Source organism: Enhydra lutris, unplaced genomic scaffold (assembly GCF_002288905.1).
Source record: "Enhydra lutris kenyoni isolate GAN:26980312 unplaced genomic scaffold, ASM228890v2 scaffoldscaffold9, whole genome shotgun sequence".
NCBI lineage: Eukaryota > Metazoa > Chordata > Mammalia > Carnivora > Mustelidae > Enhydra > Enhydra lutris.
The window spans coordinates 8,796,940-8,867,055 of record NW_019154093.1 but is presented as its reverse complement, the minus strand read 5'-3'; the positions used below and the strand labels follow the sequence as shown (position 1 = coordinate 8,867,055).

The 70,116-nt window shown below is 50.1% G+C and overlaps 2 protein-coding genes across 2 annotated transcripts in view; one reads left to right on the top strand and one right to left on the bottom strand.

The window, feature by feature from the left end:
- The first annotated feature begins 16,089 nt into the window (after window positions 1-16,089).
- On the top strand, window positions 16,090-53,550 carry LOC111143493 (EPH receptor A10). Its single transcript, XM_022497294.1, has 17 exons — window positions 16,090-16,195; window positions 18,124-18,188; window positions 18,918-19,596; window positions 25,623-25,778; window positions 26,336-26,686; window positions 39,797-39,930; window positions 42,465-42,636; window positions 46,091-46,199; window positions 49,212-49,273; window positions 49,431-49,556; window positions 50,185-50,370; window positions 51,065-51,126; window positions 51,338-51,541; window positions 51,829-51,978; window positions 52,166-52,359; window positions 53,153-53,308; window positions 53,436-53,550. The coding sequence occupies exons 1-17, from the start codon at window positions 16,090-16,092 to the stop codon at window positions 53,548-53,550; spliced, it is 3,027 nt and encodes a 1,008-aa protein (XP_022353002.1).
- Window positions 53,551-60,853: 7,303 nt separating this feature from the next.
- Window positions 60,854-70,116, bottom strand: part of LOC111143176 (cell division cycle associated 8) — a 14,896-nt gene continuing 5,633 nt past the window's right edge. The window contains exons 5-10 of the mRNA XM_022496692.1: window positions 67,967-68,049; window positions 66,474-66,538; window positions 65,323-65,418; window positions 64,095-64,221; window positions 63,254-63,340; window positions 60,854-62,216 (exon numbers count right to left, since the gene is read on the bottom strand). Coding sequence (XP_022352400.1) covers window positions 62,172-62,216; window positions 63,254-63,340; window positions 64,095-64,221; window positions 65,323-65,418; window positions 66,474-66,538; window positions 67,967-68,049 — 503 coding nt within the window. The 3' untranslated portion in view covers window positions 60,854-62,171. The remainder of the gene's footprint in view (window positions 62,217-63,253; window positions 63,341-64,094; window positions 64,222-65,322; window positions 65,419-66,473; window positions 66,539-67,966; window positions 68,050-70,116) is intronic.

The following is a 70,116-nucleotide window of genomic DNA, read 5'->3' as shown; positions in this document are numbered from 1 at the left end:
ACGCAAGGACTGGGTGCCCCTGAGGTGATAAGAGTCTTATAGGCTTGAGGAAGTGAGCAGCCACTTTGGGAAGCTCCTATGGCAGGGAGCTTTGGGCAAGCCTCCAACCAACAGCGAGCAAAAATCCAGCCTCCTCAGTCCTACAGTCATAGGGACTCACACTTTGCCCACAATGTGAATGAGCTTGGAAGCGAACTCTTCCCTAGTTGAGCCTCTGATGAGAATGCACCTTGCCAAAACCTTGATTGCCTGCTGTGAGACCCCGAGCAAAGGACCCACCTAGGCTGTGCCCCGTGGAAAATGTGAGATATTATTATACATATTCTCTTAAGCTGCCAAGTTTGTGGTAATTTGTTAGTACAGCATAGAAAAGTAACACACCGTCCTTCCAACCAACTTTGACCAGACAAATGGGCTTGAAATTTTTAATCAGGATGTCCAGTTTCTAATCTAAGCTTTGCAGTAGTTTTCTTGGACCCAGGCAAATGTCTTTCCCTCTCTGGGCCTCAGGTTCCTCATCTGTACAAAGGACAAGTGGACTAGTGGAGCTCTGATGTCCTTTTCAGATACAATGCTTTGGTTGTTGTCCCTGACCACTGTCCTCTTGTGGAGTGGTGTATGTTGACTTCATTTTTCCTCTCAGAGGGCTCCAAAACAAAATTACTGCCCCCATCTGGGGATGTAAATCCTAACTCATTGTTTGGTCTCCCAATTTACCCACAGTCCTTTTGTGAAACCATGCAGCCTCCCCCTGCTGGGCCCATTAATATAAATGTTGGGGGGCGGGTAAGGAGTGAGGAAGGGACTGTATTTGAATCATTGTCTATGGTCTATAGTCGGAACCGCATTGTATGAAGGGATACAACTCTTTCTTTTAACCCTGGATCACCATAGGACCTCTTCCAGGAGTTGTATTTTTTTTTTCTTCCAGGAGTTTTGAATGAGCTAGGGAAGATGTTATGTAGGAGAGAAGGGAAAGAAGAGAGCAAAGGAGAGAAACAGAGACAGAAAGAGACACACAGAAAGAGAGAAATGGATAGATGCTATTTTGTTTTATTTTCATTTTAAGATCTTATTTTTAAAAAATAGTCTCTATACCCAACATGGGGCTTGAACTCACAACCACTAGATCAAGAGTCACAGGCTCTACAGACTGAGCCAGCCAGGCGGCCTAGATAGGTGCTATTTTAAAGATAAAACAACTGAGAAATTACTGGGAAGGTAGAAAAAGAATTTTTTTAAAAAATCTAACTTAAAAAAAAGATTTTATTTATTTGAGAATGAGAGAGAGAGAGCATAAGAAGGGGAAGGTCAGAGGGAGAAGCAGACTCCCAGGACTCCAGGATCATGACCTGAGCCACAGGCAGTTGCATAACCAACTGAGCCACCCAGGCGCCCTAGAAAAAGAATTCGTTACACAATTTTCAAGTAATGTCATACATTAATAAAAGACAAACAGTTGACTCTTGAACAACACAACTTGAGCTGCATAGGTCTACTTATTCATGGATTTTTTTTCCCTAATAAATAAACAGGAAAATTTTTTGGAGATTTGTGTCCATTTGAAAAAAAACTCAGACAAACCACATAGCTTAGACATATCAAAAAAATTAAAAGTTGGATATGTCATGTATTCAGAAAACATATGTAGATATTAGTGTATTTTATCATTTACTACCATAAAATATACACACACTTATTATAAAAGTTAAAACTGGGGCACCTGGGTGGCTCAGTGGGTTAAAGCCTCTGCCTTCGGCTCAGGTCATGATCTCAGGGTCTTGGGATCGAGCCCCGCATCGGGCTCTGCTCGGCAGGGAGCCTGCTTCCCTTCCTCTCTCTCTGCCTGCCTCTCTGCCTACTTGTGATCTCTGTCAAATGAATAAATAAAAATCTTTTTAAAAAGTTAAAACTTGGGGTGCCTGGGTGGCTCAATAGTTGGGTGACTGACTCTTGGTTTTAGCTCAGGTCATGACCTCAGGGTTGAGTCTGCTTGGGAGTCTTTCTTTCTTTCTTTTTTAAAGATTTATTTATTTATTTTACAGAGAGAGAGAGAATGCAAGTGGGAGGAGGGGCAGAGGCAGAGGGAGAGACTCTCAGGCAGATTCTCCCCTGAGCATGGAGCCCATCATGGGACTTGATCTCAGGACACTGAGATCATGACCTGAGCTGAAATCCAGAGTTGGCCACTTAACCTACTGAGCCACCCAGGCTCCCCATATGCTTGAGATTTTTTTTCCCTTTCCTCTCCCTCTGCTCCTCCCCCTGTTTGTGGGCTCTCTCTCTCTCTCAAATGAATAAACAAAATCTTTTTAAAAAATTAAAACTAATCAAAACTCACACAAACACTTACAGACCATTTGTGACACCAGAGAAATGTAAACAAAGGTAAAGACACAGTATAAATCATAACTGCATAAAATTAACTGTATGCATACTGTACTACCCCAATAATTTTGTAGCTGCCTCCTGTCGCAGTGAGCCCAAGTGTTGCAAATATCTGCTTAAAACAGCATGTGATCGTAGAATAAACTCGTGGTTGCCCAAGGAGAAAGAGGGGTGGGGATGGGTAAAATGTGTAAAGGGGAGTGGGAAATAGAGGCTTCCAGGTATGGAACGAATAAGTCAAAGGGATGAAAGATACAGTATAGGGAATTAGAGTTAATAGTATTGTATTAACATTGTATGGTGATGGGTGGTAGCCACCATTGTGGTGAGCACAGCATAACTACAGAGTTGTGGAACTGTTATGTTGTACACCTGAAACGTATGTAACATTGTGTGTCAACTCTACTTCAGGTTTTAAAAAGCAACATGTGATTGATGCTAATCATCTCTGAGTAAGATTGGTCTCTCCAGTATATTGGGTATTGCAGTAGAAAATGATCTCTGGGGGCACCTCGGTGGCTCAGTGGGTTAAAGACTCTGCCTTTGGCTCAGGTCATGATCCCAGGGTCCTGGGATCGAGCCCCGCATCGGACTCTCTGCTCAGCGGGGAGCCTGCTTCCTCCTCTCTCTCTGCCTGCCTCTCTGCATGCTTGTGATCTCTGTCTGTCAAATAAAAAAAAATTATTAAAAAAATGAAAAAAAGAAAATGATCTCTGATGGTTCTTGTGTATTTCTTCTGTTTAGGGCAATACTGTAAACTTTGAATATCACTAGGGGGCCCAGCCACTAGTGATGCTGGGAGAGTTCCCCAGAAGAAAAGTCATGACATTACAAGAAAAAAGTTGAATTGCTTGATATGTACCGTAGATTGAGGTCTGCCGCTATGGTTGCCCTCCATTTCAAGATAAATGAATCCACTGTAAATACTATTGTTAAAAAAAAAAAAAAGGAAAGGAAATTTGTGGAGCAGTCACTGTAGCTGTGCCAGCAAGCCCAAAAACCTTGCATTTCTTGCAAAGTAGCTTTTTATCTCATATTGAAAAATGCAGCTTTTATGTGAGTGCAGGATTGCTATAAGAAAGTTGTACCTGTAGAGTCTAATATGATTTGAAAAAAGTGAAGTCATTAAATGACAACTTGAAGCAAAAGAAAGGTAAAGGATCTTAAGTTGGAGAATTTAATGCCAGCAAAGGATGGTTTGATAATTTTAGGAAGAGGTTTGGCTTTAAAAATGTCAAGATAAAAGGAGAAGCAGCGTCTGCCAACCAAGAAGCAGCAGACAAGTTCCCAGATGCCATTAGGAAAACCATTGAGAAGAAACGGTATCTGTCTGAACAGGTTTTTAATGTAGATGAAAGCGCCCTATTCTGGGGGAAGGGGAAATCCACGAAGGACATTTATTAGTAAGAAAGAGAAGCAAGCGCCAGGACTTGAGGCAGAAAGGGATAGGTCAACTCTACCGTTTTGTGCAAATGCAGTTAGGTTTGTGATCAGGACTGCCTTCCTATATAAAGCTGCTAACCCCTGAGCCTTGAAGGAAAAAGATAAACTGTGATTGCTAGTCTTTTGATTGTACAATAAGAAGGCATGGGCAATGAGAACACTTTTTCTGGATTGGTTTCATTGATGAATTGTCAGGAAGTGTCTTGCCAGTAGGACTGCCTTTTGAAGTTCTTTTGATATTGGACAATGCCCCTGGCCACCCCAAATCCCTTGAGTTCAATGCCAAAGGCATCCAAGGGGTGTACTTGCCCCCAAACACAACATCTTGTATTCAGCCTCTACATCAGGGAGTCATAAGGACCTTTAAGGCTCATTACACATGGTACCCTACAGAAAGAATTGTTAGTGCTATGGAAGAGAACCCCAAGGAAGAGAATGCCATGAAAGTCTGGAAGGGGTTACACCACTACAGATGCCATCCCTGTTATTGAAAATCTGTGAAAGCCATCAAACCTGAAACAATAAATTCCTGGTGGAGAAAACTGTGCCCAGATGTTTTATATAACTTCACAAGATTTACGAGAGCCAGTCAAGGAAATCATGAAAAAGATTGTGAACATGGCACGGGAGCCTGGGTGGCTCAGTAGGTTACGCATCTGCCTTTGACTCAGGTCAGGATCCTGGGGTCCACGGATCGAGCCCTGCATTAGGCTCCCTTCTCAGCAAGGAGTCTGCTTCTCCCTCTCTCCTCTACCCCTGCTTGTGCTCTCTCTCAGTCTCTCTTTCAAGTAAATAAATAAAATCTTAAAAAAAAAAAAAGATTGTGAATATGGCAAAAAAGGTGATGGGCGAAGGATTTAAACATATGGATCTTGGAGAAATTCAAGACACCACACCAGAAGAACTAACAGAAGATGACTTGATCCAGATCAATACTTCCGAACCAGGTCCAGACAATGGGGAAGACATAGAAGAAGCAGTACCAAAGACAACAGACATTAGACAACCTGGCAGAAGGGCTCGATTATCCAAGACAGCTTTTGACTTCTTTCATGACATGGATCTTTCTATAATCCCAGCACTGGAACCAAAGCGAATGGTGGAAGAAGGATTAGCACCCTTCAGAAACATTTTTAGAGACATGAAAAGGCAAAAAAAAGGGCTAGACAGAAATGATTACGTATTTCTGCAAAGTTGCACAGAGTGCTCCCATCTCCCCTGCATCCCATTCCACTTCCTCCACCCCTTCCACTTCTGCCACCTCTGAGACAGCAAGACCAAGCCCTCCTCCTCTCCTCCTCTCCAGCCTACTCAACATGAAGGCCATGAAGATGAAGAGCTTTATGATGACTCACTTCCACTTCATAAATAACAAATAACCATCATGCTATATAGTTAATAAGCTGATCTGTTGTGTGCATGTGTGTGTCTTTGTGTGAATATCTATTAACTGTAAGACAGGAGAGTCTTTTCTCTCCCTCTTATCATAGACGTTTTTGGAACGGAGTCATATGCTTGATTTTTGTGTCGTTGTCACCATCATCACCTAAGTATCTGTCACATAGAATCCTGCATGCAAGACTTGTGTGGAAGTGGATAGCCTATCCTTATGGAGTCGTATGACCAGTGATGTTTAATATACAATCAATAACGTGTTCGTTTTCCTCATTGTTTTATAACTTTGCTTTCAAAGAATTACATTATTGTACAGTATGCCTTTCTGTCTCTTGCAACTGGAAAAACTGAGTGTCCGCCTATCATAGGTATGTGTGTTTTAAAAAATGTAACAGTGTGTCTAATACTGTATTACGAATAATGACTGTGATACTGTATGACATAAAAATTTTGTAGTGATTCATTCATTAGTGTATAGGCTAGGCTACCATGAAGCAATCATATTGATTACACTAGGCTACCATAAAACAATCGTATTGCTGCTTCTTCATTATCAATGCATGAATCATTCTACCCGTAAATAAATCTGAATGTCGTTTTCACATTATCTTTTCATGTCTAATGTTAGTAAAACATATCATATCTACAGTGTTTATGTCATATAATAGGATATGGATGCAGGTACTGACAGATGATTCATCTTGTAAACAGACAACATAAACTTACAGTATCAGTACAATACAGTTCTGTAAATGTATTTTCTCTTATGATTTTCTTAATAACATTTCTTTCCTCTAGCTTACTGTATTGAAAAAAATACAGTATATAATACATATAACATACAAAATATGTTAATCAACCGTTTGTGTTAGGGCCCCTGGATGGTGCACTCAGTTAAGTATCTGACTCTTGGTTTTGACTCAGGTCCTGATCTCAGGGTGGTGGGTTCAAGCCCTACAATGGGCTCCATGCTCAGTGTGGAGTCAGCTTGGGACTCTTTCTCTCTTTCCCTCTGCCCCTCCCTCCTCTCTAAAATAAATAAATAAATCTTTAAAAAATACAATTTGTTATTGGTAAGGCTTCTGGTCAATAGTAGGCTATTAAGTTTCTGGTCAAAAGTTATACACAGATTTTCAGTGGTACAGGGGTTGGCATCCCTTATGCCAGTATGTTCAAGGGGTGACTGTATTTTCCTCTAAGGAGCTGGGGAATTCCTATAACAAATAGTGTGCCCACCAAATATACCTTGTGTTCCCCTACAATTCTCATTCTCCTTGAAATAAGAACAGAACCATGTGAATGGACCCAGCCAATGATCTTTGAGCAGAAATGACTTGTGTTACTTCTGAGCTGAGAGAGTTAAGAATTCTGTGTGTCTTGGGGCACCTGGGTGGTTTAGTCAGTTAAGCGTCTGCCTTCAGCTCAGGTCATGATCTCAGGTCCTGGGATTGAGCCCCGCATCGGGCAGCCTGCTCAGCAAGAAGCCTGCTTCTCACTCTCCTACTCCTCCTACTTGTGCTCTGTGTCAAATATATAAATAAAACATTTTTTAAGATTTTTAAAAATTTATTTGACAGAGAGAGATCACAAGTATGCAGAGGCAGGCAGAGAGAGGTGGCGGGGGGAGCAGAACCCCCGCTGAGCAGAGAGCCCAATGCGGGCCTCGATCCCAGGACCTGAGATCATGACCTGAGCTGAAGACAGAGGTTTTTACCCACTGAGCCACCCAGGCGCCCTAAATAAAACATTTAAAAAAAAAAAAAAGAATTTTGTGGGGCGCCTGGGTGGCTCAGTGGGCTAAAGCCTTTGCTTCTGGCTCAGGTCATGATCCCAGGGTCTTGAGATCGAGCCCCGCATTGGGCTCTCTGGTCAGCAAGGAGCCTTCTTCCCTTCCTCTCTCTCTGCCTGCCTCATGGCCTACTTGTGCTCTCTGTCAAATAAATAAATAAATAATCTTTAAAAAAAAAAAAAAAGAATTTTGTGTGTCTTATACACCTTCCTCTTCCCCATCACATGTCCTAATTCTACAGGGTCAACATGTTAAAGCTTCTGTCAGTTTCTTCCCCCTGAAGACTGGGAATGAAGCAGAATCCCCACTAAGATACACTGAATATGTAATGAAAGCTAAAAATAAATTTGTTGAATTAGGTCATCAGAATTTGGGGGGATTTATCTGTTGCAGCAGCAAGCAGTTAATTACACCAAGTGATACTCTTTTTTTTTTTTTTTTACTATTTATCTTTATCTTTATTTTTATTCATTTTATTTTTTAAATTTTAGGTAGTTTACATACAGTGCAATATTGTTTTCTGGAGCAGAATTCAGTGATTCATTACTTACATATAACACCCAGTGTTCCTCACAAGTGCCCTCCTTAATCCCCAACACCCATCCAGCCCATCCCTCACCCACCTTCCTCCATCAACCGTCAGTTTGTTCTCTATCATTAAGAGTTGCTTATGGTTTGTTTCTCTCTCTCCTTTTCCTCTTCCCTGCCTTCCAGTAAGTTCATCTGTTTTCTTTCTTAAAGTCCACATATGAGTGATCACATACATTGTCTTTCTCTGACTGACTTACTTTGCTTAACATAATATACTCGACCTCCAACCACATTGTTGCAAAGGGCAAGATTTCATTCTTTTTGATGGCTGAGTAATATTCCGTTGTAGATATACAGCATCTTCTTTATCCATTCATCAGTTGATGGACGTTTGGGCTATTTTTGATAATGCCTAGTGATACTCTTGTGCTATGTTCTTATCACTGGGTACAGCTTTTCTTCCATGTTCATTCTTTTGCCCTAATTCTCTTTTCTCGGATTCCCAAGAATCAGTTTTATACTGCAGATGTGGAGTGTGGTGTGATGTGCTTTTAAATACTTTAAGGCTATGTTACTAGGTGTAAACAAATTTAGAATTGTTATATCTTCCTAGTTTATTGACATTTTATTCATTACATAGCATCTAATAATGCTTTTTGCCTTAAAGTCTAATTTGTATAATATTAGTTTTGCTTCACTGATTGTCTTTTAGTTATCACTTGTATAACATGTCTTTTAAAATATCCAAACCCTTATATGTAAGAGCTTTTTTAAAAATATTTCTTTGTTTTTGAGTTTTGTTTGTTTGTTTTAGAGTTTGTTTAGAGAGGGGGTTGTGCAGGGTCAGAGGGAGAGGGAGAGAGAGACTATCAAGCAGGCTCCATGCCCCACATTGAGCCCAACATGGGACTCGATCTCATGATCTTTAGATCATGACCAAAGCCAAAATCAAGAGTCCAATGCCCAACCAACTCAGCCACCCAGGAACCCCTATATATACAATTTTTTTTTGTAGCAGTATAGAGTTGCTTTCTAAAAATCAATTTGACAATTTTTGTTTTTTAATAGGGGTATTTACTTCACTTATGTGAAGTAATAGCTATTTAATATTAATAGCTACTTTACTAAAAGTAATAGCTACTTTAATAGCTATTTATATGTTTGAGTTTCAAGATATTACAGTATTTGTTTTCTTTTTCTCCCACATGTTCTATGTTCCTTTTTCCTCTCATCTTTTAAACCTTTTTGAGGGGCACCTAGGTGGCTCAGTTGGTTAAGTGTCTGCCTTTGGCTCAGGTCATGATCCCAGGGTCTTGGGATTGAGCCCCAAATCCCATCCAGCTCTTTGCTTGGCAGGGACCCTGTTTCTCCCTCTTCCTCTGCTTGCTGTTCCCCCTGCTTGAGCTTTCCCTCTCTCTCTCTCTCTCTCTCAAATAAATAAATAAAGTCTTTTGGTTTTTTATGTTTTTTAAGATTTCATTTATTTATTCGACAGAGAGAAAGAGATCACAAGTAGGCAGAGAGGCAGGCAGAGAGAAATGGGGGGAGCAGGCTCCCCGCTGAGCAGGGAGCCCGATGCGGGGCTCAATCCCAGGACTCTGGGATCACGACCTGAGCTGAAGGCAGAGGCTTAACCCACTGAGCCACCCAGGTGCCCCATAAATAAAGTCTTTTAAAAAACTTTTTTGAATTGGTTTTATTATTCCATTATTTTCCTACAGTAGCTTGTTAGTGATATATATATTTATTATTTTTCCATGATTACCATGGTGATTATAGCATGCATTCTTGACTTGTTAAAGTTTAATTTAAATTAATTCTTAAACCATTTCCTGAACAATGCAAGGATCTTAAAATGCTTTAACTCTATTCACCTGTTCCCCCAGTGTGTACTATTTCTGTGGTGTGGTTCAATTTTACATATGCTTAAAACTCTGCAAGATATTATTGCTTTATACAGTCATTGCTCATTTACTTTTACCCATATATTTATCTTTTTCTGTTGTTCTTTGTTTCTTCCTGCAGAATCATGCTTCCTTTTGGTCTATTTTCATTCTGCTTGAAAAAGTCCCCTTAGTATTTCTTTTAGTGTGGCTCTATGGATGAAATTTTTTTCTCAGGTTTTGATTGTTAGAAAACATATATCTTTCTTTCATTTTTGAAGGATATTTTCACTGGGTATAGAATTTTAGATTAACCATATTTTCTTTCAGCACTTTAAAGATATTATTCTATCATTTTCTTGATTTTATCATTTATGCTGGGGAGTCAGTTGTTAGTCTTAATATTCTTCCTTTGAAGGTAATGTGTATTTTTTTCTCACTCAAGCTGCTTTTAGGTTTTATTTGCTTTGTCTTTGGTTTTTATAGCAGTTTTATTATGAGGTGTTTAGGTGTTATTTTCTTTGCATTAATCCTGCTCGGGATTGATGACACTTCTTGCATATATGTCTTGATGTCTTTCATCAGTTTTAGAAATTTTTCAATTACTGTCTCTTCAGATATTGCTTCTTTCCCATTCTCTCTTCTGTCTTTCTAATTCCATATATTTAGGCTTATTCAGCATGTCCTGTATGTCTCCTAGTCTCTTATCTATAATTTTCTATTCTTTTCTCTCTCTATGCACTTCAGTATGGATATTTTATACTGACTGATCTTCTAGTTTGTTAACTCTAGAATTAGTTCTGTCTAATCTTACGTTAGATCCATCTATTGGGTTACATACAGTTACTGTATTTTTTTAGTTCTAGGATCTCAACTGCATTCCTTTTTAGAATATCCAAATTTGGTGATTAGCTGATACTCTACCACAATCCCAAGCTAATCATTGCTCTTGTATGCAGATCAACCTCATTCAGTTACTCTAATAAAATAGAGTAAATAAAACTAATAAAATATCATTTTTGTTTAAGCCAGTTTTGGTTAGGTTTCCAGCTACATACAACTGAAAAATCTTTTTTTTTTTTTAAAGATATTATTTATTTATTTATTTATTTGACAGGGAGAGAGAGCGATCACAAGCAGGCAGAGAGGCAGGCAGAGAGAGAGGAGGAAGCAGGATCCCCGCTGAGCAGAGAGCCCGATGTGGGGCTCGATCCCAGGACCCTGGGATCATGACCTGAGCTGAAGGCAGAGGCTTTAACCCCCTGAGCCACCCAGGCGCCCCACAACTGAAAAGTCTTACCAAAGTATTGAGATCTCTCTCTTCACCATGTCAAGACGGCTGCTGCAACTTCAGGTGTCAGAGGCAGGCATGACATACGGAAAAGGGAGATGTTGCCTGTTACGCAATTAAAAAAAAAAAAAAGATTTTTTTTTTTTTTTGAGAGAGAGAGGGGAGAGTCAGAGGGAGAAGCAGACTCCCCACTGAGCAGGGGGCCCGATGTGGGGCCAAGACTCCTGGGTCATGACTCCAGCTGAAGGCAGTCACTTAACCAAATGAACCTCCCAGGTGCCCCTAAGCAATTCTTTTTATTAGGAGAGAAAACCTTTTCTAGAATCCCTAATTCAGAAGGCCAGGGTTATATCACATACCCATGCCTATGCTAACTCTGACAAATGGAATGGGATGACAACGATTAGCCAAAAACAATCTTTATTCATCCCTGAACTTGAAAAGAGGCTCATCTTCTCTGAGAAAAGGACTATGAACATCCAAACAAAATTGGGGCCTTCTCAGCAATGAAAAATATGAAAGGGAAAAGATATTGGGTAATCAACAGTGTTTACCTCACTAACGACTATATTCATTTTCTGTAAAATTGTGTGTGTGTGTGTGTGTGTGTGTTCATAGAAAAGATCAGGAAGGGTACATATCAATCTGTTAACAGGTTTAAAATTTGAAATGGGATTACGTGGGGATGGTATATCTTTACTTTTGGATATCTTTATGGATATCTTTAGTTTTTACTTATAAAATATTTTTTAAAACAACTTCATTTTTATAGAGCCCAACTTTTAAAAAGATTTTATTTATTTATTTATTTGACAGAGAGAGAGAGAGAGAGATCATAAGTAGGCAGAGAGGCAGAGAGAGAGGAGGAAGCAGGCTCCCCACTGAGCAGAGAGCCCGATGCATGCCTCAATCCCAAGACCCCAGGATCATGACCTGAGCAGAAGGCAGAGGCTTAACCCACTGAGCTACCCAGGCACCCTTACTTATAAAATTTTTATGAGTTTATCCTGGTCATTTAAATTTAAAAGGGCTGTTTCAATCTTAAAATGTGCTCATCAGAAATGAAATTAAGATTTTAAAATAAGTCAGAGAAACATATGTTGACAGATCCCATTCCAAGCCCTAGCCCTTAGTACAGTCACTGAGGTGCCCCTGGCAGGTTTATCCCTACTGGGAATTTGGAGGCACAAGGCTATCAGAGCCTGATGCCATCAAATATTTAAACCATCCAACTGTCTCCCCTTAAACTCTCAAAGCAACCTTCACATCATAAACTGGCTTCCTGTGCAAGTTTTTTCCTACAAGGGAAGAATTTGCTGGACATGGCAATGTGAGAATTCTGACTCCCTTGCAGTTCCATTTCTCATTGTGTATTAATTCATTGGTTCTTTGGCTCAGATAGCAGGATCAGAGCTGAGTTAGTTATGATCTACTTTCCAACCCTCCAACACATAGGTTCTTTCTTAATGCTGTTAAAGTCAAGTTTACGATCCTGGACCATGATTAATTCACCAAGGTAAGTGTCACCTCTGAGGCCACTTGGCAGCTGGCCAGCCAGCCTTCCCTCATGACGCTCCTGTCTCCTCAAGCACATTTCTTTCAGGATCTTGTGCTTCCTAACCACATTCATCTCAACAGACTGTCTCCTTCTTTATCCTTCATTATTTTCCTCTATGACTGTCTCCCTAATTCTCTCTTTCCTCCTATCTCACCATCTAACCTTCCTTTATCCTTTCCTTTTTTCTTTCTGTTTTTTACCTTAATTAACCATGAGATTAAATAATAAAATATACCAGAACTATGTGCCAAAGGCCACATGCTGGGCCATACAAATAAATTATATTCTGACTTCGCAATAATTCTGAAATGTGTTCATTCTTATTTCACAGAGGAGAAAGTAGAGTATCATAAAGTCTAAATGGTTGTATTTGATAATGAAAGGTTTCTGCTGCTAATTTTCAAAGTCAATAAATTAAATGTTTTATATTTCCTTTATCTTAGAAAAATAAAATTCAAACATTTGTATATAACCTCCATCTTATTTTTGCCGTGAGTGTATTGTCCTAGAAAATAATTCACCTTGGGTGAATTATTAAGCTTTTCTTAAGCTTGGAAAAGGTGATAGAATGGAAGAGGAAAGAGACAAATTAGAAATGTCCCTTTGAGCAGTAGTGAGTAGTGCTCACCAGTGCTCTTTGCTCCCTCTTTGTCTTCTTTGTTGAGGACAGGACTTGACCCTGATTTCTCTGAAGAAATCTTAGTCTTCTCCATGGAGGAGATGACCTTTTCTGTTCAGCCAGGATGGATGTACTTTCTGGATTTGTGCAAAAAGAAGAGATAAAATGTTCAGCCCCTTAATTTGTAACCTCCAGTAGCTTGGAGATGCTGTAAAGTTGGATCTGCTTCTTGGAAGATCACTTCAACTATTTGGATGTTGAATGAACCTGCTCAACTCCAGCAGGTGTTCTCCACATCATTCTGCAGACAGTGAAGTAGAAGAAGAGAGAAGGATTCTTTCTCTACTACCTCACATGGGGTTTGGGAGGAGAGGAAGAGAAAATAGGAGTCTCCAGATGGGTTCCAGGTCCCTCCACTCCTACTCCATGGAGTAAAGCTGCTTGTCTTCTGGAGGCTCACATGGTTGGATCTGGGTTATAGTCTGGAGCAACACGCAGCAAGCCCTGGACTGAGGATTGGAGCAGGGCAGCAGACAGGTCCCAAGTCCGGTTGAAAATGGAGAGTCCAGACTTTAGTTCGGTACCATGGACAGAAAATTTAAAAGGCTGAAGTTGGCCACTGTCTCACAGTTCAGCGCCACGCCAGAACACTACCCCCACCTGACTTCCGACCTCACTATTCCAGGAAAGGATCTAACTTAGCTCTTGGTGGACTGGACCCCAGGACTTAAAGTTAGTAGTAAACCATGGCTTAGTTTCCTTCTAAGGCCCTTTTGAATATCTTCACATAGGTGTTTATTCCACCGTCACCTGGTAGAGAGTCTGCCTTGGAGTATCTCTTAAAGTTTTGCTGGTTTGCATACCTCCTCGTACACTGAGGCTTCTCCGTTCTGGTTTTATTATAAATGAATTGCTCAAAGGAAGAAATAAAAGTATTGTTTCAATTCTTCTTTTCCTCTTCTTTCCCACATTGCTGGGCTCTCGATGTGGCAAATTCCCCAAGGCGTAAGGAGCTTGCATGTATGTGTGGTGGAGATGGTGGTGGTGGTGGGGAACCAGACTCCTGACAGCCAGAGGTTTGTTGGGACATTCTATATGGCTTTCCCCAGATAATTTCCCCCATGTGCTTGGCTCCTGGAAGATCCTTTCGAGGCTCACGAGGAGTCTGCATTTTGTATTAGCACATACAGGTCAGAAGCTCCGGGTAAGAAGCCATGACTAGTGCCTTAAGACTGCATAGGGGATGGGGCCTTGTTTTGAAGAAAAGGGTGATGGGTAGTGGAGTGAGGACTCATTTTGAAATGAAAGGAGTCCTGGGTCTCTAAGCAGCTTCTAAAAATACCAACTCCCAACGCTGGGGGTAGAGGGGGAGGGGAAAACCAACCGTGAGAAGAATGAAGATGGAAAGAGGTGGGGGTGTGAGAGCCCTTCTTCAGGTAGATCTGATTTCAAAGACCCCGCCTGCATCCAAGAACCTGCTGGACGCCACACCTCCCTCTGCTTCCTCAGCCGGCTTGGGTCTGGTGCGGTTTCCGAGCCCCAGCCTCTCCTGATAACCTTTCTTTCTACCTACAAAGGAGTCCAACGCCTCCCAGCCACTCCTACTGGGGCTGTCCAGTAAGTATGTCTGTGAGTGAACAAGCTTTCGTATATACATACTAGATGCGCGTGTGTAGGCACACACACACACACACACAAACACACACACACAGAAATGACACACGAAAGCGGCTTGTAAGTGAGCAGAATTCCACGATGCCACGAATTTTCATAATTCTCCGTGCTCAAGGAGGTATGGACTGTGGCAGAGACAGAGATTCACCCAGATATTTTCAGCACAGAGCATGGCACTCAGGGAGTCTTTGTTGGGAGGGTAGGGAACACACATATACAAAACGCACAGTCAAGCCACGCAGGTCATGGAGACACAGGACTCAATGATTTTCAAGGGTTCTCCAGGTACTTTAGCTTCCAAAAGCAGAGGGGCTGGGTCCCCCAAGAAAAGAGCACTGAAAAGCTACAGGGTGGGTGGAGCTTTGTCTGCTCAAGTTCACCCCAGATGGTGGCGCTCAATAGCCGCCTCCCTCGTCCTGGAGGGCTTCAGCCCTTCCCACCACCAACGCCTTAAACCCTCAGCTTGCACATAAATGACCTTCACTAGATAGAGGTCGTGTTCCACGTTTCCTTGCAGCTTCTCCAGCGCTGGTTGAACTCTGTGAGGCTTGGTCCGCCTGCCTCGCAGGCGCCTCGGAATCTTGGCCACTGAGCTCTTCACCAGTACCCTGGGATGGGCGGAGAGGGATTGTCAAAGGGGGGCGGGCACTCCAGGCTCTGAGCAGACCCGGGAAATGGGTAGTTGGGCAGAGTGCTGCCTGTGTGCTGGCAGCAAGAGCAAGAACCCGAGGAACCAAACGTTCATGCAAAATCTACCACCAACCCCATCCAAGCGTCCACATGTTTTCCCAACCTTGGTCTGCTGGTAGGGTGGGACTCCGTCTCCCACTTTGCTCTCCTTTCTCGAGTAGCTCCCAGGGTCGGGCTTGGCCCCTTCCTGCAGCCGGTGTGTGTGTGTGTGTGTGTGTGTGTGTGTGGAGGGAGGGGAGAGAAGGGGGCGGGACCGAGCCAGGAGACGCCAGGAGCCGCAGACATAGGAAGAAGCCAAGAGCTGGGAGATTGAGGAACTCCCCTGGGCTTGGGGTCAGGACATCAGGCTTGAAAATCCCTTGCAAGTCCTGGGAACAAGGGAGCTTCAAGGCTAGCTCAGAGGCTGCAAGTGTCGCTGCCTCCCCGAGGTTCACCCGTCCTTAAGCCACGCCCATATTGTCTACTTCTCGGGAATGAGAGGCTAAGGTTTCGCGCTCTGGGCCATCGCCGCGGGCTCATCTTCCTCCCCAGGAGCCAGGCTAGCGCTCAGCGCTGCCCCACCCCCACGTTTGGAGACTGGCGGGACCCCTTCCTTCCCCCTTCCATTTAGCTGTTCCGCCCCAGGCCTATGAAACTCCACCCCTCTACCTTCTGCTGGGGAGGATTGGTGGACCTCCCGCGGCGGTGCCTGGTGATTGGTCCCCGTGGATGATGGTAACCAGCGAGATCCCGCCCCCAGAAGGCGCTAGGGTCTGGGGGCACTGCTCAGCGGTGATGGGGCTGGCGCGGTTTGAGCCGCCGCCGCACTGACAGCTCGGTCTGCGGACCATGGAGACCGGCGCCGGCCCATATCCGCTGCGCCTGTTCGTCTGCCTGATGCCGCTCTGTCTGGCGTTGCTTTTGGGACCAGGGAGGCCCGGGACCGCTGAGGAAGGTGAGGAGAGTGGTGGCTGTTCTTGGAGCTTGGGATGCCAGAAGATAAGGGGCTGGAGAACTGGGGTTCTGAGGAAAGGAGTCGTATAGAGAGACTGGAGTCTGTATTGGGATTTGAAGCAAGCGGGCAGCAGGAAGCAAAGAACTAAAGAGACAGAGAAAACGGTAGCTAAGCAATGGGAAAGAGAGGGGTATTGAGGAGATCGGGCTAGAGACCTGGGAGGCCAGGGAATAAAGAGCCCAGGAACCGTGGGAGCCAGAAGCGGCGGTTCCGGGGCCGGTGAGACGGACAGGCTGAGCGATTGGAGGTGGGAGGTGTGGGGGCGGGGAGATGAGAGCAGAGGAGACAGGGAGATGTGGAGGTGAGATCGAAGTACGGGACGACGGTATGGAGCCCGAATAGCGAGGCAGGAGGTGGGGCGCTCTGATCCGGAAGGGGTGGCTGGGGCCGAGAGCAACCCGACTTGCTGGCGAGGGAACTGTCCGCAGTGCTGAATTTGGAGCAGTGACTACCCGACGCGGTCCGCGTTGCTGGGCTTGGGGTTGCCTGCGGTACCAGAGCCCGCGTCTTGCCTCTGATTCTGGATTTGGGGGAGCTGCACACTGAACTGAATCCAGAGGCGTCATATCCAGGTGCAGAATCCTGAGGAGCTGGAATTTGAAGCGCTGATCAGGGGGTTGGGGAACCGGATCTCTGAGGCTTTCCACTATGCAATTCCGATGTGCTGTCAGTTATACCCAAATCGGGAGAGCTGTCGGTGGTCCTGCTTACAGACTCCGATGCCTCTGAAGCCAACCCTCTTAGAGACCCTCTCCTTGGAGCCCCGCCCCCTTGTTTAAGCTCCAGCTTTGTAATCTTCCAAGACTTCAGGATAGCCTGGTTTCCTGCCTCTGAGCTGTTGTTGTGCCGTCCAGACCAGTGCTTCTTTGGGACTGACACTGATAGCAGAGGAGAGAAGAGATTTTTATTTCTCCTGCTACTGGAAGAGTCTCTCCACTCATTTCCCCCAGAGCCCCTGGGAGTCAAACTAAGAAGGTTCAAGCCTGTTCCATCTTTGGTGACTTCAGATCTCAGAAGAGCCCCTGAATATGAGTGAATTCAGGATGTATGCAGAAATCCTTTAATATACTCACCTTCTCCCTCTTCTTGGCACTCTAGTTGTAATTTAGGGAGCCTAGGAAGGCAGGAAGATGGCTCACTGACAACACCACCTCCATCTTAGAGACAATCTTAGAGTACTTCCATGAACTTTGTGGCAGGCTGAATAATGACTCTCCAAATATGTCCACACCCTAATCCCCAGAACCTGTGAATGTTATTCCAAAAGGCAAAAGACTTTGCAGATATGGGTAGGGATCCTGAGATGAAGAGGTTATCCTGGATTATTTGGATAGCCCTGAGGTAATCACAATGGTCCTTAGAAGAGGATGCAGGAGGAGTCAGACCCAAAGGAGAAGGCAATTTGATCACTAAAGGAGATTAGAGAGATGCAGTTTGAAGATGGAGGAAGGGACCACAAGCCAAAGAATCTAGGGGGCTGAAAAATTTTAGTGGAAATGGATTTTCCCCTCCGAACCTACAGATGGAGCCAGTCCTGCTGACACCCCGACTTTAGGCCAGTGAAGCTGATTTCCAACCTCTGACCTCCAGAACTGTAAAAGAATAAGTTACTGTTATTTGAAGCCACTGAGTCTGTGACAATTTGTTACAGCAGCTACAGGAAACTAATACAGGTTCCTTCCCCAATAGTCATGGCTACATCTTCCTGGATTTGAGCTAACTCACATCCCACCCCTTCATGGGAAGATAAGGAATAGGAAAAATTTGTCTCTGTCCCCTCAGCAAATTTACAGTGAACTCACAAAAGGGTCCCTCCCACCTTCCTGACCTTCTGGTTTTCTGACCTCTCTGTTCTTCCTTCTCCATAGTTATCCTCCTGGATTCCAAAGCTTCCCAGGCTGAGCTGGGCTGGACTGCACTGCCAAGTAATGGGGTAAGTGTAAACTTTCTCTCCCTGTGCCAGGAATCTTCTGGTGGTCTGGGACTCAAATCCTTTGGTTCTTTGTGGTTACAGCAGCACAAAATGCTCCTCAGAGCATGTGGTCTTCAGCAGCACTGGCTTCATGCCAGAGTGGCCTATTAGGAAACATTGTTCTTAGTCAGTCCAAGAAGAAAAGAAAAGGAAAAAATATATAGCAAGGGGTAAACTACCAGTCTGTAGCAACATAAATGTGTCATCTAGATGATCCAATGCTGGACAATACCTTGCATGTAGTAGACCCTCTAAGCAGTGTTGTTGATTGATGGATTGACAGAACAAGCAAGATTTAAAATCCTAAAGGAAGGTTAGAAACTAGGCGTGGGGGTTGGGAGATGTGGCTCTGTGACTGCAGCCTGGTCACTGAATGGGCACCTGGTGGAGAGCCAGGAGACTTCAGGCACCATTCCCAACTTTGGGGCTAACTCACGTTCATATCCAGTCAAATCACTCTCTCTCACTCTCTGGAGCCTCAGTTTCCCCACATATAAAATTATAGATTGTGCTTCGTTGTCTCCAACGTCTCTCCCAGCTCTGCATCTTATAATTTCAGGGGCCTGAGGTGGAGGGAGGGAGAATGAGGGATGATGGGGAAGGGGGTTTTCAGCTTTCGTCACTGCCAGGACTCGACCTCCTGGGGGCGCCTTGTCTCTGAGCTTCCCGCATCTTTGTTCTCCTCCCCAGTGGGAGGAGATCAGCGGCGTGGACGAGCATGACCGTCCCATCCGCACATATCAGGTGTGCAACGTGCTGGAGCCCAACCAGGACAACTGGTTGCAAACTGGCTGGATCAGCCGTGGCCGCGGGCAGCGCATCTTCGTGGAGCTGCAGTTCACGCTGCGCGACTGCAGCAGCATCCCGGGCGCCGCCGGCACCTGCAAGGAGACTTTCAACGTCTACTACCTGGAAACAGAGGCTGACCTGGGTCGCGGGCGTCTCCGAGCAGGTGGCAGCCGGCCCCGCAAGATCGATACAATCGCGGCGGATGAGAGCTTCACGCAGGGCGACCTGGGCGAGCGCAAGATGAAGCTGAACACAGAAGTGCGAGAGATCGGTCCGCTCAGCCGGCGGGGTTTCCACCTGGCCTTTCAGGACGTGGGCGCATGCGTGGCGCTGGTCTCCGTGCGCGTCTACTACAATCAGTGCCGCGCCACGGTGCGGGGCCTGGCAGCGTTCCCGGCCACCGCGGCCGAGAGCGCCTTCTCCACGCTGGTGGAGGTGACGGGAACGTGCGTGGCGCACTCAGAAGGGGAGCCCGGCCGCCCCCCGCGCATGCACTGTGGCGCTGATGGTGAGTGGCTGGTGCCCGTGGGCCGCTGCAGCTGCAGTGCGGGATTCCAGGAACGTGGTGACATCTGTGAAGGTATTCAGCGGACGAGGGGATGTGGCGTGGGAATGTAGCGAGCGCGCAGGTGGCGACAGGGAGAGAGTGTGCGCTGGCTGAAAGAGGCAGGAGGGGGAGTGGAAAAGCTGTGGGCTATGAAGCCCAGAGTCCTGGTCTTCTGTGGAGCTTTCCAGTGAGTCCAGCCAGGACCGTTGAATGAAGGTACTAGGAAGTAAATTTGACTCTATATGGGGGGGCATTAGGGGCGTGCGTTTCAGGCACTATGATCAGCACCTCACAAAGGACGTCTCATTTATTCCCGACAATAAAGTAAGTCGCCAGTATCCCTGTTTTGCAGATGGGGAAACGGAAGCTCAGAAAATTATTAACACCTCATTTGCAAAGTTAGTAAATGGGGAATCAGAATTTGAATCCAGATTTGCCCAACTGTCAAGTTCCTTCTATTATACCATACTGCCTCCCTTAGGCATAGGGAAGAAGGATACAGCAACCCACCTCTACTAGCTGACGCATTGATTACATTATAGAGTGAGGTCCCGTTCCCTGACCATATGCACATTGGAGGCTGGCAGTGGGATTCTTGAGCTGGAGAGAGAGAAAGAGGTCAGCAGTTTGCACTAGATGACCACTAAGATCCCACCCAACTCTCTGAACTATGAGTCACTGTGCCCCCTGAGGGAGACCCTGGTCATGTGCAGGTTTGGTTGGGTTCTCAGGTCTGTAGGGCACCAGGACCAGACCTCTCCTTTTCTCGCTGATCTCTGGCTCTGAGGACTGAGGGTAAGGATGGAGTATGGATGCTTGCCCTTAATGTAAAAAGAGCAAGGGATGCTTCTTCTAAGCTACATCCCTTTGTGGATGGCAGGACAACAGAAATGAGTCAGGTATAATTTCAACTCTTCAGCAGCTCTACAGATGAAAATGTAAAAATTGAAAAATCACAACAAGGTATTACGTGATCTAACAGAGGGATTAATACAGTGGTGGGAAGACAGAGAAAGAAATGACTAAAGGTCCTCTGTCCTTTGTTCAATCGTCCATTCATTTTGACCTGAGAACTTACCAAATGCATTTAGGAGGGCTTATTTTATTTAGATGTTGTCACCATCTCTTTCCTCAGGGAGAACTTGTGGATTAGTAAGGGACTTGGAGGCATGAACCTTCCTGAGCTCTCTAATTAGGGTTAGGATCCACTTCTGCTCTCCAGCATCCATTGCAACCTCTATTTCTTGCTTTTTTTTTTTTTTAATTGAAGTGTAGTTGATGGCAACCTCTATTTCTGCACTCACCCCATGGTACACAGTGATCTACTTATGTGTGTTTCCACCACTGGACTAGGAACTGACCTCAGGCAATGACTGAATCAGTCTCGCCAGCCTCAGAGTCCATAACAGGATATGGTAGGTGCACAGTGAAAAAGTATTGGGTGAAGGAGTGGTTACCATAGAGTGTGACACATATGAACAGAGTTGAGGAAGTCTAGAGAAGGGAGAAGCCAATTCTAAGTGTGGAGAAGGCCTTTCTTCCAGGCAGCTAGAAGCATTCTCAATTAAGAGATTGTCTGCAGAAACATGGAGGCAAGAGAGAATGTAGCATGATTGGGGCTAGGAGCAAAGGGCCTTTGGGGGTGTGAGGGGTGATAGGGCTGGAGAGGGGCAGGAATAGATCATGAAGGGCCTTGAACGTTAGAATAAAGAGCTTAGACTTTATGCCGTAGACCAATGTGGAGGATTTAAAGCAGGAATCTGACATGTTCAGATTTATATTTCAAAAGATCACTTGAGTTGCAATTACAAAGAAATGATTGGGGGAAGGAAGGATTAAAGACTAGAAAAAGATAGTACAGTAGTCCAGGAGAAAGAGCACAAGGTCTGAACTGAGGCAGAGATCACTGAGACATGAGGATGGGTGGGAAAATGAGACGCATCCACAGCCCCTGGTGACCACGTGATGAGGGAGGAGAGAAGAGTCCTTTTTGATCTGTATGCTTCTAGAGGACTGAGTGGACAGAGGATCACTCACTGGGGTAGAGAACACGGGACACTGATGGACACTGAATTTATGATGTCTGTGGTGCGTTCAAGGGGAGGTAGCTAGAAAGTGAGTCTGGACCTCAGCAACAGAAATATAGGTACCACTAGAAGCCGTGGGTGTGGCTGGGACTGACCAAGGTGAGGTAGGAAGCAGGAGGGCCAGTGATGGAGTCTCACACAACAGCAGTACGTAAGGGCGCGTAGAAGAATGGAAGCCCATAAAAAAGGACGTTGAGGGAGAATCAGAGGTTGGAGGAGATCCAGGAAAGTATGATCTCATGGCAGCCCCGGGCATATGGAGGGGTCCAGGAAGGAACAGCTTATAGTGTGAGTCAGCACTCAGGTAAGGCGAGCTTTGGACAGTGTCTGCTTGGTGGCCCAGGCAAGAGCAATGGAGAGAGAGAGAGAGAGTAATGGAGAGACAGACAGACAGACAGACCAGGCTCAGTAGGTTGGGGGATGGAGGAAGATGTGGAGTGAGAGTCAGGGAATGTGCAAAACTCCTGGAAGGCTGGATTTGAAAGGCGAGGAGAGGGGGTGGTATCTTAAAGAGGAAACCGGATTGAGAGAAGATTTTGGCTGTAGATAGGAGCCTTGTTTATCTGCTGAGGAAGGAGCCCGTGGGGTACCAAGTGGGGTGTGGTGGGAGCAGCCTGCCCTGGGGGGATGTATTTTATTACTGACATGGTTTAGAATTGCTGATGCTAGCTGCTAATAAAGATCAGGCCATGTTTTAGTCAGCTTTATTGTTTTTTTAAAAAATATATTTCTATTTATTTATTTGAGAGAGAGAATGTACTCATGGGGGAGAGGGGATGGGGAAGAGGGAAAAGCAGACTCCCGCTGAGCAGGGAGCCCAATGCAGGGCTTGATCCCAGGACCCTGGAATCATGACCTGAGCTGCAGGCAAACGCTTAACCGGCTGAGCCACGCAGGCGTCCCAGTTTTATTGTTTTTTAATACTCTGTAGATAATACCCTCACTGTCTGCATCCGAAATGGACCAGTCTTACTGCAGCACTCCCTTGTGATGTAAGAATTAGGAGCCGTAAGACTGATGGGATATAGTCTGGGAGGCGAAGAAGGGGCAGGACCCAGAGTGGAGGAGGGGAGGCTGGAGGCCTTCAAAGGGAGGTGGCCCATCCCTTCGTGTAGGCCTGGAAGGAAGGAGGAGAAGGAAGGTGGGTGTAGATGGAAGTTTGTGAGTTTGATGGCCAGACCTTGAGAGAATTCCCAGCTGACAGTCTCTCTTCTCCCTGTGAGGTGGGAGGAGGGCATCTGGGCCAGCGGGCAGTAGGATCCTGGTCTGTTTTATGCAGTCTATCTCCAGGGACTTGCTCCAGAGCACCTGGCTCATAGTAGGTGCTTAAAAAAAAAAAAATCATCCGATGAATGGATCAGGGTCTGGAGGAGAGGGTTTGGATACATATTGAGGGCAATCATGCAGTCATACACACACACACACTCAGAAACCCAGTCCCACTTCTGACTTAAGCTGAGACTAGACAAAAGTCACTTAAAATGGCATCGGCTCTGCCTTGAGGAATAGGGAACTGCAGAGAATGCTGGGGAGTGCTTCACAAGGGAGGTATTATTATTTTGAGCTGGGGTCTGGAGAAACATAAGAGTTTGCCAGGAGAGAAGGGGTTGAGGCGCCTGGGTGGCTCAGTCGTTAAGCGTTAAGGTCTGCCTTTGCCTCAGGTCATGATCCCAGGGTCTTGGGATAGAGGCCATGTTGGGCTCCCTGCTCAGCAGGAAGCCTGCTTCTCCCTCTCCCACTTCCCCCTGCTTGTGTTCCCTCTCTTGCTGTGTCTCTCTCTGTCAACTAAATAAATAAAATCTTAAAAAAAAGATAAAAATAATGTAAAAATTTGTAAAAAGAAAAAAAGAAAGAAAGAAAGGAGAGGAATGTAAAACCTTATAGGACAAGAGTCAGAAGTGTAAAAAGAAGAGTTTAGTGTGGCATGGGTGGGGGGGTTGGTACTGGGGAGTTGACCCAAGCAGACACGCTCTCTAAGTCTCCACAGGGCACACAGATGCCCTTTGATGGGGTGGCATGAGGGGGGATTCCAGACAGAGGGGCCAATTTGGACTCAGCACAAGGAAGCCCTTTCTCACTGCCAGTGCCATTCAGCAGGGGCACAGAAGAAGGTGGGCTCCCCATTTCTAAGCAAAGATTGTGGCTCCTGCTAGGAAAGCTGCTGGAGGACCTGGTCAGGGGAGTGGAGCTAGGTGATCTCTGACACTTGATTCTGACCTTAAGGAAGAGAGGATGGGGCCAGCAGTCTGGAGGCTTTGTGAGCCTGCCCCTCAAAGCGAACCTCCTCTATGCAGAGCCTGTCAAAGTAGAGATAACCACTGCTGTCTCTGCTGTGACACACATCTCCAGGACCCCAAGTGTCCACCAACACATGGAGAAAAGGAGCCTCTGGTCCTTTTTTCCTACCGCTGTGAGACCCTGCAAACAGATCCCTGCTCTGACTTCACAGAGGAGGCTGGCAGGCCGTGGTTTTTACCCCCACCTGGCTGATGGTTTCTTGAGGCCAGAGAGGCATAGGGAGTGGCAGAGCCAACACGGGAACCCAGGCCACCTGTGTCCCATCGGGGGCTGCTGCCACCCTCCAGACCACAATGTTAGTGAGTCCTTGCTCTGTTCTGAAGGCAGATAGTTCCAAAGCCCCTGGGGCTTCAGAAACCCTGCCCAAAGCTCTGCTACCCAAGCAAGACCAAGCCTCCCCAGCCTAAAGGCTTCCAGATCATGGAGACCCCCAGCCCACTCCCCTCTTCCTCACACAGCCCGAACATTCTTCCTGAGGGCTCCTATGCATCCCTTCTACTGTACCATGTCTTCTTGGGGCTTCTTGGGGCCAGCCTTCCAGAACCAGCTGAACTAGAAAGAAGGCCAGGCGGGTGGGGGCAGGGATCAAGGTGAGAATCACTGGGACTCCCAGAGGAGGGCCCGGAGCCACTGCCTCCCTCCCGCCTGGCCCAGCTGGTGAGCAAAGTTTTCAAGTGGGCGTTAAGCAATTTCCACTTCAGGCCTGTGATGGAGGAACAGTAATTACTACCATGGTTGTGAGCGTGTTGTCTGTGCTGGGCTAAGCGGCTTACACTTCATCTCAGCGAATCCCCCATCAACCTTGTTGAGGTGGGTATTCTACGCAAGGCTCAGAGAGGTCAAGAGATCTGCCCGAGGCCACCAGCAACTAAGGGGTAAAGCCCAGCTGCAAACCCAGGTTGTCCAGATACAAAAGCCTGTGCTCTCAACAGCCTGTGTCCTGGATGAGGCCAGAGAAGCAGAGAAGTGAGAGAAGCAAAGTCATTGAGGAGGGTGTCAAGACTAGAACTGGGGAAACTTCACCCTCCTCCCTCTACTCCCCTCCATCTGTCTGGCTCCACTTCTAAACTGCAACCAAGTGTGTCAGTTGAGGATCTGTGATGATGAACCCAAATGGTAGTGGTGGGAAGTTGGGCTCCGACAACAATGTGAGTGCGCGTGCATGAGCATAACGAGAAGTCTGTGGGTGTCTGTCCCTGGGGAGCTGTGACACACCCCTCGGAGGCACCTGTCTTCTGGCCTCACATCAAGACCGGAAGAGTCTGGCTTATTTTCTTTCCCCAGTGGGCATTAGGGTAGGATGGTGTCTGCTTGGGTTGGAATCCCACCATTTACCAGCTGTGGGACATTGGCCAAGCTACTGAACCTCTCTGAGCCTTAATTTCCTCATTTTAAAAATGAGGATAAAATACATGCCTCACAGGCTGTTGTGAGGGTTCAGTGAACTACTGAAAGTAAAATAGTGTTGAGCACACAGTAAGCACTTATTAAGGGTCAGGTAGTACTGGGCGGTTGGGTCCGGAGCTGCTACCGCTTGGGGCAGTGCTGGAAGAGGGGAGACCCCCTTTCTCCGCACAGTTCCGGGCCCTAAACTCACCCTAATGGGGCAGGCAGGACAGTGGGGGAGGGAGGAGCTGTGGAGGACACCCCTCCTCACGTGGCTTTGCCCCGCAGCCTGTCCCCCAGGGTTTTACAAGTTGTCCTCGCGCCGGCTGCTCTGTTCCCCGTGCCCAGAGCACAGCTGGGCCCTGGAAAACGCCTCCACCTTCTGCGTGTGCCAGGACAGCTACGCCCGCTCGCCCACCGACCCGCCCTCGGCCTCCTGCACCCGTGAGTGCCCCCCTCCAAAGCGTTCAGGGGGGACGGTGGGGGGCGGATCAGGAAAGGCCTGGTGGAGGGGTTGCCAAGGGCAGGGGGCTGGCACTGGAGAGCTTGGGGAGCCTGGGGACCAGCGACTCAGACGGCGGGGTGGAGGGAGGGGACCCTGGGATGGGGATGGGGCCGGGGCCTGGGATTGGAAGAACCAGGAAGAGGGTCCCGAGACCGAGGTCAGGCTTCTTGGCTGGTCCTGGAGTGGACTGCCCCTCGTCCCCGCCCCCCCTCCCGCCGTCACCTCACCCTGCGCCCCAACCAGGAGGGGGACTCCCTACCCGCACACTCTGTTCCGTCGTGCATCCTCATCCCCTTCCCCTCGCTACCCTCCTCCGCGCGCTGGCCCCCACGGCCCCCTTCCCTGTCCCTCCCGCCTCACTGGCCCCACACCACCCGGTCCCTCCTCCCCACTCCCCCCGCGTCTCCTCCTGCCCCTCCCCCTTCACAACCCCCCGCCCCGCCTCCCCCCGCTCGCCCCGCTGACAGCTCCCCCTGCCCCCCTCCCGTCCCCCCAGGGCCGCCGTCGGCGCCGCGGGACCTGCAGTACAGCCTGAGCCGCTCGCCGCTGGCGCTGAGGCTGCGCTGGCTGCCGCCGGCCGACTCGGGCGGCCGCTCGGACGTCACGTACTCGCTGCTGTGCCTGCGCTGCGGCCGCGAGGGCCCGGGAGGCGCGTGCGAGCCGTGCGGGCCGCGGGTGGCCTTCGTGCCGCGCCAGGCCGGGCTGCGGGAGCGCGCCGCCACGCTGCTCCACCTGCGGCCCGGGGCGCGCTACACCGTGCGCGTGGCGGCGCTCAACGGCGTGTCGGGCCCTGCTGCCGCCGCGGGAGCCACCTACGCGCAGGTCACCGTGTCCACGGGGCCCGGGGGTAAGGCCGCCCTCCCGCCCCGCAGCCTCCCGGCACCGGCCGCCCTCGCCCTCCGGGCTTAGAACGCGCACCCCGCGTCTGTCCAGGAGGCGAGGTCCCCCGCCAACCTCCCGGACCGCGGGGACCCCAGCCGACTGCCGGCCCTTCCGGGAGACCCCGGCGGGGGTGGGGAAGGGAAGGGACTGAGGACGCGGTGACTCGAGCGGTGGCGGGCGCCTCGGGGGAGGGTGTGCGAGAACTCGCTGACGCCCCGGCTCGCGACCTGGCAGAGAGCCCGGCACCACGCCCCGCTCGCAGCCGTCCTGCCTCTCCTCTCCCAGGGCAACCAGGCGGACAGCCCTGCAATCTTTGCCCGCCCTTTACAAAAATTTCAGCAGGAAAAGCAGAATCGTCCCTCCTCTTGTCCTGTCTCAGAAAAAGGGGTTCTGTCGTGTGTCCCCCAGCCTCCATCCCTGCCGCATCGGTCACCCTCTTCCCTGGTCTTGGCAGAGAGCAAGGAGACACAGCAGGGTCAGACTAGGGACGCCAGAAGTCACTGGCCAACCCGTAGCAGTCACGTTTCTGAGTCTGGGATAGAGATGAGGAAATAAAGACCTACACTCCTTTCGTGCTACACCTTCCCCTTTACAGAAACTGACTTTTCATTTGTCTTTAATCCCAGCTGGGGTACAACACCTTCAAGTAATCCTTCAAGTATCCTTTGCAAGAAAGATAAGTGAGTGGTAGGGTTTCCGGGTCTTTTCCTGTCTGAGACCCGATTGGTTTGTACTTCCCTGTCTTCTCTGGTAGCTGTGTTGCAGAAAGGTCTGAGGCCAGGATAACTTTTATCCTTGTGTAAGTAGCTTGGGCGTGTGTATTTGTAGAATTCTGTCACCTACTAGTGAAAATAAAATTTAACCACTATTGATCTCTTTTCATGGAGTTTGGCTGGTACCTAGCAAAACGTTTGATCTGCACAGTTTTTTATTCCTGGAAAAGAACTTTTTTTTTTCTGTTATTGCTTTGACTAGAATTTCTGATAGCTCCAATATCTCTCTAAGAATCTCTCTAAGCCTTAGGTTGTACATCTATTTTCTGATTCTCAAATCTTGTCACACCCTTTATCATTTTTAGCTCTTAATCCATTTTCTCTGCCTTTTGGGAGAGATTTCCAATTTGTCTGGTTTTCTGGAGTAACAGTTTTGTTCTTTTTTTTTTTACTATCTCTACTGTGACTTAACATTTGCTATTGCATTTACATTAAAAAACATTCAATATAGGAAAAGAAAAAAGCACCCATAATCCTGTTACCGAGAGCTATACAACTATTAATATCTTGGAGTATATCCTTCCACATTTTTTTCCTATCTCTATATCCATATCTAGAACCATCTACTATAAAATCCCTTTCATATAATATATGTGATATGAGATTTTTATCTGGTGTTTCATATTAGCAATCCTGTTTTTGATATAGATGGATTTAAAAATTCTGTTGAGGAGATGCTGTTTCCATTTTACTAATAAAAATACTAAGCTTCCACTGATTGAGTGCTGCTCTGTGTTTGGCATTGGCCCTATGCAGTATGATTTTCTACATTCATTCATTTAAATGGAATGATAATCATCTTTCAAATAATGAAACTGAGGGCTGAGAGCCTCAGTGAATTGTCCAAGTGAATTGTCCAAAGTCACCCAGCTAGGAAGTAGAAACACTGTGCTTTATCCTTGGCCATATAATGCTTTCACTTTTTACTGAACTTTAAAAAAAAAAAATCAGGAATGGATGTTAATTTTATAAAATGCTTCTTTTTTTTTTTAAATCTTTTTTTTTTTAAGATTTTATTTATTTATTTGTCAGAGAGAGAGAGGGAGAGAGAGCAAGCACAGGCAGACAGAATGGCAGGCAGAGGCAGAGGGAGAAGCAGGCTCCCTGACGAGCAAGGAGCCCGATGTGGGACTCGATCCCAGGACGCTGGGATCATGACCTGAGCTGAAGGCAGCTGCTCAACCAACTGAGCCACCCAGGCGTCCCTATAAAATGCTTCTTAAGCATCTTTCAAGATGACCTCATGTTTTTTTCTCCTTTGACCTATTGGCATGATGAATTCTATTCATGGATTTTTCCATGTGAGCTCTTTTTGCATTCCCAGATTATACCCTACTGGATATGAGTGTATTATTCTTTTAATATTTTGCTGAATTAATTTGCTTATATTTTACTCTTTTTTTCACATACATTTACAAGAGAGATTAGTGCTTTTTAAAAAAATCGTATTCTTTGTCAAGTCTTGCTGGCTTTGGAAAAGGCATCAGGAAAAATTTCTTCTTTTTCTCTGTTCTGCAACAGTTTAAATACCGTAATTATCATTCTTTGAAGGTGTGCAAAACCACTTTCGGGGCCCTGCGCCTTCTCTGGGGAAAGCTGGATGATATTCTCAACCCTTTCCATACTTTCTGAATTAGTTTTGTTAGTTTGTGTTCTTGTAGCAAATATTTTGATGAACTTTTTCTTATTCAGTAACTTAGAAATGTACATTTTAAAACTTTCCTCAGGGGCACCTGGTTGGCTCAGTCATTAAGTGTCGGCCTTCAGCTAGGTCATGGTCCCAGGTCTTGGAATCAAACCCCACACCAGGCTCCCTGCTCTGGCGGGAAGCCTGCTTCTCCCTCTCCCACTCCCTCTGCTCGTGTTCCCTCTCTCGTGTGTCTCTTTGTCAAATAAATAAATAAAATCTTTAAAAAAAAAAAGAAAAAAAAACTTTCCTCAGTATCTGTAGCTAACTTTTCTTTTTTCTTCATGTTATATGTTTGATATTTCCTTTTCATTAATTATCCTTGTTAGAAGTTTATTTTACAGGTTATGATAAAGAATCAGGTCTTGAATTTATCAATTTCAGTGTTCTGTATTTTTGTCACTTATTTTTTGGTTTTACCTTTATTAATACTGTCTTCTTATTTTCCCAAAGTCTTTTTCTAGGTGAGTTCAGTGCTTAGTTTTGTTTTCATATTTTAAGCCTATGAATTTTCCTCTGAGTATAACTTTGGTCACATCCATATGTTTTTATACAAAAACATGATCATTTTGGGGGGGATATATTCACATACCCTTAAATTTCACCTACATTTTAAAATGTACAATTCAAAAAAATTTAAAAAAATAAAGTGTAGAATTCAGTGCCTTTTCATATATTCACATAGTTATGCAACCCACACTATTTAATTCCAGAACATTCTCATCACCCCCAAGAGAAACCTAATAGTAGTTACTCCCCATTCCTCCCACCCCCTCTAGCACCTAGTAACCGTTAATCTGCTTTCTGTCTCTATAGAATTGTCTGGTCTGGGCATCTTATATACACAGACTTATACACTATGTGGACTTTCGTGTCTGCCTTTTTTTGTTCTTCAGCATAATGTTTTCAAGGTTTGTCCATGTTGTAATGTGTATCACCACCTCATTCCCTTATATGGGTGAGTAATATTCCATTGCATACCACAATTTTGTTTATATTTTTATCAGTTTATGGGCAATTTTTCTACTTTTTGGCTATTTTGACTAATGCTGCTATGAATAGTCATGTACACAGTTTTGCAAAAACATGTTTTCAGTTTTCTTGAGTATAAACGTAGGAGTGGAATTGCTAGGTCCTATGAAGTTATAGACTGAATTGTATCTCCCCTAAATTTGTAGGCTGAAGCCCTAACCCCAGTGTGATTGTCTTTGGAGACAGGGCCTTTAAGGAAGTAAGGTTAATGAGAGCATAAGGGTGGGGCCCTAAGCCCAGAGGACTGGCGTCCTTCCAGAAAGGGAAGAGAAACCAGAACTCCCATGTTCTCCCTGTGCCTAAGTAAAAGGAAGGCCAAGACAGGACACAGCCAGAAACAGCTGTCTGTAAGTCAGGAAGAGAATCCTTACCTGAATACTAAGGGTACGAATCTGTAAACCTCTCGAGCTGGGAGTTCTAGCCTCTAGAACTGTGAAAAAAATCCATTTTTGTTGTTTGTGCCATGGAGTCTGTTGTGTCTGGTTATGGCAGCCTGAGCCGACGAAAACATTCAGTGGCTTTTCATCTTTTCAAGGAACCGATGGACTTTCCGTGGAAGGGGCGCAGTCTTCCAAAGCGGCGGCCCCACCCCACGTTCCTGCCGGGGAGGGGCACAAGGGTTCCAGTCTCTCCACCTGGCCCTCGAAACCGGTTTCTGTCTTTGTTGGTTGCAGCCATCCTCGTGGGTGTGAAGCGGTATCTCCTTGTGGTTTGGGTTTGCATCTCCTGACTAGTGACCTTGAACGTATTTTCATGTGCTGGATTTTCTTTTTGTCCTTGAGTTATGAGCTCTCTCTCTTTTTTAAAAAATCTAGGTATTCTGGATATGAGGTCTTTGCATTTTTCTGAGTTTTCTAAGGTCTTTCTAGTTTTCTAAGACTGCTGTAACCAAGTACCAAGCATCAGATGGCTTAAAACCAAAGCAATGTGTTGTCTCGCTCTCAGAAGCGGGAAGTCTGCACTCAAAGCAGCTGCGGAGACTTGAGTGCTCCGGCTGCTCTGGGGGAGGATCCCTACTTGCTTCCAGGCTCCTGGGTTTGCTGCCAGTCCCTGTTCCTCGTTGGCACGTAGATGCACGTTCCAGTCACGTGACCTCTTCTCCCTGAGTGTCTTCGTCTTGTCTCCCCTCTGTGAGGGTCTGCCTCTGTGTCCAAATTTCTCCTTTCCCAAAGGACATCAATCATAGAGGATGAGGGCCCACTTGAATGACCTCATGGGAACTTGATTACCATTGGGAAGACCCTAGTTCCAGAGGAAGTCACATTCTAGAGGGGCTGGGACTTCAACATTCTTTTTGGGGGACACAATTCAACACATAATAACCCTGACCAGATATAGGACTTAACAAAACTTTTCCTCTACTCTGTGGATTACCAGTCACTTTCTTAAAAAATTGAGATATAATTGACAAATAATATTCATGTGGGGTGCGACATCATGATTTTTTATTTGTATATGTTGTGCAATGATCACTGTAGGAAGTCTAGTTAATGTCCATCACAACACATAGTTAGACATTTTTTTTTTCTTGTGATGAGAACTTTTAGGGTCTACTCTCTTAGCAAATTCCAAAAATGCAACATGGTATTTTTTGGAAAAAGATTTTATTTAGGGGCGCCTGGGTGGCTCAGTCAGTGAAGCGTCTGCCTTCGGCTCAGGTCATGACCCCAGGGTCCTGGGACTGAGTACTGCGTCAGGCTCCCTGCTCAGCTTCCTTCTCCCTCTTCTCCCAGCTGTGCTCTCTCTCCCTATGTCAGTCTCTCTTTCTCAAATAAATAAATAAAATCCTTAAAAAAGATTGCTGCTGAGCTGGGAGCCCAACACGGGACTCTATCCCGGGACCCTGGGTTCATGACATGACCTGGGTCTCTCACCTTGAGTCGTGTCTTTTGAAGCTCCGAATTTTATGTTTTGGTGAAATCTTGGGTTGCCTGTGCCTTTGGTTTCCTATCTAAGAAACCACTACCTGGTTCACGGTCATGAAAATTTAGACCCATGGTTTTGTTCTTGTAGTGCTGTTTTGCCTGAATTTATTTTAAAGAATGTGTTTCAATTTCTGGATGATTTGCTTTTTGTTTTTGTTACTGATTTTACTGCTTAGAGAAAGAGGTTTGTACACGTTTTCCTTTTTAAAGTCACCACTGAGGTTTTCTTGGTTGTGAAAGGTAGGGTCAACATTTTAATTGCTTCATGGCTCCTTGAAGGCGATGTCTATCATTTCCATGCCGCATGCTTGCTCTCAGGGTCTCCATGAATCAAGTAAACTTACTCTTCACTTCTACTGCCTTCTTCTTGTCTACCTGATGTTCCCATCCTGCATGTGATTTGGTCAAAATTCCTTATTTTGCAGCACCTTTTCTTTTAAATATTTCGGTTTTGCTAATGCACCTGTGGTTTCCCCACAGGCCTCGCTCACCCTCTCTGCTTGTACCCACCCCCCATCTTTTTTTCTTCTCCGCCTGTTGTCCCTTCGTGGCCTTCTGCTCCCATTTTCAGGAGGCCATGTTTTCTCTCCTCTCCTTGCAGATGCCAGACAATCACTCACTTGTTTCTCCGTCACACTAAATCCCTCGGAAGAAGCTGCTCCTCCTGGAGCTTCAGAATAATTTTATTGTTCATTTATTCTGAAAGGCTTTCTTCACAAGCTCGATTTCTTGGTGTTTTCTGTTTCCTTGTTCTTGAACAAGGAGATAACTAGCGTCTGCCAAAAAAGCCCAATGTGCGACTTGTCCCCTGGGTTGATTTGTAAGGCTTTCAGGTATAAGTAACAATAAATCTCAATCCAGCTGGTGTTCACCTAAAAATGATTTCTTAAAAGATTTTATTTATTTATCGAGAGAGAGAGAGAGAGAGAACAGGGGGAGGGGCATAGGGAGAGAGAGAGAGAATCCCAGGCAGATTCTGTGCTAAGCACAGGGCCCCACACGGGGCTTGAGCTCATGACCCTGAGCCAAAATCAAGAGTTAAACACTTAAGTGACTGAGCCACCTGGGTGCCCCCTAAAAATGCTTTCTCAGCTTACCTGCGGGTGGAGGTAGAGCACGGTTACTTCAGCAGTTCTCCAGGGTCCTCAAGGACCCAGGTACCTTCTGTCTTTCTATACGCTTTCCTTATCACATTGGGCTGACTCCCTCATGGTGGCAGGTTGGATGCAGCAGCTCCGGACATCGCATCCTTACCATTCAGAGCAGAAGAAGAACTGTTTCTTCCTTGTAGTTGTCATTTAAGAGCAAGAAACCTTTCCCAGAATCCATCCTCCCTTTAGCTGATTTCTCTCGTGTTGGCCAGAACTGGATTACAAGGCCAACCCCAATCAATGGCCTAGAAAATAAGTGTGCACAGATATCTTAGAACAATCAGAATTCACCTGAGTGCCATGGGGGGAGACAGTAATACCCTGAATCAAAGGTTGGACTCCATAGGCAAGGAAGGGGGACATGGCTGTTGAATGGTTTTCCAGCAGCATCTGCCGTGCTCTTGGTCCTGCTTGGACGCTGGCCAAATTTCCTCAGTGATCTGCAGCAGGAGAGCAGGTGCCTGGGCTCGGTTTTCAGCTCCATTCTCAGGATTTATCAGGCTTTCATCTAACATATCTCGTGGGGTTGAAATGGAACCTTCTCCTACCTCTGTATCCTGGCCCTCTGATGCTTTCAACAAACGTAGTTCCAAAAACTGACATTCCTAGCCTCTTCCTATCTGTGCTGTCTGTCTGTATCTGCAGGGGGCTGTGTCTCCTCCTCAGATGCTTCCTCACTCCTCCCCTCTTGAACCCATGTCTTCTCTGTGAGCTACCATCTCCAAGTAGATTGACGCTGAGAGGCACTCCTGGGGATAGGGAAGAACACTTTTCCTCTGGAGCAACTATGCGGGAGAGTGATGGCTGTGCATTGTCCAGTTGACAAAGACCTTGCCTTTTTTTAAGGGTCAGACAGTGGGAGGAGGGATAAAAGATCTTTCAAGTTATTTTTAGGTTGGGAGGCAGGGTTACTCTGTGGGCAGCGTGACCTGGGGTCCACTACAATTGCACTTTCAATCTAGTTCCACTGCTTTTCTCCCAGGTGGAGCTATGCCCCTCCACCCGCCTCCCCCATTCTGGCAATCAGCCGTCAAGACTAGGTTATGGTGATGTTTTGGGTTTTCGACTCTGTACCTTTATGTTTGAGTTAGAATTTGGGAGAGATGGGAGGTGGGGACTGCTAGATGGTTGCCATTTAGAACTAGAAGCCATGTTCATGCACTTTTTAAAGAGTGAGTTACATACATACTGTCTCTCCTTCCTTGGCCCCTTCCCCCTGGTATGTGCTTCCCTCAGTTCCCTGCAGTCACCAAGACCCTCCACATCGTTAAAGCCAGAGGGCACTTTGAATGGCGGTCTTACCCTGTCTCTTCTCAGCATACGACACTGCCGCCTGCCACCCACAGGTTCCTCTTGTCGGTTAGCTTGCACAGCATGCGTGCTCTGTGTCGGGTATTGTCGTTCTTGTTTTTTTTTTTTTTTAAGATTTTATTTATTTACTTGAGAGAGAGAGTGAGTGAGAGCATGAGAGGTGAGAGGGGAGGAGGTCAGAGGGAGAAGCAGACTCCTTGCGGAGCTGGGAGCCAGCCCCACGCGGGACTCGATCCCAGGATTCCAGGTTCATGATCTGAGCCGAACACAGTCGCCTAACCAACTGAGCCACCCAGGCGGCCTCTGTGTCAGGTATTGTGCTAAGGTCTTCATGACTTCATAAAATTCTCACAGCCAGCCTAATGAGGTCCTCATTCTTCCTATTCTGCATGTGAGGAAACGGAGGCTCTTGCTCATGGACCAATAGCTTATGACCGGAAGAGTCAGAAGGGAACCTTCTTAAATGCTCTTTTCCCTGGGCTTCTGGGATCTTATTTGCTCCTGATTTTCCTGCTACCTTTCTGGATCCTCATTTTTGAGCTCCTCCCTCTTCCTTTATGTGCCTCTTGAATTACATGCTTGTTTCCTAAATGCTTTTCTTTCTCTTTCTCTGATGGCTCTTGGATCTCCGTCTCATTCCCAGATGACTTCTGTGAGCCCTGAAACCACCTATCCAGCTGCCTGTCCGGTATCTTCTCTTGGAAACCCCTCTGCTCAACACACCTAAAGTGAGGCCATGATCTTGCCTCCCAGTAACTTGGTGGTCCCTGCCTCAGATCAGGCATTATTACAACTTTTTTCTTTAAATTCAGTACTGTCTATTCAACATGATCTAGACTCATGGTTCTCAAAATTGTCTGCACATTGGAATCACCGAGAAGATTAAAAAAAAGAAAAAGATACCAATGCCTGAGTCCCACTCTACAAAGATGATTTCATTGTTTTGGGTTGTGTGACCTAGGCATCAATACTTTTTTATTGTAGGGGGAAAAAGCATATAAAATTTACCATCTTAACCATTTTTAAGTGCATGGTATGCAGTAGTGTTAACTATAGGCACATCCTTGTGCAACAGATCTCTGAACGCTTTCATCTTGCAAAACTCATACCCTGTACCCACTGAACAAAAACTGCTCCTTGCCCTCTTCCCCTCCATTCTGCTTTCTGTTTCTAAGCTTGAAGACTTTAGATGCCTCATATAACTGGAATCATGTAGTATTTGTCTTTTTGTGACTGACTTATTTCACTTGGCGTCAAGTTCATTCATGTCATAGCCTGTGATAGGATTTCCTTTTTTTTTTTTTTTTTTTTTTGCTGAATGATATTCCATTGTATGTCTATATCACATTTTCTTTTCTTCCCCTCCAGCTTTATTGAGATATAATTGATATGCAACTTGTGTAAGTTTAAGGTTCCATTGTGATAGTTTGGTATATGTATATATTGTAGAGTGATTACCATGATACATCTGTCACCCCACAGAGTTACCTTGTGAGTGTGTGTGATGAGATCACTTAAGATCTCTCTTACCAATTCTGAAGGATACAAAACAGTATTGTTGGCTAGAGTCACCCTCCTGTATATTAGATCCCTAGAACTTTTTCAGCTTCTAACTAGAAGTTTGTATCCTTTGACCAAATTCTCCCATTTCCCCCAGCCCCTAGCCCTTGGCAACCACCAGTCTACTCTCTGTTTCTATGAGTTTGGCTTTTTCAGATTCCACATATAAGTGAAAATGTACAACATTTGTCTTTGTCTTTCTTATTTCACTTAATGCCCTCAAGGTTCATCCATTTTCTCAATGATGACAGGATTTCTTTCTTTTTTATGGCTGAATAGCATTCTTTTATATATATCATTTTCTTTTCTTTATTCATTCATCCATCAACAGATACTGAAGTAATTTCCATATTCTGGCTATTGTGAATGATAACTGCAGTGGACACGAGAGTGCAGATATCTCTTCAAGATAGTGATTTCATTTTCTTGGGATACATACTAGCAGTGGGGCAGAGGGAGAGGGAGAAGCAGACTCCCCACTGAGCAGGGAGACAGATATAGGGCTCCATCCCAGCACCCTGTGATCATGACATAAGCCGAACGCAGACACTTAACCAACTAAGCCACCCCAGGTGCCCATGTTTCTCTACCTATTTTTAAATTGGGTTATTTGTGGGGGCTTTTGTTGAGTTGTAGGAGTTCTTTATATATTTTAGATATTAACTCCCTATCAGATATGTGGTTAGCAAATATTTTCTCCCATTTCATAGGTTGCCTTTCATTTCGTTGATGGTTTCCTTTACTGTGGAGATGTTTTTAAGTTTGATGTGGTCCCATTTGTCTATTTTTGCTTTTGTTTCCTGTGCTTTTGGTGTCATATCCAAGAAATCATTTCCAAGTCCAACGGCAGGAAGCTTTTCTATGTATTTTCTTTCTTTTTTAAAATATATTTTTAGGGGTGCCCAAGTGGCTCAGTGGGTCAGAGCCTCTGCCTTTGGCTCAGGTCATGATCTCAGGGTCCTGGGATCAAGCCCTGTGTCAGGCTCTCTGCTCATCGGGGAGCCTGCTTCCCCCCTCTCTCTCTGCCTGCCTCTCTGCCTACATGTGATCTCTGTCTGTCAAATAAATAAATAAAATCTTAAAAAATAAAATAAAATATATTTTTAAAATTTATTACTTGAGAGGGGAGGGAGAAAGGGTGAGGGAGGGAGAGAGAGAATCCCAAGCAGACTCCCGGCTGAGTGCAGAGCCTGTTGTGGGGCTCGATCTCATGACCCTGAGATCTTGACCTGAGCTGAAATCAAGGGTCAAATGCTTAACCAACTGAGCCACCCAAGTATCCCTTAAATATATTTTTATTATTTCAAGTAGGCTCCATGCTAGACATGGATGCGGGCCTCAAACTCACAAACTCAAACTCACGACCCTGAGATCAAGACCTGAGCTGAAATCAAAGAGTTGGACACAAGGGCACCTGGACACAGTTGATTTCACCTCAGGTCATGATCTCAGGGTTGTGACATAGAGCCTTTCATTGGGCTCTATGTTCAGCAGGGAGTCTGCTTAGGAGTCTCTCCTCTGTCCCTCCCTCATCCTCTGCCCTTCCCCCTGTGCCCCCCCACCACTAAAATAAATAAATAAATCTTAAAAAACAAGTAAGAGTCAGACTGAGCCACCTAGGCACCCCTCCTCTATGTTTTCTTCCAGGAGTTTTATAGTTTCAGGTCTTACATTTAGGTCTATAATTTATTTCATGTTAGATTTTGTATGTGGTATAAGGTAAGTGCCCAACTTCATTATTTTGCATGTGGATAATCAGTTTTCCCAGCACTGTTTGTTGAAAAGACTGTCCTTTCTCCATTGTGTCAGCTTGGCACTCTTGTCCAAAATCATTTGGCATATGAGAGGGTTTATTTCTGGGCTCTCTATTCTGTTCAGTTGGTCTGTATTTCTGTTTTCATACCAGTATCAAACTGTTTTGATTATGGTGGCTTTGTAATTTTTTTAAAGATTTTATTTATTTATTTGACAGACAGAGATCACAAGTAGGCAGAGAGGCAGGCAGAAAGAGAGGGGGAAGCAGGCTCCCTGCTGAGCAGAAAGCCCGATGCGATGCGGGGCTTGATCCCAGGACCCTGAGATCATGACCTGAGCCAAAGGCAGAGGCTTAACCCACTGAGCCACCCAGGTGCCCCTGTAATGTTTTTGAAGTCAAAAAGTGTGAGGCTTCTAGCCTTGTTTTTCTTTTTCTTTTTCAAGATTATCTTGCTATTCCTGGTTCTTTGATTTTCCATATGAATTTTAGGATTTCTTTTTCTGTTTCTGCAAAGAACATCTTTGGGATTTTGATGGGAATTGAGTTGAACTTGTAGGTCACTTTGGGTAGCACGGACATTGTAACCATATTAAGTGTTCCACTCTATAAACACAATGTCTTTCCATTTATTCGTGTCTTCTTTAATCTCTATCAGCAATGTTTTCTCATTTTTCGTTAACTTTATTTCTAAGTATTGTATTCTTTTTGCTACAATTGTAAATGGGATTGTTTTCTTCATTTCCTGTTCTGATTGTCCGTTGTTAGTGTGTGGAAACACAGATGATTTTTGCGTGTTGACTTTCTTTCTTTCTTTTTTTTTATTAACATATAATGTATTATTAGCCCCAGGGTTACAGGTCTGTGAATCGCCAGGTTTACACACTTGCGTGTTGACTTTATTTATTGCATCTTTGCCGTCTTTGTTTATCAGTTCTAACGGTGTTTGCGTGGAATTTTTAGGATTTTCTATGTATATGTCACCTGTGGAGTGAAATAATTTTACTTCTTTCTTTCCAGTCTCAGTGCCTTTTATTTCTTTCTCTTGCCTAAGCTCTCTGGCTAGGACTTTGGTACTATGTTAAACAGAAGTGGCAAGCGTGGACATCCTTGCCTTGGTCTTGTTCTTCAAGGGAAGGCTATCAGTTTTCCACCTTTGAGCATGCCCGCTGTGGCTTTTCATACATGGTCTTTATTAGGATAAGGTAGTTTCCTGCAGTGCGTCCAGTGCGTCCTAGTGCGTCCAGTGTATTGCCTCTTAACCACACCGTTAGAATAGCAAAGTAGGTTGTTTTCCTGCCTCCTATGCTCTTTTTTTAAAAAAATTTTTAAAAAGGTTTTATTTATCTATTTGACAGACAGAGATCACAAGCAGGCAGAGAGGCAGGCAGAGAGAGAGAGGGAAGCAGGCTCCCCGCTGAGCAGAGAGCCAGATGCAGGGCTCAATCCCAGGACTCCAAGATCATGACCCCAGCTGAAGGCAGAGGCTTAACCCACTGAGCCACCCAGGCTCCTATGCTTTTTAACGTCTCCAAACCACAGAGTGTGTAGAAAGAACCTGGGGGATTAGAACCAGCCACCACTAGGGCCGCTGGAGGGCAGGGGGTGGGGAAGAAGCAGGTGGCTTGGCCTTTCCCCGCCGCAGAGACGGGAGAAGCTGAGAGCTGCGGGGTGAGAGTGGTCTCTCCTCCCTCCGGTCTCAGGATGCCACAGCTAAGGCCCCGCCCCTCAGGAGCCTCTGGCCTCGCCCCGCCCCTGGCCCCGCCCCACTCCCTGCATGCTCCGCCCCGCCCCTCTCCCTGCATGCCCCGCCCTTCCAGCCTCTACGCGGGCCGTGTCCCACTGTGGGATCCCGTGGAGAGCCCCGCGTTACTTACTTTCAGCGCCCTGGGAGGAGGATGAGATCCGCAGGGACCGAGTGGAGCCCCAGAGTGTGTCTCTGTCGTGGCGGGAGCCCATCCCCGTCGGAGCTCCGGGGGCCAATGGCACGGAGTACGAGATCCGGTACTACGAGAAGGTGAGACGCGGTATGGGCGGCACCTGGGGCTGGGTGCTGGGGCAGTGGTCTGTCTCCATGCAGCTGCTTCCTTTTCTACCATCTCGCCGCAGAAGTCCTCCTTACTTTCTTCGTGAACCTATCCACCGACCTTCTAAGGCCTGAGTTCCTTCCTGTCCCCTCCACTCTGTGCCTGGACCCCAGGGCTCCTCCGCTGTCCCCGCTCTCTGCTTCCTCACCAGTCATCAGCTCCATTGTCGCCGCTTTTGCCTGGTGTTTACAGTTGACTCAGAGCGTTCCCTGGGGGCTGATCCAGATCTTGCTGTGGCCAGACCAGACATACAATTTGCAGCCCCTTTTAAGAAAAAGAATGCAGAAATACCATACTGTTTCAAAATTTACAAATTTTGAAACAAATTACAAAATGACCTAGGTCAAGTGGTCCACTGGAACTTGGGTGCTCCTAATATTTAACTGCCTGCTCTCGCGAGCAATGCCTGGATGGATGAATTATTGTTGCAGATTTACTGACATACGGGATGTATAACGCATGGTTTACAAATAAGAAGAAAAGATATACAGTGTCCTTATTGTAAACTGCATCTAGCTGAATGATCCGTATAGGAGGTTTTTGCCAATTTTTGCTGACTGCTCGTATCTGTTGTCTATCCATGGTTGCAGTTCAATCTTGACTTGACAAATGGAGAGATGTCCCAGTCCACTATCTCTTTTCCCCATAAATGCATTGTCTTTAAATGTGATCTGTAATCTGCTGTTAAAATGTTTCTCACCTTGGTGCAAATTTTATTCATTCAAGCGAAACCTTGCTTTCATCTTCAGCATGTCATGTCAGAACTTCACTCACCCCTTAGTGACTCGAGGGACTTCTTGGCTGAATCAGATAATAGTTTTTGGATACTGGAAGTCTACTGAGAGCTGTGGGTCGGGGGTGGGGGGTGGGGGGTGGGGAGTGAACACGGAAGAGGAGGGGCTCCTGAGTCACTGCTAGGTGATCTAGGGGATGGGGAGCCACCTACGGAGGAGGAGGATCAGGTCTGGGCTAAGAGGGTGAGCTTGGGTTGGTCCATGCAACGTCCAGGGAGTCCCTGGTACATCCAGGTGGGTTTGGGGGTCTGGATGCTCAAGGGAGGAGCCTGTCCTGGAAAAAGAGAGGTGGGGCCTTTCAGCATAGGGCTGGGAGCTGATCGAAGCCAGGGACTGGAAGGGAAGGCCAAGAAGGACCATGAGAGTGACAAGAGCAGCGGAGACAGAGCTCTGAAGAGCCCTGAGGTTAGGAGACAGCAGAGGAGGACACGTGGAAGGAGCTGGGCACGCAGTCACTGCTCACAGAGGGCTCAGTGAACTGACACCCCAGGGGGTCAGATCATAAGAGACAGAGTCCCGAAGCTGAACTGGGTGGGTGCTCCAGACCCCAAGGGGGTATGAATTTGCAGGGAACTGAAACCCTTGAAAAGAGGAGCCTGTGCAAAAGGAGCTCGGTTTGAAAGCCTTCAGGGGCATCGCAGATCCAAGTCCTGGAGGCATGGTGCTGCTCATCTGCCCATATCTGTGCACACCAGTCCCTCATCCCCTGCTCAGGGGCTTACTCAGGGCATCTGATGGCTGCCCCGCCCTGCCCCTGCCCTTCCAGTCTCGCTGCCTTTCCCTGGGTCGTTCAGATACCTGGAAGAGAGATTCCAATTGGCCCAGTTTGGGTCAGAGTCTGCCCCATTCCTGAATACCATGACCAAAGAACAGGGCCACATGATAATCAGCTGTGGGCATGACTGGGGCTCTAATAAGGTGGGAGGGTGGGCAGAGATGAAACAATGGCCACATCTCCAGTACATGCCATTATCAGACGTGCTGGGGAGCAGTATGACATAGAGATAAAGCACGGGGCCCGAAGGAATGAAGACGGTGTCGTTCTGATCCTTCCTTGATGTGACCATCACCTATAAAAGAATGAAATGCTACTGCGAGCACTGTAGGTAGCGAGGCCTCTGAAAGGGTCTAGCACAGCAGCTGGCAGTGAGCCAGCCCTCACTCCATGATAGCTGCCACTGTCCCTGCTGTCCAGCCTCAGGCGAGTCTCTCCACCCCTCTGTGCCCGATTCCTTGTCTGTGAATCCATGCCTTGCAGGACATCATGAAAACCAGATGACAGAGAGAAGGAAAAACTTTGTGAGCTGACAGGGGCCAGGCAGGTGTCAGGGATCATTCCTCTGAGGCATCAGCCCCAGCTCACCCTTGGGACCATCAGGCCCTGATGTCCGTCCCCAAGAAGGGGGATCTAGCGTCTTCTCTAAAGTTTCTCTTACTGTTCTTAGCCGGAAGTACCACTGAGTGTAGGAGGGAACTTGGGTGCAGAGAGGGGTTGGAGAGCCTGTGGAAGAAGCCTTCAGGGCTCTCCCCACATGGTCCCAGTCGGGCTTTCCCACCCGGTCCATGCTCACCTCAGGGTACTTCTCCAGCCCCCTACTCCTTGCCCCTCATTCTTCAAGTTGCTCAGGTCTGGTGCTGGATCTGGGCCTTACTTCTTGGTCCTTCCTCAGGGTCAGAGTGAGCAGACTTACTCCACGGTGAAGACAGGGGCACCTGCGGTCACTGTCACCAACCTGAAGCCGGCTACCCGCTACGTCTTTCAGATCCGGGCGGCTTCCCCAGGACCCTCCTGGGAGACCCAGAGTTTCAATCCCTCCATTGAAGTGCAGACCCCAGGGGAGGGTAAGTGATGTGTATGCGGGGAAGGGTTGGGTAGGGAGACCAACTGGGGAGGGGGTGGTTATCCGTGCAATTAAGGGAGCCTGCAGAACAGTTTAATTACAACCTAAATAATTTATGAATTTGGAATCCACCACCGAGGGCCTGTTCAGTGACATGAATTAAATGGGGGGCCTGTCCTGGGGGAGCTCACGGGAGGGGCTCATGAAGAACCATAAGCCACGTCTCAGCTGGGGCCTCCCAGCCTCCCAGGACCTCCCGTGTCTTGTAGAAACATCCCGTGCCCTCTCCAAGATTCTTGCCATTTTTCTTGGGAGGAGCTGTTGTCTCGCGGACACTCCTTGCTCCAACGGGTAAATTCTTTCCCATTCTGCTTCCTTCTCTCTGTCCTGATGGAGACTCAAACATGGGATGAGATGCCGTCCCTTTCCCCACTCAGCCTTAGAGTGAGAAGCACACTTCACTGAAGCTTGGGGACACAGAGGAGTTGCACCACAGCAATAAACAAAACAAAACAGGGCGAACTGTGCACGGTCCGGTGTGGGGGGGAATTGTATGGTATGTGAACCATTTCTCCAACAAAGTTGTTATCAAGACAAACAACAAAACAAAACAAAAGCTGAACATCAGATACCCTGATTCTAGAACAACACTGGCTTGTCCCCCCCACCCCGCCCCCTTTGTGGTATTCTGCTATCCGCTTCCTCCCTTCCCCTCACTCCCCTGGCTCCTCTCCCCTGCCCCACCCCCAAAGTCCCTTTCATGATGAGAGAGGAGCAGCTTAGCTGTGGCTTGGGCGGTTTTGCCTGCTGCTAACCCTGCCCTTGGGGTCTCACCTCTATCTACCCTGAGCAGTTCATGAAAAGTATTTTCCTGGACAAAGGCAGTTCCCCCTAAGAGGCGTTCTGACACCAGCTGTCAAGATAATAATTCTTTCCAACCTGCTACACAAGTCTAATCCAAGATAGGAAGAGCTCGGAGCCCAAAGGGAGGTGGAGATAAAATGTGGAGGGAGTTTGGGTTCTGGGAAGAGAGACAGCACTTCTTGCTCGAATGCCTGTCTGTGCCAGGCCCCGGCCAGGTGCTGGCAGGAGGAGATTAGAGCTCTGTGTTGAAGGCTGGGGAGCATTTGAATGTGTGGAGATGGGCAGGGAAGGCACGTGGGGTAGACGAATCCATCCGAACAAAGGCTCACCGGTTTGGCTGGAGTGAGTGCAGTGGAGGCGGGAGCTGGGATGGGCCGATGATTTCTGTTCATTTGGTGCTTCTCAGTGAGACCTGCTTGGTCCCCCGGCCTCCTTGGCTGTTGCTCAGGCTCTGGGGGAATTGGTCTCCCAGTCTGCGGAGCACTCCTTCCGCTGAGCTGTGACCCTGACTCAGGAGCACGACGAAGGACCCCGTATCAGCTACCCTTTGCTTGTAACAGATTACCCCAAAGCAAGTAGCTGTGAACAGCCAACACTTGTTCTCTCATGGGTTTTGTGGGTCAGGCACCTGGGTGCTGCTTAACTAGGTGCCACGGGCTCAGGGTCCCTCCCGGCTGTGGTCCCTCAAGGCTCAGGTTCTCGCTGGCTCTTTGCCGGAGGCATGGGGTACCCTGCCTCTTGGGCTTCTCCCTAGAGCTCCTCGTCACCCAGGAACGCGATTCTTTCGGAGACTGTGAGTGAGAGAGAGACAAGGTGCCCAGGACAAGCCACAGGCTCCTGTCTGTGACATCCCGCCCCTTCGGAGGCATTCTCTTCATTAGAAATGAGTCCCTATGTCCAGCCCATGCTCAAGGGGACTGAATACCAGTTGGTGGGGAATCCAGACGGGCACATCTCGGAGGCCACCTGGCACCATCACCCCGTCTCCGTGTCCACGTGGACATCTCATTTCAGACACTTCTCAGCAACTCCGCCTGCCTCTGTCCCAGCCAGACCCTGGGTCCTGTTCCCACCTCTGGAACCATGGGTTTTAAAATCCCCTCATTGACCTTGGCCTTGTTGGCCTCTAACTCTCTTTTCCTCCTCTGTCTCTTGTCACTTGACTGTGCATCCTCCTTATAGGCCTGGGGATCCGACCTCATCTCCGAGGCTGTGAGCCCCTCCTGGCCCCATGTCGCCCCGGCCACTGCGGATCCTCCCCGGGGAAATGCTCTCCAGCCGTGTTGGTCCCCACTCCCTGGACACTGTGCTGCACCCGCCCTGCTCATCCCAGAGCCTGGAGCCGGGAGCCGGCCTGAGTCCTGTGTCCCACACCTCACCTAATCTCAGCTGAGTCTCTGGGGCTGTGTGGCATCTCCCCCACTCTAAGTAGTTTTCCCAAAAGGCCTCCTCTCTCAGGCACTTCCTGTCCATCCCTGCTCCTGACAGATGACTTCATCCCTTTCCCCTCAGTCAGGATCTCTGTCCATCGTTCCCTGTCACCCTCAGGATGAAGTCCCTGCTCCTTGGCCTGGCATCCCAGGCCTTTCAGGTGCTGTCCACCTCCCCCCCACCTTTCCCTTTTTCCTCCTACTTCCATCCAGCTTCACATCTGGCCCTTCTCAGCCCCCACACGGTCTGTTTCCCAGCCCCACGGGATGGCTTGCCATTTTCCAGACCCAGCTTGTGCTCCCGAGCAACACCAAAACCGTCCCGAGCTCCAAGGCCCGGTGCAGATGCCACAGCTCTTCTGTGAGGCCTTCCTCACTGGCTTTAGGAGGAAAGGAGCCTGTCTCTGCTCAGCTGTCCGCTTCTGTTTTCATTCTATAGTTGGAATTCTGTTTCTGTCTCCCCCACTGGTCTGTACACTTCCCGGGGTGGGGATTCTGACTTATTCATCTCCGTCTTCTGAGGGCTGGTGGCAGCCTGTCATACAGGTTGAGTGGAGGGATGGACAGATGGATGGATGGATGGATGGATGGATGGATGGATGGATGGGATTGGGAGTCTGGGGTCCTCCTGGCCCCTCTCTTGGGGAAAGAGTTCACAGTAGAGGCTTTTGGAATCAGGTTTGAATCTTAGGTTCACCATGTATTAGTTGTGAGACCCTGGGCAGATTGCACAACTTTTCTCAGTGTCGGTCTCCTCGGCTATAAAATGGAGACACCACTACCTTACCGGCTGGTTGTGACCGTGAGCGGCGTCATTTAGTTAAGGCACGTGGCACAGTATCTTGAATGGAGTAAGCGTGCATTCGGTGTTCCCTTACTGTGATGCCAGCCGGTCCGGTTGGGGCTGGGGAGCTGCAGGGAGAGGCTGTTCCCCCTGCAGAGCTCCATTAAGTCAGTGCCCAACGGAAAGGCACAAAGGGAGGCCCAGGCATGCCTGTCTGGACCCCTGGGGGGGTCCTCTCTCTCGCAGAGCAGGACTGCAGGGAGAGCAGGAAGCTCCAGGTGCCACTGCAGGCCCTCGGCTGTGGGGGCGCGGCAGGGGTCGGCCTTGGGGCCTGGGGCAGGCCCTCTGCCTGCCTCAACCTTGTGCTTTACCCCCAGCTGCCTCAGGGTCCAGAGACCACAACCCTGCGGTGGTCGTCACCGTGGTGACCGTCTCAGCCCTCCTCGTCCTGGGCTCCGTGATGAGCGTGCTGGCCATGTGGAGGAGGTAGGTGGCTGGTCTCAGCCGGGCTGACTCCCAGGGGGTTGGGTCCCTGGGCACCCGCATGTGCATCACAGTCCCTCTGTCTGTACCTGTGTTTGCACGTGTGCAGATCTGCGCACGCAGACATCTTGCTGTGTAGACGGAGCCTGGGCTGGCGAGCTCGCAGCCCCTCCCCCCACTTCCCGCTCCTTGAGGCAGCAGCCGGCACCGCAGCTGGCTCAGCCGCTGGGGGATGAAGGGGATTTAGCTCCTTAACTCATTAAATGTCAGAAGGCATCACTGAGGATGGAATCAAGCCCCGGCTGCTCCAGTGTGATTAGGATTCTCCTGAGGCGCTCAGAGGCCCCCAGCCCTGGCCCGCAAGGGATCCTGAGGCCCTTTAACACAGGCAAGGGGAAGAAAGGCAGAAATTGTGTGTGGGAGCGGGGAGGACAGGGAGGGGATCTCAAACACCAGAACCCCCCATCCCCCACCCCCAGCAGGAGGACGTTTGCAGGAGAGTGGGCAGAGAAAGGGAATGCGAGGAGGGGGAAGGATGTGGAGCTTGAGTTTGGTTCAGAGAAGATTCCAATTCTTTTGCACGCGGCAGAAACCTCATAGCATGTATTTCTGCCTTCTCCCCAGGGCCACACTCTGCTGCACGCAGAGATACGAGGCTGGGGCTGAGGTCAGCAGACTTGAGGGGTGGAAAGTCTGCATGTGATGGGCTGGCGGGTTGGGGGGGCACGGTGCGGGGTGCAGAGGAGAGTGATGGCTGCTCCGGGAGCTGCATTCCCAACTCATCTCAGCATCCTGGAACTGCCTGTGGGCTGGAGGGGCAGGGAGCATTCACACGGCACTGTTTTCTTGGCCTTGAATGGAGCTCTGAAAGTGAGGGGAGAGCCTTGGCCTGGGGGTTTGGGAGCCCCTCTGCCTGGGCCAGGATGGTAAGGGAGGCAGGACGGGAGTCATGAGCTCCTTTCTGGTGCTTAGACGCCCACACTGGACCTGTTAGGAAAATAGGACAGGATTGGACAAGAGCTGAGAGCCTCTTGTCCTGGCTGGGAGCTTAGGGGTGTGAGGAGCACACCTCTGGGGAGGAGCTGTGCAGGACAGTTTTAGCCGCCCAGGAGCACCTCGGAGCAGATGTGCAAGGGCAGGTAGAGTAAACCAGGGCTCACTCTCAAAACCTGCTCAAAATCCAGGGGCACAGAAACAAGGAGAAGCTGCCCATCAGGTGCTGATGGGCTTGTCCAGCCAGCCGCATGGGCTGATCGCTCTCAGGGTCCCTGCCGCACTTGCCCTCTGCAGGGTCTCCTCCCCTCCGCTCTCCCTCCCCACCCCACCCTGGCTCATCCCACTTCTCACCAGAGGGTGTCCGTTTCTCTGCCCCTCCTCCATCCGTTCGGCCTTGCTCCCTTCCTCTCCACCCACCTTTCCTGGATGTTGCCCTCATTCATGGAAAGTCCAGTCACCACACTGGGTGACTTCAGTGACCCTTGGATAACCTCCCATCCCTTGGCTTCTTGGTCCTTTGACTTGCTCAGTCCCAGGGACCTTCTGTTCCGTTCCGCCTCCGCCTCCCTCTCCCGTGTCCTGCCATCGAGCTGGCCATCACCCCAAATACTGTGTCCGACTGGCTCTTCCACTTACGCCCTGCAGGTGCGCTGTCCTTATGGCCACGTCTGCCGCACCTGCTCCTTCGTGCATCCCCAAGTCTATACACCTGCCTGTCTCCACCCCCATCCTCTCACCTCCCTCTGCTCTAGAGTAGGTGCCTTCCTCCCAGTCCATCCTGCTGTGTTGCGTACCCCGCCCCTTCTCACCATCTCAGGAGCCCTACTATTTGTAACGTCCCCCTCTGCCCCACATAATAGCTGACATTTAGTGAGTGCTTTGTAAGCTCTGTGCAACCCTGCTGTATTGGGCGGGGCTGTCTTTATCCCGATTTTATTAAAAAGAAATCCGAGCCCACCCAGCCCTGCTGCTACCAAGTGCAGGAGCTGGGAAGCCAGTTCCTGCATGAGGTTCCAGAGCCCGTGCTGCTAACCACCATCGTGACTACTTCAGCTGCCTTTCCCATCCATATAGAAACATCTCCCTAACTGCCCCCTTCTCCGAGCCTCCATGCCATCACTCTCCCCTGTACCATTTTTTCTTTCCTTCCTTCCTGTGCCATGGTCACCCCTGATTTTCCTTCTGCTTCCCTTTAACTCGTGATCTCCTCTGTGGCCTCTTTCTTCTCTACCCGGTCTCTGAATGTCGGGGTGCTCAGACTTGTCCACAGTCCCACTTCCCAGGCTCTGTCCTCTGCCTGGACGGTGCTCACAGCTCCCCAAAGAAGACGTCTTCTCCATCCGCCCCTCATTTCTAACTCCCTACTCCGCACCCCTCCCTGCTCACCCCGTGAGCTCTGCAGATTCCCACCGGCTCAGCGCGAGCCTCTCCTCTCCCCGTCCTGGTCGATGGCACCACCGTCCAAGGCTGGGCAATCCAGAACATGAGAAGTCATTCCTACCTTCTCCTTCCCCTTTCTGCCTTCCAGCAGTCCTGTCACCTCAACGTCACTTGAGTCCTCTTGCTTTTCTCCAGCTCTGTGCTCCCCCTGCATCCCAAGGCACCACCGCCAGCTCCTGTGGGTGCAGCCCAGCAGGATCTTTCTAAAAGGCAGCTTGAGTCATGGTCTCACCTGCTCAGCAGTGCCAGGGGGTCTCCTCCGGGCCAGCAAGGACCCGCCTCAGGGCAGCTTGGGTTCAAAGTCAGGGGTATAGACTTGGGTGCCTCTGGAGTTGCAGGAACGTGCATTGCGTCTCCGAGTGAAAATAATTAGGAATGGGGATGGGGATGAGGGGTTAGGTCTGGGGTTAGGGTTCTGTGTCAGCTGTGGGGAGGATCTTTCAAAACAGGACGGGAAGGTCCCTCCCCAGGGCTCAGATCTTCCTGGCTTTGAAGGGTTAAGGAGCTGCCACCCTCGGTGTTGGGAGATGGGCGGGGCTGGGGCTGCCTCCATCCAAGAATGCCTCTGTGCCTCCCCAGGCCCTGCCCCTATGGCAAAGGAGGTCAGGACGCCCACGATGAGGAGGAGCTGTATTTCCACTGTGAGTAGTCACCTGGCCCCTGCTTAGCCCTCTTCCTTGCTGTCCTTCATAACCCCGCCCCGTCCCCCCCCCCCGGGCCGCGGAACCCCTTCCCCTCCCCCCCCCCCCACTCCCCACCCCCAACCCTGGCCCATTTCTGTCTCTCTCTGCATTCCAGTCAAAGTCCCAACGCGCCGCACATTCCTAGACCCCCAGAGCTGTGGGGACCCTCTACAGGCTGTTCATCTGTTTGCCAAGGAGTTGGATGCAAAAACCGTCACCCTGGAGAGGAGCCTCGGAGCAGGCAAGCTGGGCCCCTGGGAAGCCTTGTCTGTCCCAAGAGCCCCTTCTTCCCTACCCCACCTCAGCCCCCCAGGCTTTCCCCATTTCTGGAGCCCCTGCCTTCACCCCAGTCTGTCCAGGAGGCCCCAGCTCCACCCCAGATGGGACCTCTACCCACCAGGTTCCAGGGAAGGGGATGGCAGAGGGGGTCTGTGATCCTGCCTTCCTACCCTCTCCCCGACCCCATGGTCACCGAGACCTGCCCACCCTAACCCTTTCCCCAATGGCCTCTGCAGACTGCCCCTGGCGGGAGTGTAGTCCCAAGCCTTCATGGAGGGGGCAGTGGGGAGGAGCATTCATAGACTTGGGGACCAGACACACCCCTGAGTTCTAGTCCTGGCTCTGCCGCTGACCAGCTTGGAACATGTTCCTTGTCTATGAAATGGGCACAAGAACTGCCTTGTCGGGGGGACTGTGAAGCCCATGTCACGTGGCTGATTCTCAGTTTACTGTGATTTGAACTCGGGAGCCCCGAGCCCCAGGCCAGAAATGGCCCGTGATCCAGAAGCTGCTCTCTCCACTGCTCACCGAGCCTGGGTTGGCCAGGGGGTGACCCCCAGAGGACTGTCTGAGGTGCTCTCTTCTCACAGGGCGGTTCGGGGAGCTGTCCCTCGGCTGCCTGCAGCTCCCTGGCCGCCAGGAACTCCCCGTGGCCGTGCACATGCTCAGGGATGGCTGCTCTGACTCCCAGAGGCTCAGCTTCCTGGCTGAGGCCCTCACCGTGGGCCAGTTTGACCACAGCCATATCGTGAGGCTGGAGGGTGTGGTCACCCGAGGTAGGGCCATGTGTTCTGCAGCTATGGGGGTGGAAACGGGGTGGAAGGTGGGGTACTCCTATGTCCCCAGGCCCTTTCTCCAGCCATGGGAGGGAGCCCCTGAGCTGCCCGGTAGGGAGAGAAAGCCTCAGCTTTTCTTTCACTGACTCAGGGAGGCCCTTTTGACCTTGAAAGACCTTTCTGACCTGTCATGGCACTGTGGGGGGTGGATGGCTTGGACCTTGGGTGATTTTTTTTTTTTTTAAAGTCCATAATGAGTTTTTTCTTTAAAGATTTATTTATTTATTTGACAGAGCGAAAGAGACCACAAGTAGGCAGAGAGGCAAGCAGAGTGAGAGGGGGAAGCAGGCTCCCCGCTGAGCAGACAGCCCGATGTGGGGCTCGATCCTAGGACCCTGAGATCATGACCTGAGCCGAAGGCAGAGGCTTAACCCACTGAGCCACCCAGGCACCCCTTGGGTGATTTTTCTTAGCGAACTTATTGCAGCTCCTAGATCTTGGTCATTGTCCTCCTCCCTATGCCCCCTCTTTTGTTCTTTGGCATAGAGGGTCCTGGGTCATGCAGGAGGGTGGCCCGGCTGGGGAAACTTCTTTCTGGCCATCTTGGCCCAGGCTGGGGCCCGGGTTGGGGGAGCATGTGTGCACGTGGAGGGGAGCAGGCAACTTAGCGTGTGTGTCCCCCTGCCGGGCACAGGAAGCACCTTGATGATTGTCACTGAGTACATGAGCCACGGGGCCCTGGATGGCTTCCTGCGGGTGAGTGGCTTGGGTCCCGGGCTGGGGTACCGCTCACCATGTGAGTCTTCATCCCTCACTTTTCTCTTTGGTGGGACTTGTACTTGGCATCATTCCCTAAAAAGGGGCCCCTTGGCCAGGCCTACCTGGTGGGTCCCAGGGCAAACCCAGAGATGGGTAGGTGACTTCCCTGAGGTCCCACAGCCCCCAGAACTGAGTGTTCCTCCCACAGCGTCATGAAGGCCAGCTGGCGGCCGGGCAGCTGTTGGGGCTGCTGCCCGGGCTGGCGTCAGCCATGAAGTATCTATCAGAAATGGGCTACGTTCACCGGGGCCTGGCGGCCCGCCGTGTGCTGGTCAGCAGCAGCCTTATCTGCAAGATCTCTGGCTTTGGGCGGGGTCCCCGAGACCGAGCAGAGGCCGTCTATACCACCATGGTGAGGATTCCCTTCTCCCAGGTGGACCTGCCCATCAGACTGCACCAGGTTTCCATCACCCACTCCCGCCCTCTGCCTTGCCTGGTCAGGGCCACTCTCCCTACGGTCCCGCCCTTCCCCCCACTTGGCCCCGAATAAATGCCGGTGTGGGCATCATTATGTGCCTTCCTGAGAGGTGCCGCTGGGAGGATGGCAGGTGGGGCTGGATCTGGGCTCCATGGGCTGGGGAGGCCTGGGTGTGCTTGGGCCAGTCCCTTCCTGTCCCTGACCTGCTTGTGTGTCCGCAGAGCGGCCGGAGCCCAGCGCTGTGGGCTGCCCCTGAGACCCTTCAGTTCGGACACTTCAGCTCTGCCAGTGACGTGTGGAGCTTCGGTGTCGTCATGTGGGAGCTGATGGCCTTTGGGGAGCGGCCCTACTGGGACATGTCTGGCCAAGACGTGAGTGACTCAGGCCCCAACTCCCTGACCTCTGCCCATTGACCCTTCACCTCTCAGCCCTAGGCCCCTCTTCACTGTCTCCTTGCTCCCTGTCCTGCCTGGTCACATCTTCCTGGGGATGGGATGCTGTGTGCATGTGCTGGAGGGACTTAAAGCTTCCCATCTGCCCCTCGCCCCCATGGCCCAGGTGATCAAGGCGGTGGAGGACGGCTTCCGGCTGCCCCCGCCCAGGAATTGCCCCGCCCCCCTACACCGGCTGATGCTTGACTGCTGGCAGAAGGACCCTAGCGAGCGGCCCAGGTTCTCCCAGATCCACAGCCTCCTGAGCAAGATGGTACAGGACCCAGAGCCTTCGAAGTGTGCCACAGCCAACTCTCCCAGGTATAGCTGATGCCCCATGTGTCCTGGATACACTCCCACCCACCCACCCCAACCACCAGATACAGCCAACCTCTCACCTTGCCACGAGTGGCCTCCCAACATGGCTCGAGCATAACTGCCCCACCTGCCTCACACCTGTCCCTCCAACTGTCCCCCACCCCACCTGTCCCCCCACCTGTCCCTCCCACCTGTCCCACGCCACCTGTCCCACCCTACCTGTCCCACCCTTACCTGTCCCACCCCACTTGTGTCCCCCAACTACTCCCCTACCTGTCCCACCCCACCTGTCCAGGTAGGACTGCTCACGCAGTTGCCCTGGATAGATCTGCTACTCCTCCTGCCTCAGACTCATGGATGTTGTCCTCCATCTTAGTCACTCTACTTGTCCTGGGTTTTGCCTCACACGTCCCACTAAAATGACCACCGACTGGGTGAATGCGTGTGGAAATAGTTCTAACAGGTCTGTAGTTGCAATAAATAAGTGAAGTGAGTATTGTAGTTGTCCCAAATATGACGTGGGTCACCCCCAAATCATCCTAGGTGTGTCCTCCCCCCCAAGACTATTCCAGATACTCCCAGTACCTTTAGCTGGCTCAGATGCAACCCGTTCTCTACCTACCTGCCTGCGTATCTTGAAACCCATCCCTGTTCTGATGATGTCTCATACTCCGTGGGGCCAGGTCCGCCCTGGGGCTCGGTTGCTCTCCCCTTATCTTGTCCTTTCTCAGCTGGCTTCTCCTCAGGAGGGTGGCCAGTTCTGCTGTTGACTGACCATAACTCCTCTGCCCCCCAGGCCCCCCACCCCCCTGGCGGACCGCGCCTTCTCTGCCTTCCCATCCTTCGGCTCCGTGGGTGCATGGCTGGAGGCCCTGGACCTGGGCCGCTACAAGGACAGCTTCACTGCCGGTGGCTACGGGAGCCTGGAGGCCGTGGCTGCCATGGCCGCCCAGTGAGTCGGAGGAATGTGTCCGGGAGGCCCGAGCCTGTCCCAGTTCTGGGCCCTTCCCTGTCCCAACGGAGGGAGGGAGAGCAGAAGAGGGTTGGAGCCAGTGGGGTCTGACCAGCCCTTCTTTCAGGGACCTGGTAAACCTGGGCATCTCGTCGGCAGAACATCGAGAAGCCCTCCTCAGCGGGATCAGCGCCCTGCGGGCATGTGTGCTCCAGCTGCAGGGTCAGGGGGTGCAGGTGTGAGCTGCGCCGGCCCTCGGGGGCCAGGACCCCAGCCCTCACAGGGACCCTGGCCCGCCGCGCCCCAGTGGGGTCAGAGTGAGCACGTGTTCCCTGCATTTGGGGCCTGGAGCGTGTCTGGGACCACAGTTTCCCTCCTTTCACTGCCTACTCCTCCCATTTTCCCTGGTCTGGACCCCTTGGCTGACTCAGCCCCCCGGCCAGAGGGTTCAAATCCCTGGGGAGAACCCCTGAGATAACACAGGAGAAAATGCAAGGTCCCAGAGACCATGGCGGGTGGGACGGAGAGGGAAGATGTAGCTTTAAATTGCCTGGTTCATGTTTTCCTGTCTTCCATACCCACTGGGGTCTGGGGCCTACCCCAGTGGGTGTCCCTTTTCCCCACAGACCTATTGGCCAGTTGGCAACATGGGTCCCTAATAAGCTCCCAAGAGACCTGGCAGGGACCACCGCTTCCTGGCAGCCTGTCCTGAAGGGTCCCAGAAAGGTGAAGTCCTCAGCTTCCTGCACAAGGGCTCGGCCCTGTCTGTACACTGGTCCCGGGGCCCAGGCAGCAAAGATGGTGCTGAGCTCCGGGCCTGGACCCTAAGGGCCCCAGACTTGGAGTTGATTTCTGCCTCCCCTGGCCTTGGGCTGGGAGTTCAGGGTAAGGGAGAGGGTCCTGGCTAGGCCATTAAGGTTCTGGTGCTCCCCCGAGGCCCAGCGAGGCCTCCCCTTTGCATTCCTTTTATAAATTCACTGGCCTGGACATCGGAGACAAGCATGAGGGGAGAGGCTTTCTACCTGGAAGACCCCTGAGCGTTGCTGTCCTGCCACGGGGGATGGTGAAGACGTCCTCAGGGTGGACCTTCTCTCTCCGACAGGCTCTGAGCCACACTGTGCAGAGAGGAAAGATGGAGGCTGGCAGAGGAGTGAGGGCCGGGGCTGGGGTTGGAACCCACGGGCCTACCTCCCAGTCCGGGGCAGTCCAGAGGTCGGCTCTGGAGAGAGAGTCCCTGGTCCTACCTGTACCCCGTGGAAGCCCAGTGGTGCTCTGAGGTGACCACCTCTCGCAAGTGCTGTCTCCTGGGCACCACTCAGCCTCCTGGGGGCACCTTTGCCCTCTGGTTTCTGTGGGGCTCCAGCAGGAGCGGCCACACTGAACTAACTCCAGAGTTCCTTATCCGGAAGGGCTTCCCGGAGGTGGTGGTGATCGTGAGGCCAGGGCTTTCATAGGATGGCAGGAAGGCAGCTGGGTCTGGACAGGATTCCAGGGGCTGCGTTTGTCCAGGTCTCCCCTGCCATATGCCTACTCTGGGCTTGGCTGTGGGGTTGGGGTCGGGGGGAGGAAGAGCCGAGGGGGAGACAAAGGAGGTGGATGAGACATCGAGCTGGCCCATGGAGGGCTCAGCCTAGGTGGGGAGACAAGCTCAGGCACTGAGAAGGATGACAGGGGCACCGTCCAAAAGTGTTCTGGGCTCCACAGGAGACCTCTGGGTCTGTGGGCCGGTGGGCCCGAGGGGAGGTGGACACTCTTGTGATTTGTGTATATGGAGGTGTGTCTGGAAAGGCTTCTTGGCTGAGAGGCTGATGCATAAGTTGAACAGGCTTTGAGGGTACGAGTGGGGGCATCTCTCCTTGGGGTGGGTGGAGTTTTGCATAGGCCAAGATGGAGGGCCTAGGACAAGAGGCATCCAAGCAGAGGGGCTAGCATGAGAAGGAGCCGGAGGGTGGATGATGTGCATTTTGGGGGAGCACCCGTGGTGGGGGACAGTGCCTCACATCAGTGCCTTTGGCCTCACCCTGCCAGCAGCAGCTCATCTGTCCTTGAGCCCCTCCCTCTGCTCCCCACCTCCTAGGCACCTGCCTTAGTGACTTTGAGGGTACCGGGGGAGCTCGAGATGCTGCTTCCACCTTTGACAGGGCTGGAGGGTATGGTCCCTTGCCAGCTGCCCTCCAGGCTCGCCCCCTCCCCCCACCCAAGCTTGGAAAGGACGTGGTGGGGAGGACCAGTGTCCCATCTTGGGTGGAGGGAGGCTCAGCCCCATCTCCAGCACATCAGTCATGCTCTGAAGGCCCAAGTTCCCTCCCCATCCCCCAGCTGTTCTGCAGAGGGGGCTCCTGGCTGTGCTGGCAGGACTTCGGTGTCCAGGGTAGACCCCCCTCTATGGAGGAGTGAGGTCCCAGAATCCTGAGGGGTCCCAGACCTCTGCCCTGCACGGATGCGGGCTGATGGCTCTCTGGGAGCCCTCTACAGATCTATTTTTATATGGAACTTGTTCACTGGACAGAGGGAGGTGGCCTGCAACCCTCCGGCTCCCCCATCTGAGCCCATTTGGGGAGGGAAGGGGCTGGTGGTGGGGAAGGGGGTGGTTCCTTTGACTAATTCTGGAGATGTTTTTATATTTCGTGGGTTCTATATGCAGGACAAAGTAATAAAAACTTGTCTGTGATATGGTATCTCTTTCAGTGACAATTGCTTACCCATTAAGATCTTATGTGGGGGGGTTTCCACCATCCCCCACCCGCCGTGGGGTGTCTCCAGAGTTGTGTCTGAGGTCTCTCTGTGTAGACATAAACTGAACGGCCCTTGGCCATGAAATGTCTCCCAGTCTAGGGAGGGTGGCCTGGGAGCAGAGAAGGAGGACTCAGAAGTAGTAAACCAAGGAAAGCTTCTCCCTAGCAGGTAGCACTCGGGAGGTGGTGCTGTTTTCTGAAGTAGACAGCACAAGGGGAGGAGAGCAGGCTGGGTAGGCGTTGGGGCGAGGAAGGCGGGAAATGACGCGCTTGGTTTTAGATGTGTTTGAGGCGTGCAGGTGGAGAGATGCCTAGGAGATGGGTGGGTGCTGGGTCTGGAACTTGGCACAGATGCGGGCTAGAGACGGAGCTCTGAGAGCCACGGTGAGAAGGAGGTCGCCCTGGGCTAGCCCGGGGGAGCAGAGGGAGCTCTGGGGCGATCTCCGGGTGAAGAAGAGCAGGAGACAGAGCCTGAGGGGAGCCATGGAGAGACGCCAGGAAGCAGCCAGCCATCTAGGCGAAGGAGCAGTGAGTGTGGATGTGAAATTCAGAGAAGCCGCGGGAGCCTAGCTGGGGGCAGCCATCAGGGGGTGTTATCTGAGGCTGGGCTGTTCCCAGGGAACCGCAGACTCATGTTTCCCACCTCTGAGCTCATCGTCCCACAGTCCCCGGGGCGAGAAGTCAGAGATCCAGGTGTTGGCACGGTTGGCTCTTCCCGAGGACTCAGGGAAGGACTCGTCCCAGGCCTCACTTCCGGGCACTCAGCCGGCTGGCTTCTCCCTGCACAGGAGTCGCCCCAGACTAGCCCATCCAACTGACCACACTTGAACTTGACAAGCCCTGTAAAGACCTTGTCTCCGAATAGTGACTTTCGGAGGTCCCAGGGCTAGGACTTCCACACAGGAATTTCGAGGGAACATAATTCAAGCCCTAACAGCGGCCTTAATGGTGGGGGGCAGAAGCCAGGTGAGAGGGTTGAGGGCTGGAGTGTGGGAATCTTTTGGGACCAGTGGCAGAGGGAGGAAGGCTGGTTAAGACCGTGACGCGGGCGGGGTGGGGGGAAGCAGGCCGAATGCTGGAGCGCTGCCTGAGGGCTCACACGTGTGAACGCTCGGGCATGCGCACACACACACACACACACAACTGTACCTCGGAGCCCTTGCTGTTTCCGGCTTGCTAGTGCTTCCACTCTCCCTGGACAGGGCTGTTCGTGTTCACAGCTTGGTGTATTTATTTGCTTAGTCAGGCCAGGGGGAGTGCATGGGGCTGTGGCTGCGACGGGGCGGGGCGATAACCCCCCTTTCCTCCGTTCCTGTGCTCAGAATCAAGTGAGTACCATTCCCTGGGACCGAAGGAGCACACGGTCCCAGCTCCTTGATAAGGCTGACTGGAGAATGTTGCTTACCACGTTTCTTTGAATCTAAGATGCCGTTGAGTGTGAGATGCACCATGAAAAAAACATCACAGCCAGTTCAACGGTGTCATGCCATCTGGTCGGGAGATGCATCCCAATTTCCGAGACGTTAACATGTATGAAATGTACATCTTCGATAAATGAGTTGTGCTGTAGTGGGATCGAAGTGCCTTTCCCTGCATTAGTCCCGCTGGGTCCCAGGCGGATCCAGGACGCGGCAAACTTGCCCTGCCCCGGCAGCTCTGCGGGGACCCAGCGTCCTGTAGGGTGGGGAGCAGACCAGCAGGCACCCTGCTCTGAGCAGGCGCACCTGTGGGATAAGCCAGGGAGCGCCAATTCAAGCAGGTTATCCCGTTCAGTGAGCCACTTCTTCCCCAGCGGGCCGGAGGGAGTCAGTTGGGGCCGTCCGAGATGTGGCTCTGTGGAGAGTGGCCTCAGTGGAGGCAGAGGCGGAGGAATGGGGGACCCCCACCAACATTTCACACTGCCCGCACACAGTAAGTGCTCACTAAAAGTACGATTAGCAAGCTGTAAGGCAGTGGGTAGACGTGCAGTATGTGGTGGGGGGTTGGATGAACATTCCTGGCAGCAGGGCTGCTGACGCTGTGACCCGCTGTCTGGCCTTTCAGGGAACCCGGCTCCTAATCTGTAGCGCACGCTAGGAAGTTGGGACCTCACGGCCTCATGGGGGAGTCAGTTAAGTAAACAGCATGAAAGGTACAGCCATAGGGGTAAATCCTAGGTGTTGTGGGAGTTCAGTGACCTTCCGCCCGACCGAGTCCCTGGGGAGATGCAGGAGGGCGCAGGGTGGGGCAGGGGGAACCGTGAGGTGTCTTCACTGCCCTTGCCAAGCATGACTGGGTTCTGGACTCAGCTCTTCCCGTTGCCCCCTTCACACTGCCCAGGACTCCAGTCAAACTGCTCACTGTAAGGAGCCCTCTCTTTCAATTCCTTGGTGCCCTTCACCATCTTGACTCAGGCTTCTGCCAGTATCTTGAAGGAACCTGGCCGGTTTCCTCAGGGTTCCTCCCTGGTGCCTACCAGCACCTTGCGGGCAGAGTATAGTTATCTCAAGTCTCGCTCCAAGCAATGTGCACTAAGACTGCTTGTGGACGTTGAGGAGAAAAACTAGAAAACCAAAATGAGATGTTTTCCCATTGCAAGTACCTCCCACCCCCTCCCGGACAGGCTGCATTTTGCCCCTTCCCCTCCCTTGACAGTCTGCTGGGGCGTGGGGAAGAGAGCTGAGACACTGGACCTTTGAGTCCCATTTTAAGGGGTGTAGCCGTGGACAGTGTCCTCCACCTCCACCCTGATGGCCCTTAGCCCTTGGTGGCATGGGGTCCTGAGAGTTAACAGCTGGGGAGCTGGGCTTTCCCCAGGATCTTGGTGCCAAGGGCATCTTCTGGCCTCCACCGTCTGCATCATCTGTGGATCGGAAGATGCCTACTATAGAGACCAAGATCAACTAAGGGAAAGACGATGGCAGAGTGTAGAAGGCAGGTGCAGATTACAGCAGAGGGAGGGAGGGAGGGGAGGATCTTGTGTAACCAGGGAGGTGATGCAGGTGGGGGAATGGGGGCTGGGGGGAAATGTCTCATCCTGTGATGGGGGAGGCACCCGAGCCAAAGCAAATTGGATTCCAGACTCCCCTGGAGCGCAGAGCCCAATGTGACCCCAGTTCTTATCACGATCTCTTCTAACGTCTCCAATGCCTCCCATTTCTGAAGCCTCAGGGATGATCTGCTAGTAAAACCTTCAGCACGTGTGTCATGTTGTATTTTAGGTGTGGGTCAACAGCTGTCAGTGTGTGAAATTAGAAAGGAAAACACTTCCCAGAGCTTGTGCACACGTGGGCACGGAGAGTTTTCCATCACACGCAAACTCATTGGTGGGAATGGGGATCGCAGTTCCTTTGAGCTACAAAGTGTGGTATGACGCCATGAATGAGCAACACTTAGGTGAGGTCCTACCATTCACACCCCGAGAACTAGCTCTTCGTAAGAATAATTTAACCTCTTTGTAAGGCCGTACATTTGGAATTCTTTCCACGGGAAGCCCCAGGTAGGGCTTCTGGAAATATCAGGAAGCCTGCAGGGCAAAGAATGAACCCGGTATTTACCAAAACTCTAGGGCTCTTGGTGGCTGCCTCAGGTGCCCTAGTGAAGGGGAGGACTCGGTGCCCCATGCTCCCCTCAACCCAGAGCAACTCTGCTTTTCTTCTAAATACTTCATCTACACAGTAGAGGGTACAAAATAAATTGCCTTCTGGGGTGAGGCATGTAACAAAGGGAAGTGATCTAGCAGGGGTTATTTTGAATGGGGAGAGGATTCTCTAAGGAAAGCAGCTCTCAGCTCCAGCTGGCTGTGTTACCAGATCTTATTTTTTGGAGGCTAGCAATCATTTTTGCGAAATCTCACAATTTTAAAATTGTAACTAATTTGAAAAAACAAAATCCAGTGAATGTGTATGTTTGGTTTGTGTGCTGGCAGTAGAATTTAAATTTTCTTTGCGATATCCCAACCCTGTGATAGTTCAGCCCATGCTTTCAGTCCTGGGATGGGGAACTCATTACCCTCCACGTTCACCCCTTATATGGGACGAAAGACTCTCGATTTTCATCACATGACTAGCATCTATTAGGCACCTGCTACATACTACACACTACACATGGCCTATACCTGGGTTCATTTAGGCGGTGGTGCTAGTGGGATAAAATAGGGTGAGGATGTCTCTGGGTCAAGCAGTTTGGGTCCTAAGTGTTTCCTTGATGCCAGGCCTGACACCACACCAGAGGATGAAGGAAAGGGGAGAAGCCTCAGGTTTGGTGACAAAGTCCCTTGAAATGAGTAACCTTTATTTCAGAGTTGCCACTGACCACGGGACCCCTCCCCATCCATCAGTGTCAGTGCCAGATGAAAGGCTAGATAAGGACCCATTCTGCTCTTCTGCCGTCAGGTCCCTGTGGATCATTTTCAGTGCAGAGAGAATTTTGGGCAGGCAGGTCTGCCAGAGCTCTGGAACTCTGGAAGTGAGAAGCACGAAAACTGTATTGTCTGTGCTCCTGCTTTGCTCCTGACCAACAAGCCTTGACTCAGTGGGTGAACTACGCAGAGCCTAGATTGTGTCCTCCCATGTGTCAATTTCTTGTGAACAAAGGTGTCGAGGGAAACCTACTTGGGATAGGTTACCTATGGCCTGCAGGTTGGGGTGAGGAGCCCCTTCTTCAGGTATCAGAGAGATTCTGCTACGGGAGAGGTTTCTGTATCTTCTGAGGGAAGCAGCTGCTCAGAGCCCCCCACTCCGACAGCTTCAGCTCCCAGACGGCCTCTAGTCCAGGTAGCGCAGCTTGGAGAGGACAGATAGGCTGAATATTGATTAAAAACAAACCAACCCACAATTTATTGAAAACGGGTACCTTTCAGTAGCCCTAATTACAACAGCTTAAAAGATGCCATTAATCAGGAACACAATATGCACAAAAGTCTCAGGAAAGGGAGAATAAAACAACTTGAAAGGAATACAACTGCAACAGGACTGGATTGCTAGGAAGGGTCACAGAGCAAAGTGACATGGAGTAGAACACAGAGCCACACAGGAGGACACGGGGCCCTCGAGCATGGGGCGGGAACTCCTGAGTTTCTGTACTTTTGGACCACATCTCATGATTCGTCGGGGTGGAGGTGCAGGCTGGAGCACAGGGACCATGGGGCGGACTCTGAGTAACTAGCCGATGCCCGGAGCACAGGCCAAACACGTGGAATGAGGCCACCAGGCAATTCACACCTGCCCCCCAGTGAGCCCCGTAAGAGGAAGTGCTCTCTGTGAAGTCTGTGGACCTGGCAGGGACCACTGGACCACGGAGAGCTTAGAGATCGTTTCTCTGCAGCTGGTCTCGTAAAACCCTAGACTAAACTAGCCCTAGAATTCTCTTATCCAAATTCCTACCATCTAGAGAGGTAGAGGTGCCAGACGTGGAAGCTGCCTCCAAACCAGTTTTTGGTCTTCGGTAAAGGGATAAATACAAACCCCGGTTCCACAGTCAGCTTGGAAAAAACTACTGCGCACAGCGGGTGTAAGATCCTGAAGCCTCACTGAGTATCCACCACCGCAGAAAGCAGGGCTGGGGCTGGGCTGAGATGGGCTCTGCTGTGTCTACTGCTGGGACACGTCCCATTCTGCTGTCCTGTCCCCATTTGCACGGTTCCTCCCAGCTTTCTGGGTCTGTCCTCCCATGGCCCAGAGCTCTCACTGCTTTGAGCCTAAAACTCCCAGCCTCAAGCAACACAGAGCAGAAATGCCGGATGCAGAGGGTTCTCTGAGGAGGGGGAGCAGGTGGTTTTCCTGGGAACCTGAGGTTCTCTCCCGCCACCTCCACCGAAGTAACGGCAGGACGGAGAGGAGGCTGGGTTACAGGAGGCAGACGGCAGCAGCTCTAAGAGCAGGAAGGAGAATTCTGCCAGGAGAGTGACAGGAGGTTTCGACTGCATGGATGCAGCAGGAAGTCGGGTTGGGAGGCGTGAACAGCAAAGCTTAATCTAACCGATGGGGGAGCAGTGTGTCTCCCCGCTTCCGGAATTCTCCCAGAGGAACACCACTCCCTGCTCTGGAACTTCACACTCAAACAGCCTGAAGGGAAGAAGTCTCTTCAGGGTCCCGGAAGTGCCCGCAGAAAGTCCATCCCGTCAAGCTCGGTTTCTTGGGACAGCAGCCTCATTTGTGAGTCCGTATGCTGCTGCAGATCTGGGCAAGGCGGCTCTACAAAGGAATGGGGCAGGTCACTGAGAGAAAAGGCCACTGACCACACGTGCCTGGTAGCCACTTGACAGTCACGTCGGGGGACCCCGGATTTGGGGTGGGCAGGACTGAGTGGATCTCAGCCCTCCGCACTCTAGCTGGATCACAAACTAAGTAACTGTTCTGAATGCCCACTCCTCATCTGAACGCGGGAGTAAAACAAGACCTCAGATGAGCCAGTCGTGCTATGGGTGCAGACGAGAGGATGAACGTCACTGGATCTGGGCGGTTAGGTATGTGTGGGCCCTTGACACCGGGCCGTGTGCCCTGGATGTACCCTTCACAGACCCCCCCCAGAAGGGGGGGTCCCATCCACCGCCCGAGACGGTGCTGACTGGACCACGGAGACCCATCTGACCAAAGCTGAATCAATTTACTTTTCCTTCTGAGAACTGAAGGGGCGACAAGAAGGGGACAGTCAGTGCTGGGCATCAGAGCAGCGAAGTCAGAGTTGGGAGTGCGGCTGCCGGAAGTCACAAGCAAGCCAGTATTGAAGGAGAAGGAGTGGGGACCCAGAGCACCCTGGAGGAGGCTCTCTGACGAGAGGGAGGGATGGAGGAGCGTTGGAGAAGCGCATGCGTGGGCTTCAGACAGAGAGGCTACGGGAGCACCAGAATGGAGCTCCACACACTGTCACTGACGGTCCCCCGGCTCCAGAGGGCCTGGCTGTTCCACCGGTCTCTGATTCTGCGGGACTCCTCGGAACAAGCCCCTCCCTCCCTCCAGGAAGCTTCCTTCCCTGGCAGTCAACCACGCCCTTGCATTCGGCACCAACTGCCCCAACTGAGGCAGAAGTCTGAGTCTACCGTGGAAATTCTGTGGCAGCAGCCCGGGAGAGACTGAAAGGCAGCATCAGTCCAGGGACGGAAGTGCTGCGGGGTAAAAACAGCTACAGTCCCTTGGGGGAAGAAGACAGCACAATGCTAAGTGTGAAGCCCAGGCAGAAAGACAATCCTAAGTACAGCTGAACTGAGCAAGCAGAGGGTTACGAGACTCACAGAGAGTTTCTTGATGTTTCCCAAGGCCTCGGGGTCCAGCTGTGCGATGTCCATCCTCTGCAAGTCACTAGCCAGCAATCGCATGCTCTGTGTGGACAGCGGGGTGCGCTCAGTTGCCATGTCCCCCGGGGCAGGACCCTGCACTCAAGGGCCCACTGTGCCCCAGGGGTCCCTTTGATATCCTGCACTTTGGGCAGGGGGAGCGGGGGCAGTCAAGGCAGTTAGGAGAGGTGCTTGCCCTGAGGAGATAACAACAGCAGTGTTTCTCACTGGCCTGTGGGGACTAAGGGCAGAGACATGAGCTTAGAAGTGCCCTGCAGACACAACTGAGACACACCTTCCCTCCCTCCTGGGAGCTGACGTCTGCAACTAGTTCCACTCAGCTCGGGGCAACTGGGCTCAGCCCGAGTCAGAACCCCTCTGGCTTTTCCAGAGTGGGAGACACAGTTCACGCTCCCCTTTCTAGAGCACATACCCTGATGCTGCCTTCCTATGCACTCCCTTTAGGGTGTCCCTTACTGTCCATGTCACGTGCCACTAGACTTGACTGTGAACCTATCTTGGCTACTGAACGCATTCTCAAGAGCAGGAAGCACGTCGTCTACACCTGCGGGGAGCCACAATGCAGGTGGGCAAATGTCAGCTGATGAACAAACGGAACACGGAGCCGGGCAAGGAGCCCAGCCTGGGCGAGAAAACTGGTTCTGAGTCCTGCGGAAGTGTGCGCATCAGGACCCATGCAACCCAAAGGACTGTGGGGATGAGAAGTGGGTGATGGGCCAAGGAAAGAAATGCCCAGGGAGTTGCGCGTGGTGGCCCGGCCGCCCTGTGAGACGCTCACCTCTCCACCGCCCACCGGCACCGTGAGGAAAACCTCTCTGCTGTCAGCAAGAGGGCTGCCATTCACAGAGACGTTGTAGATCCGCTCTCTGGCTGCTGGGGTCCGCAGGCCCGGGGTCTTGAAGACCCTGTGAAGTGGGAAGATCTCTGTCAAGATGGCTTGGCAGAGTGAGTGACACAAGGCGCCATGAGCTCTTCCAACCCCCATCTGGCCTCAAGCTGTAGTTTTCAAATCCTGCATTTCTAAGAAGGCGAGTTCTAAATTTAGGGCAAAAAGTCTTTTTAAACAGTAATGACTACACACAGCTGGAGAAGGGAGCTTGTAATGATCAAACACGCATGTAGCCAAAGTCAGTTCTTATCCATGGAAATCTTAGGTTCCAAGCTCTGCATGGACACCAGTCATCCATCCATCCACAGAGCCAGAAATAAACTACGGTTAATGCACTTCCAAGAGTGGCTAAGTGCTTCCAGCAAGAGGAATTTTCCAGGGTCAAAAAAGGAGGATTCAGAGCTTACATCATTATATTAATTCCCAAATAAACTTTCTCAGACAGTTAAAATCCTGCTACCTGTTTTTCTCTAAATGTCCTTTGCTTTACGTGCATATGAAAAAAACAGTTCAAGACTGGGAATTAAAAGAAGTCTTTCTCCCTCCCTCTCCTCACCCCAGAGATTCTGACTTTCAAATCCTTAATGCCTTCCAGAAACATCCTCTGTATAAACACAAATGGGATCACTTAGGACACGCTGTCATGCAGCGTGCTGGGAGGTGCCCGTGGCCACGACGCTGCTCCATCAGCACATAGAATCGCCTCTTTCTGGCCCCAGAGCATCTCCTGTCCAGTTGACCAGTTGGTGGAAGAGATTAGCTTCCAGCCTGGGTCACGTCAGTCTCCCTAGCGTGATGTGGTGTCCATCCGCACTCTCACCAAGGATACAGGAGAGTACCTACCCATTTCAAAAAAGGCTGAGCAAGAGTCCCTAGAGGCCTCCTAGTCCTCAGAGGCAGAATGTTCTCTGCCTCTCATCAAATAAAGACTTATGCTGTTGCTGAAAACAGGTGAACCTGCACTTTGGGGAGAGGCAGACGCTCAGAAGCCCAGATAGCTACCCTCTTCCAAGAGGCCTTGCGGGGCCAAGGAGCCATGTTTTCCCACTAGCTCTTCTTATGGACTGAGGCGAACGGTGGGCTCCCATCAGATGCAGGGGCCGCCCCCATTACTCACCTCGAGTCAAACCTGGGGGTCAGGCCTGGGGTTGGCTTCACCATAGACAACTCCAGCCGGCCCACAGCTGGGGTGACAGTGTTATAATGGCTTGACCTGTGGGTAAGAAGTGGCCATTAGGGGCGCCTGGGTGGCTCAGGAGGTTAAAGCCTCTGCCTGCAGCTCAGGTCATGGTCTCAGGGTCCTGGGATAGAGCCCCACATGGGGCTCTCTACTCAGCAGGGAGCCTGCTTCCCCCCCTCTCTCTGCCTACTTGTGATCTCTGTCAAATAAATAAATAAAATCTTAAAAAAAAAAAGTGGCCAATACGTCCATAGGTCACACGTGGAGGGCGCTGACCATGCGGCTATGTCCCGAGCGCCTCGCATACGCCAGCTCGTGCAGCCCTCCCAACGACCTGAGACACACAGCTGTGATCCTCGTTTTCAGCCACAGAAACTCGAGCATACCGACTCCAGCAACTTGGCCAAGATCACAGAGCCAATGAAGGGGGGAAGCCAGAGCTCTGAAGCTGGGCAGAAAGCCTCCAGAGTCTGGCCTCTGAGTCAGGCTGACGGAACAGGAGGAAGGAGACACCTTCTCCACAGCCCGAGGGCCCCTTAGCGGGAGCTCCTGCCCTCTTGCTAGGCAGCCACCATTGCTCAGGGAGTGTCCTTCACAGACACACATCCCAGCCACTACTTTCTAAGCTTCTTGAGATGTGGCCCCCCCGTTCCCCATCCTAAATGGTTTAGCAGGGCCCAGTATAATCAGTTCAAGTCCATTCTTTACTGATTAGGAAACAGGTGGACCATCTCAAGGAACAACAGTAGGTAGGTAAGTCACTCTGTGACTGGCCCCAGGGTGGGGGGGGGGGCTCTGCACGTGGGCTGTCAGGCAAATGCACAAAATATACAGTCCTTATGATAGGTTTCCAGTCCTCACTCTCCCTGGTGTGATTAAAACAAACAAAAAAGGTAGGGGAGGATAGAGAACATGGGCAGAACTGGAGAACACGTTGGGTCAGATCATTTCTAGAGGCCCCTCGAGCTTGGAGATTCAAGTTCTATTCAAGCACAGGCCACAAAAACCCTTGCACCCCGTCTCTGCCGTGATGGATGGGGCTCTCCAATAAAACCAAAACACACACGGACATTTAGAAAAGCCGTCACCTTTTGCTTTTGCCTCTTCCTTGTATGGACTGGGTTCTCTTCTTGGATGGAGGACACCTTTTGACCTGGATTCACAATCAAATGACACTATGGTTATAAGAAGCCCCAAAAAGGGGAAAGCGAAAGCAGGTAAGAAAAGGAGGGGTGGGGGTCAAGTCTGGAAATGTGAATTGATGAACATGAGCTCTATCTCCCGGAAGTGAGTGCCGTAAGTAATACAGAACATGGTGGGTGAACTAAGGACGTCCACCGCTTAGGTCTTCAAAGTGGACAGTTTTGGTCAAGATTAAAGGTAAATCTCTTAAACTGACTGTAGCCTGGCCAGCCCCCATCACTCCCCCATGCAATGCTTCTGTGAAGGTCACTCAGGCCATCCTGGGGTGCCCAATCTTCCCCGCTGCTCTGGCTGTTCCTGCACAGGCTGCTGCCTAAGCTCCTCTTTCCAGCTTCCCTCTAGGCACCTGTCCTCATGCCTTCCCCATACGACCCCATACGACCTCATCGATGCCCACGCTAGGAGTCAGTGTGCCTCTCAACCTCCTACTTTTCCCTGAACTTCAGGCTGAAATTTCAGAAAAGGATGGACCCTTCAACGTGTCAGGTAATTGGCACCCCGGCTGCTCGCCTTCACCAGAACCCAGCACCCTCCTGTGGGCCGCCTTCCATGGATGAGGGGCACCTAGGCTAGAAACCGATCAGGTATCGCTGCTTCCTCCCTTCCTCCACTGGTCCTGCTCACATTTGTCAAAACTATCCCTTCTGGGGCACCTGGGTGGCTCCGTGGGTTAAAGCCTCTGCCTTCGGCTCAGGTCATGATCCCAGGGTCCTGGAATCGAGCTCCGCATTGGGCTCTCTGCTCAGCAGGGAGCCTGCTTCCCTTCCTCTCTCTCTGCCTACTGTGATCTCTGTCAAATAAATAAATAAAAATCTTTAAAAAAAAAAATCCCTTCTCTGTGTATAGCATGAGGGCCTCAGTTTAAGAATTACAACAACCTCCCAACTGGTTTCCCTGTCTCCGGTTTTTCCCCCTCGTCGATTTGTCACTCAGTGTGACCAACCTGATGAAATGCAAACTTCTGAGCTCGGCACACAAGGCCATTCATCTTCAGGCCCTCCTGTAGGCAGACCACCCATAGCTTATAGCCCTGTCATCCCCAATGGCTTCCTGTTCTTTAAATGGAACTTGAGGGAACGTTCCTATCTATCTCCTCCTGGGCTTCCCTGCCCTTTCTTCTTCAGCTAGTGAAATCCCCCTCACTTTTAAAAGCATGGGTGTACCCTAAGCAGGGAGGTAAAATTTGATAGCTTCCTCTTCTGCCTTCTATGTGCTGTGTACCCACTTCTCTGAGGGCTTTCATATGAGCCATTAAAGTGGTTATTCTCTGCGAAACAGTGAACGCTGGTGGGTCAGGGTGGGGCACAGGGATGTTAGGTATTTTTGTGTTTCCCTGTCCCCTGTCAGCTCCCAGCCCCAAACACAAGTGCCTATTTACTCTTGAAGTTTGAAGATTCTTTTTCTTATTTTCTTCTTCTTCTTCTTCCACTATCATTTCATCCAATTTCATTATCTTTCGTGCTGTAAGAAACAGTTTTAACAGAGTCATCTTTCTCATAGGAGTAAATTTTCATGCATTCATGTTTCTTGGAGGAAATAAAACGTATGAGATCTTTGGCTGTAATCAAGAAATAGACTTTGAATATAAACAAGATGACTTTTTTTTTTTTTTTTAAAGAGGGTTTAGACAGAGAAAACTAACCAGACTGATTAACGAAGCCCACATGATACCCAGCATTCTGCTGAGAGTGCAGACGCTGGACTCAGCTAGACTTGAGCGTGAGGCCCGGTCCTAGCACCGCCCAGGTCATGGGGCTTTCACTGCACTGCCTCAGTGTCCTCATCTATAAAAGGGAGTAGTCACTTCACAGGGACAGTGAGACCTGGAATGCGCTCTGCAAGAACAGCATCTTTGCTATTTTTGTTTCTATTTCCTCAAACCCTAGAATTGTGCCTGTGAGTGTTTAAGTGTCTGTGGAATGCATGAACATAGAGCACCCCCCCTTTTTTAAAAGATTTTATTTATTTGAGAGAGAGAGAGAGAGCATGAGAGGAAAGAGGTCAGAAGGAGAAGCAGACTCCCTATAGAGCGGGGAGCCTGATGTGGGACTCGATCCTGGGACTCCAGGATCTTGACCTGAGCCGGAGGCAGTCACTTAACCAACTGAGCCACCCAGGAGCCCACATAAAGCCCTTTTGACAGTACAGGACACGTGTCATAAGAATTATTTATGGGGCACCTGGGCGGGTTAAGCCTCTGTCTCCAGCTCAGGTCATGATCTCAGGGTCCTGGGATCAAGCCCCTCATTGGGCTGTCTGCTTGGCAGGGAGCCTGCTTCCCGCCCCTATCTGCCTGCCGCTCTACCTACTTGTGATCTCTCTCTCTCTGTCAAATAAATAAAATCTTAAAAAAAAAAAATTATTATTTATTACAATATTATTATTTATATAGATTAGAAAACTTTCTAAGCACCATAGCTGTTTAGTGATGGAAGTTAGTGTCTCATGCTAGCTCTGTATAAACCCGAGCCAGACAATCTTGAGCAGGGATTCCAGAGATAATTCAGGCATCTGATCATGGGGGTAGGGTCTCAGACGGGACAGCTTTTTAGCTTTTTACTTTCTGACACATTAAATAATATATTTATCTTTTTTTTTTCCTTTTTGGAACTAGCTTATAATGTAGACAAAGCCCAATGGTCAAGAGGGCACAAAACCAAGTTTTACTGTTGGTTGACTTGGATCCTGGTGTGTCTGTTCCCACAGGTGAGATCAGAAGACCCCCTCCCCCACCACTTGAGCAAAATTGTGGAATCCAGAAGAGAAATCAGTATTCCCCAAATGTGGAGACAACCCAAAGTGAACTAACACACTATAAATATGCGGCCAAGGATCTCCAGGAACACCTGAGCCCAATTCTGTCGTAATCTCACCAAGGCAGCACTGGAGTGTGACACCAGCAAAGTGAAAACTCCTGCTCTCTTCGTGCTACAAGGTCATTCGACGGAAAGCAAAATGGACTAAGAACTGGGCCGTGTTTCTGGCCCACCCCAGTGGAGAAGTGCCCTGGTCAAGATCCAGGCCCTGGGTCAGGCCTCACCTCATAAGATGTGGATGCACTGAGCTATGAAAGCTTAATGACAGTGACACAAAGTCTGTAGTAGGGCTCATCCTGTCCCTGCTCCATGATTCTCACAGGTCACGACCCGGTTTCCCAAACATGTTCCCTTTGGGACAGCATTTCTCTGAGCGTGGGGTATGAGGGAGGGATGATTTTCCGCAGCAGATCACTGAGTCCAAGAACGTGGGATGGCGCCCGGAGGATACTGGTCCTTTCACAATTCTCTCTCAGCGTTTCTGATCACACAGGGGTGCCTTGGCGGGCCTCACCATGTCCCGTAACGCCCCTCAGTCCTGCCACCCTCTAACTGGCGGAGCCAGGGGCAGTCATGCTTCCCACACAGCTTCCCCTCTCCTTCCACTCTCACTCTTGCCCCCACAATGGCCGGCAGTTTGCTCACTATCAGTCCTGCATATGATGAACTCAATGCAGCGGCCAAAACCACATTATCGGATTTGCAAGACCGA

Coding starts and splice junctions, on each gene's coding strand:
- LOC111143493 (XM_022497294.1), top strand. CDS start 16,090: ATGGAGACCGGCGCCGGCCCATATCCGCTGCGCCTGTTCGTCTGCCTG. Junction 16,196..18,123: donor GCCCGGGACCGCTGAGGAAG/GTGAGGAGAGTG, acceptor CCTTCTCCATAG/TTATCCTCCTGGATTCCAAA. Junction 26,687..39,796: donor CGTGTCCACGGGGCCCGGGG/GTAAGGCCGCCC, acceptor ACTTACTTTCAG/CGCCCTGGGAGGAGGATGAG.